At 37.0% G+C, this 72089-nt stretch overlaps 1 non-coding gene and 1 pseudogene across 1 annotated transcript; one reads left to right on the forward strand and one right to left on the reverse strand.

Moving 5' to 3' along the window:
• Positions 1-45932: 45932 nt before the first annotated feature.
• Positions 45933-52640, reverse strand: LOC112917703 (tubulin alpha-1C chain pseudogene; annotated as a pseudogene).
• A 14835-nt stretch (positions 52641-67475) lies between these two features.
• LOC112917736 (U6 spliceosomal RNA) lies at positions 67476-67582 on the forward strand. The gene has a single exon (XR_011997710.1). It is a non-coding gene; the product is annotated as a U6 spliceosomal RNA (small nuclear RNA).
• The last annotated feature ends 4507 nt before the right edge of the window (positions 67583-72089 follow it).

The raw sequence follows: 72089 nt of genomic DNA on the forward strand, positions 1-72089 counted from the left end.
GTTTCCTAGTTGAAATCAATAAATGATTGCTAATTATCTTAACTTTCTACTACTCTCTCAAAAGTTTTCCAATTTGTACAATGAATTATATGGTCATCCTATCTATATACTTTATTAATTGTGTCCCCCTCCCTCCCATTGGGTTATCTTGAAGCAAATACCAGGCCTCCTGTCTTCTTATCTTTAAGTATGGTTATATGAATATCTTTCTTAATAAGAATTCTTAGCTTGTCATATGTCCATTTTCTCTAAAACCATATTAAAAATTCTGATCAATAATAAGATATTTTAAAGTACAAAATGCTTAGATCCATGCTAGATAATCTTCTCCTCTCCTTCCTTCTTTATCTCTGAGCTGTGTTTTAATGCTCCAGATGGACCATTTTGACTAAATTGACTGATCAATGTCAACCTGTGTGACTCATTACTTGACTTCAGGGACTGCTTAGTTAGTGGTTTGGCCAAATTCACTGTTAGCTTTGGCACCTGCAGGTGTACTTCAGTTCCTGAATATTTGATATATGGGATGTTATTTAGGACTCTGATAAGACAAAATAAATTAGATTGGATACATATTCCTTTTGTATGACTAAATATGAAATTAAATATATAGAAAAAACTCAGTTTTTGACCCCTTTCAAAAAACTAGTAATTGTCATTTGTTTCCCATCACTGTATAAACTATTCACTGAGAAGACCTACATGCAATAAAATCAAAACACGTGGAAATTTATATCAGCTGATTTGAGGCTTTCCTATAATGTGTTATTTTGAATTGGGAGATGGGTTTGTTTATGTGTGGCACAGCATTTTATGTAAGATAGTGATTCAAATATGCCAAAAGTTATCTTTTCTTAAGTTTCCTTAATTTTTCAGACAGATGTAACAGTAGTGAAACTGGAACAGAAGGACCAACATGATGAACTCTTACTTAGTAATTACTTTTAGCTAAAGCAGGCAGTACTTTTCTTTCTCTTATACTACAAAACTTTTTCTGCTCTTAGAATTTGCTTCCTAAGATTCCAGTTGAGCCATTGCAAAGACTATAACCATTAAAAATATTCCATTCAATATAAACCAAAGAAGTCCAAGTAAATTTCCAGCTGAGACATTTTGAGCAAATTGTATGTCACGTTTTGTGTGCTGTAACTAAAGTCCTAGGACCTTTTGACAAGTTCTGAAACTTTCAGTTCATTTAGAAAGGACAAAATGAAGACAACGAGTTTGTGTGTGTACCATGCTATGATGTGCTTACTCTTGCTATATGGAGAAACTTAGCCTTTAGATTTCTCTCTATGGCAGAATCTAAATAAAAAAAATCAAAAAGTTATTTCTTTCTGATGAATGTATTAAATCAATAGAACAGTGGTCAGTCTGATATTAGACTGACTAACAGTGGTCAGTTTTTTATATTAAAACCCAGGATTCCTATTCATTTTCTGTCACTAAAACATAACCCATGTAATTTGAGCATAAGCATCATTGGTCTTAGAATTGAAGATACTGGGATTGGTGTCCAGTCTTGATCCATTTCCTGATTAGTTTTTCTCTCTCTCCCTCTTGCTCTATTTCTTTTAAGGTTCTTGGTCTCTCTTAAGGTCTCTGCTTTTGGGGTATAACAGCTATAAAAGTCTGTGTTAGAAGTTACAATGCAATTCACTTTGCTTGGCTCTGTGTTTATGACATGATTGGTATCTGTGAGCAGGTAGGGAATTGGAAAAATGTTCCATCTCACTCTGAATGTGGCATAGTCTGATTACAGCACAGACTACAAGGCAGATTTCTTTGCTCTGATCCTAGGAACGTCCTATTGCTCTTGTACTGACACCAGGAATAGTTCTGTCTTTTTAACCTTTTCCAAAGATCAGATTATTCTGGGTTCTGGGCCTTGATGATAACTCTAGTGTGTTATCAGTTGTCAAGGCATGCTCTCTACAACCCTAATACATCCTGACAATCACTATACTGAATGACTCTCTGCCCTAACCTCTAAGAATTCCCCATCCTTGCCAAATATTGCAAAAATTTGCAAGTTCATATGCAACTAATGAAGAGAGGTGAAGCCCAAAGCTTTTAACTTAATTGTGCATGCAGTCAGGGTAGAAGAGTCAGGATACTGCATCTTCCAATTGCAGTGACTTGTATTTTCGTATACTTAAGCCTCAAACCTTTCTGGGCTGGCATGCATAAATAAAAAGATAAGGGAATTGAACTCGTGTCCTGAAAATGGAACTCTAAATACTTAGAAAAGAACCTTCCTTAAGAGTGAGCAGAAATCTGTTCATCTTCCACAAGCCTAAAGAACAAGGCAAAGGTCTACTAACTGTAAAAAGATGGAGATAAGAACAGCTGGAAAAAGCTTAAATAGCACTTTTTTTCTCATTTACATCCTCTTCATGGTTCTGATTTTCCTCTAAGGAACCATTTCAGAAAGCAAATGAAGAAATGTACCTGGGAATTCATAATGTTCTGAAAGAACTAGAGAATGAAGATATTTTGAAAGTGAGGAAAATTCTTTGTAGATGTCACTTTATTTTTGAATAGTCACCCTGACTTAATGGATATTCTATAGATAGGCCTAATGTAAATTTTGGAAGGGATTTTTACATACCTGAACATTTGTTTTGGCACTGTCAGAGTGTCTTTTGGACTGGAAATACCTTTGTTAGTTTCAGAGGATCAGACACAGTTTTATATGCAAAATGTCTTTCTAGAGAAACAAGCATTTCATTAGGCAGCTGCCTGGAAATGTTAAGAGATGCTAATTGCTTGGCAGACTTAGATGAACAGGGAGCACAGAGGGACGCTCTTGTTACCCCAATTCATGAAAAGCAGAAAGTGACACCAAACTGAATTTAAGAAATGTTTCTTTTTTTTCCTTTTTTTTCCTTTTTTTTTTCTTTTTCTTTTTGGCTGGGATACTACTTTCTTGCTGCTTTAAACAAGTTTTACCCATTTATTTTTTCTAGCAAGACATCAAGTAAAATTCAAGACATAGTAAGACAATTTAATTCTTCAAATTGTAAAGAGTCTCAAACAAGGTAATTGTACTTAAAGGACTAGATGTCTCTCCCCCAAGAACTTAGCATTCTTTCAAGGAAAACAAATCCTCAAATACATCATTATTCAAAGATTAAACAAATAACATCACACTTATAGGTACAGTTAATTATGAGTATCTATGAATCCTAAGAAAAAAGTGTCATAAGTACCTATCTTCATGTTATACTAAAGAACTGTTAGCAGGTCTTTACTGAAAACAAACAAAAATCTTCATTTATTGAGTATTTCCACTACTTAAACATCCATGCTTTTAGTTAAGACATTGCATTCTGCCCCCACCATTGTTCCTTAAGAAATAAAGTTGCCTTCCAAATAAAAGTCTCCTAACTAAATAAGTTCAAAAATTTTCAGGAGTATTATGAATTAATTCAAGAGTTATTTAGGGCTTAAAACATGGAGTTTTCAAAAATTATTTATGCCTTATAATAAAATCAAAGCACACTTATTGAATGCTTATTCTATGTCAGGAACTGTTTTAGTGTCTAACATACATTAACTAATTTAATCTTTTTTTTTCTTTTTAATTGGCTAACTTAATTCTTACAACAATTGTATCTGGAAGCTATTATCACTATTACCACCCTTGTTTAATAAAGAAGACAATAGGCACACAGAATTGTTTTTTTGTTGTTGTTGTTGTTGTTGGTTTTTTGTTTTTTTTTTTTAGGATTTTTAAAATTTAGTCATGAGAGACACAGAGAGAGAGAGGCAGAGACATAGGCAGAGGGAGAAGCAGGCTTTCTGCAGGGAGCCCAGTTCGGGACTCGAATCAAGGGCCCCGCAATCCTGACCTGAGCCAAAGGCAGACACTCAACCACCGCTGAGCCACCCAGGTGCCCCAGGCACATAAAATTCAAGTATCTCACCCAGAGCCACTTAATCAGGAAGTCATAGAGAAAGAATTGAACCCAGTTTAGTCTGGATCCAGTCCCTATATTGTAAACACAACACTGGTCTTCTCAAACTTTAGTTTATATTGGAATCATTGAAAGTTTGCTAAAAATGCAGATTTCCAGGTCCTAGTCCCATAGTTCTTGATTCATTAGGAATGGATTAGGGCCAGAAAATTTGCATTTTAACCAGTTCCAGGTAATGCTGATGCTACTCTTTAAGGATCTCTTCTTTGAGAAACCTGTATGCCATTATATCACATTTAATTTACTTAGAATGAAAATCTCTTATATTGGACCAGACTGTTACCTTTTTGAGAGCAGAGGATGCATATGTTGTACCTTTCAGTTTTCCACAGCTGGTGTTTGAAAGCAGCTAGCAAGTATTCAGTATGTGTTTGTTCCAATTATGAATAAATGAATGAGTGAATGAATGAATCTCTAGAATCCCCTTTTAAAATAGGAAAGGCCCTAGGAGTGACATTTAATTAAGCTGTCATCGTATAAATAATTTAGTACGGATTCATTTATTTGAAATTAACAAGTTAACCACCTCCAAAGCCCTAGAGGGATATATGGCAGGGTTCTCTGATGTGAATTACGAGGAATGGTTGGGAACAAGTCAAGCAGCAATGCTTAAGGACAGTCCTGGGGATATTACTGCATTGTAGCATTCAGGAATGGAAACATGAGTCTAATTCAAGGTTGGGTGCAAAAAGGGGACCCAATGGTGGGAAAGGCCACAGAAAAGAGAGAAGGTTGTTCCTTTGCTCAGCAACAGACATGGTGGAAAAATATGGAACATATGGACTCCTTTGAAAATGCTGCAGAATGTAGTAGAAAAAAACATGGCTTTAGAGGCAGACAGATACGGGTTCAAATTCTGGTTCTGCTTACTAGCTGTAATGCTACAGAGTAAAAATATAATTTGACCTGTATTTCCCCATCAATAAAATCACTTGACTCATAAGATTAATATGAAGATAAAGCAATTTAACTTGTATAAATCATACACCAGTAATGACTAGTACTCGCCAAAAGTTTGTTTTCTTTTTTCTTCAGCACCTCTGATTCATGCTACAATTTATTGCTACACTTTCCACTTTGGTGGCAAGTTGTTAGTAAAAAAATAAATATGTACGTTTCTCTCTCATTGTATACTATAAGGAATAGACAAACTCGTTGGACTACTCACTAAATTTGTTGATGTTATTGTTGTATCTTTTATACTTGGCTAAACTGAAAGGTATAAGATTGATTTCTTTGATTACCAGATTTTGCCTTATTCTCTCAACTAGATATCAAGGATAATTTATAATTGACTGCCTGGTCATCAAAATCAATAATATTTAAAATAACAGTGTTATAACCTTTGTCCTTTAGTATAACTTCAGATTACCATCACAAACATGTGAAATGGTTAGAAGAAAAAGTCATATGTTGTTAGAATTCAGTTTTTCAACACTCACTTCAGTGCTTTCTGTTATGTGTTACTGCTTCATTAATTACAAACAATAGAACTGACATATTCCTGTGCATTTGTATTAACCACACTAAAAGAACTGTTATTAGAACACTGTTGGAAAGTTTTCACATCTTAGAAATCATCTACTCATACATTTTAAGAAGACCATTTGATGCAACCCCTAATTTAAAACTATGTTCCTTTTTTAACCACTGTATTTGGCACTTCTCCCATCATCCCTTGTAGTTAGGTTTTTGCAGGAAATGAGTGAGATGGAAATAAGAAGGAGGCTTCCAGATGCTCACACAAACTCTGTGATCATACTTACCCTCCTTGGACTAGTTTGTGTGTTCTGGTAATCTTTCTGTGCTTCCATGGCTGTTGAAACAATTTTCCAAGCATATTCTAAGATTTAGAGCCCCCCCCACCCACGCCCCCTGCTTTTTAAAGCTCTATGCCCAACTTGGAGCTTGAAATCAAGATCCTGCAATCAAGTCACATGTTCAAGGGAAAAAAAAAGGAGAGAGAAAGAGATGAGACAAATCAAGAAACAGACTCTTAACTATAGAGAATAAACTGACAGTTACCAGAGGGGATGGGTAAAACAGGTGATGGGGATTAAGGAGGGCACTTGTGATGAACACCACGTGTTGTATGGAAGTGCTGAATCACTATACTGTACACCTGAAACTAGTATCACACTGTATGTTAACCAACTGGAATTTAAATAAAAGCTTGAAAAAAAAAAAAAAAAGAGTTGCATGCTCTACTAACTAAGCCAGCCAGGTTCCCCTAGAGCCAGTTTTAAACAATAACATTTTTTGCTTTAAATCCTCAGTTTATGTTTTTGTTTTTGTTTCTGAAAGAGCAAAACAAAACTGACAATAATGATAAAAATGAATTACTTAAAACATTTGCTGCATTCCACCTAATTATGCAGATAATACCCCTTATCCATAGAATGTCTCATTTTCCTTGAAAACATCCCCTTCTCTCTGGCAGCTTTGGTCCTCGTTTCTTGTTGTATACTATGGACTATTCCAGAGAGCAGGGCTAGAGGTGTTCTAAGAATGCTGTAGAGCATTTCAGTCACTGCTGCTACAGTTGTGATTGCACATCCTTGTAGTCACAGATTTGTTAGGAATTCAGAATCACATGCTTTTTTTAATCTTAAATGATTAAAAATACTGTGTGACTTTATATTTTTAATGGTCCTTGCTTCAAAACGCTGCAGTCTTATAAAATGTCATTTATAATGAGACATCCCCCTACCCTTTTTGAGATATCAACAGAGAGATGTAAATTTGCTAAAATCCTTGATAATAGGCAATAAAAATTTCACCTTTAAGTAATTGGCTACAAATTAGTTTCAATTAAGAGCATTATTTATTATTTATTTATTATCTATGAAATAATTGTATCTTTATGAAGCAAAAGACTTTAATGACTGCAAGAAGAATATAAATAGATATTCCTTTGTCTTTAGTGACTGCAGATCTCTGTCAGTAGTTCTGAACCTTCATTTAATTCCAGTAAACCCAAAGCCCATGACACAATCCCATTTATAACATAGGCTCCCTTTATGGCATAGTAAACAACTGGGTGGTATCTGAAATAGAGACTAATTAATTAACAGAGGCCAATCATTTAACAAGACTAAGTGCCTACAATGGCCTAAGCATAGTTCTAGATACTGGAGATAAAGCAGTGAATGAAACAAATTCAACACCCCCTTGGAGCTCGTATTCTATTCCAGGGAGATGGACAATGCAAAACTAAATCATTATATAATTTTAAGTCATGATAAGTGATGTGGGGAACAAAGACAAAAGAAAAACTTAAATCTCCTGCTACTTACAGTCCATTGACAAGTCCTTGAAACAGGCAGAGTGACATTCCTCTAGGAACTCCACTGCCTCAATGTGAATACTTTAATAAGGGCAAAAGGCAATCTGACCCCCCCCCCGGATCCTATAAGCCTACTTTAACATATAAAATTCCTTTGGAAACTTCCTTTATCTCTACCCCTCAAGATACATGTTAGCAATCATCCTCCAAGCATATGGCCCACACCTGAAGGGTCTCATGACTGAGTTATTACCAGACAGTAATAAATGGCCTTTTCCTGACAAGAGCCAACCCCCTCAAGGTTCTGGAAACCTTGTTCCCAAAATACTTTGGAGGCTTGTGCTGTCCCTAACCCCCTCCCAACTTGGAAGTATATGATCCAGCCACCCCTCATGACTCTGGTGCTGCTCTTTCTGCCTACAGTAGGTCCTCTCCTCCTGCTTTAATAAAACCACCTTTTTGCACCAATTCTTTCTTGACTCTTGGCTCCAAATCTCACCACTTCAAACCATATCATTAAGTACTATGAAGAAAAAATAAAGCAGAGTAAGGAAATCGAGATTGGGGAAAAGATCCAGTTTAGATGGAAAGAAAGTAGAGTATTAGAATCAATGATAAGTGATATCTCTTAAACAGTCCTTGGTAATTTCAACATGAATGTTAGACAAAAAATTATTTCTTGAATGAATGAATAAATGAATGAAACACTCCTCCACAATATCAAAGAATCACTGTTCTAAAAGCTCTGCTGTGGATTTTGATTAAGAGGTAAGAGATTTCAACCTCAGGAGACAGAAGTATTTGTAGAAGGTGGTGGGTGCTGTACAGAGCAGTGCTTAAGTAGAAAGCCCTCTCAAGCACAGGAAGTCCTTGACATCAAAAGTGTTAATTAAGCTTCTATATCCATTTATTAGGTCCATAAGTGACTTAAGTAATAGTGACAGTCATTTGTACCACAAGCACTTGAGTTCCATGACATCTGACATCAGTGTGGGTGATCATAAGGAGGAAAGAAATGTAGATAAATACAATATTATCCAAATACATAAATCAAGGCATTTTTCATTGTGTTGGGCAGCAGTCAATTAGATAAGCAGTGAATAGGTCTCAAAGAATCCTTTGTTGCTGAAAAATGTACTTTAGAAAAATCATATCCTACATCACTTCAGTCTATACAAAACTAGGAGTACATAAAGAACCTGAGGACTATTCTAAATTCCCATCACATGCTCTCTAAAACCATAATAGGCTACAACATCAAAAGTATTTGATAGATTGAAAATCTGTGTCTTCCAACAAGAGCCTCCATTATTATATGAAATTTCCTCAAAGGGATTCCATGGCCTGAGCTCCTCTTTAGAAGAGTGACTGTTGAATTGGAAATGTCCTATACCTTAATATTTTACCCTTCCCAGGTGATATTTTTGTTTATGTGAAGATTAAAGCCTCATAGGAAAGGCAGGAAGCTTCTTGACGGGGATCAAGGCATCAGGCAGATAAGTGAGATCTTTTGAGAAGGTTCTTAACATTTTACCGGCTAGTCATTTCTCTTAACAGTAATGCCGAGGTACTCTGATGACATGGACTGGCAGAAAATTTCACATTTTTGCTGACTTTATTTAAGGTCAAAATTTTTTTAAACTTCCCATATTTATCTATTATGCACTCACTACTCACAGTTAAGCTTTATACTTATTTAACTAATTAAACAGAGAGAGGGAGGCAGGGGGAGAAAGAAATAGCACAAGAATATCATAAATAAAGCCTGAGTCTTTTCAATATTCACTTCTCTTACATTTAATGTGTATTAAATTGTCAGCATTTCACCATTTTCTTCTCTTTTGTAACGCTTCAGTCCAGTAGTAAGTGAGAGTACTACAGCATACAAAAAGGAACCTTTATCCATAAAAGAGCTTTTCTATTGAATGAATCAGAAGATAAAACCAAGGCACTTTTTAAATATATCTCTATCATTTTTTTCCCTCAGCTTGTTGCTCTAGCTAGACCGTGAGTTTAAACTAGTTCAGAATCAATCAACTCAACTCAGAAATAGAATGAAAGACTTCTCAGAAGAAAGTGAGAACAGAGGAAAATATATATTTTTAAATTGCCTATCGTGCCTTGTATCTCAGACAGAATTTATCAATGTCTCACACAGGATCAGGGCACGTGGTGAAGCACTCAGAGAGCAAATGCTCAGGTCAAACAGCCAACGTTGACACATAACTTGCAAGGTGGGTTGAAAGTCATTAGACAAGATAGTAAACAAAACAAACAAAAAAATAAGTTGCCAGTCCATAAAAATAAAATCTATTTTTCATTAGGTCTTCTCTAGAATATAATGGTATCTGAAAGCAAATCTGGGTTGACTTCAGTAAAGCAGGCAATTTACAATTTTATAAGTCACAGGAATGCCATAAAGTAAGAATGGCAACTCCCTGAGGTAGAAAGGGAGAGAGCTTTCTACTTTCTTTGGAACGTCCATAGAGTTATATTCATGCAGGGACCTTGGTGAAGATTTTAGGAATGAGTTATTTGATGGATTTTTGAAAATTCATTATTTCAAAAATGATAAGACTATAGATTTTCAAGATTAGTGTTTCTTATATATAGTATTAGTTCTTTTTTTTTTTTTTTTTTATAGTATTAGTTCTAATGGAGACTTAGTGAAAGCCCAGAACCATGTTGGGTATGCCCAGTAAGAGTAAATGTTTCTCCACATTTTGAGTATGCTTGTGAGATAGAAGGATTAGAAGGGATTCCCAGGAGACCAGACCGAACTGTTTATTGTGTACACAGGTGAAGGCATAGGTGTAAAGGATTAACAATGTTTGTGTGGATGCTTTGTCAGGATCATCAGTTAACCAGCAGGTTCTCATGCCTTTAGTAATCACAGTGACAAAAAGAGAGCCTTGCTTTGGAGGAAAGGGAAATTGATGGGAGATATATATTACCATCAACTCAGAGCAGAACTCATTTTCTTCCAGTTTCTCTTTTCTGACTGGCTGTCCTTAATTCTTTTTCTCTCTTTTGTAAACCTCATTTTTATGGGTGCTCTGAAAATATTGGTTATTGATTTTACAGTTATCATGAAGTTGATAAATGCTCAAAGTTTCCACCCTCAGACAACCTTTTAAAATAAAATTGTAAGAAAGATGAGAAGTTACTAAAAGAAAGTAGTGATGCCTATAAATGTATCTTTTTGCTATGTTTATACCACACTGGTATGTCTAATTTGTCATTGAAGCTTAACTCATTCACTAATTCATCTACTCATGAACTTGAATTGAGTGTTTACTATGTGCCAGACACTGTGCATGGGCCCAGGGATAAAAAATAGAGTGATACCTCATTCACTTCTCAGGGAGTATTTACTCTCTGGGGACACTAGTCAAGGACCAGTTGGTGATGCAATTGTCATCAGTGTTATGCTATAGGCTTGCATAGAATATTATGGAGGAGGAGAGAAGAGTTAGATATGTCTTTAAAGAAAAGATCACATCTGACTTGAGTCTCATGTTTAAAGTGGAATTACTTTGGCAGAGATTGTTGTTCTGAGTCAACCAAACAGTGGATTTGAGTGAGTCATAGTGCTTCACTATTGGTAAGCCCACCTCAGTATTCTGCATGGTAGGCCTTTGGTACATAGTTGGATGAGGAAATCTGCATACATGGATTGGTAAAGTTACAAAGATATCTGCAAAATATTTGAGTAACATAGTGATGTGGTTTGAAGTGGTGAGATTTGGAGCCAAGAGTCAAGAAAGAATTGGTGCAAAAAGGTGGTTTTATTAAAGCAGGAGGAGAGGACCTACTGTAGGCAGAAAGAGCAGCACCAGAGTCATGAGGGGTGGCTGGATCATATACTTCCAAGTTGGGAGGGGGTTAGGGACAGCACAAGCCTCCAAAGTATTTTGGGAACAAGGTTTCCAGAACCTTGAGGGGGTTGGCTCTTGTCAGGAAAAGGCCATTTATTACTGTCTGGTAATAACTCAGTCATGAGACCCTTCAGGTGTGGGCCATATGCTTGGAGGATGATTGCTAACATGTATCTTGAGGGGTAGAGATAAAGGAAGTTTCCAAAGGAATTTTATATGTTAAAGTAGGCTTATAGGATCCGGGGGGGGGTCAGATTGCCTTTTGCCCTTATTAAAGTATTCACATTGAGGCAGTAGAGTTCCTAGACGAATGTCACTCTGCCTGTTTCAAGGACTTGTCAATGGACTGTAAGTAGCAGGAGATTTAGGTTTTTCTTTTGCCTTTGCTTCCCACATCAATAGTATTGTTCTTATAGGGCTAGGGCAGTAGCTTCTCAAGTGGTATATTAAATTATTTCTGCCATTAATGTGACAAAGATTCCCCCACTGATCAAACTGTGTTCAGGCTCTCTGAGCCTTTTTTTTTTTTTTTTTTTAACTAGGCCTGACTTTTGGACTTCCGTGTTCACCTCTGCATTATACAACGTCGTAAGAACGCTGCTAAGTCAGCTTAACTGGAACACCCCATCTTCCATATCTGATTACCCTCCTTATGTCATTGGGTTCCTCAGTCGCCACCATCTCCCAGGTGATTTTGATCATCCTGGCCTATTTCCAGCAAGATTCCCATTAGGTTGGTTTAGCAAGAATCCCCTTTACCCTTGGTGTTTTCTCTTACTAATATTCTACCCACTGACCTTCATCCAGCTCCTTGTTTTAAATTCCCATTTAGCCATGCTATATTTCAAATCAAGTGCAATCTGTCCTTCACTGTAAGATTCCATTGTAGTGGTCCTTACATCTAGATCCATGGGCCTCATGAATGAAGTCTTCATTACGTGCTTTAACAAGTGTCATTCATTTTTTCTTTAGCAAGTGTTACCATACTTTTTTTTTGTTGCTATCGCTTATATTTCCCCCTTTTTCATGACTCTTCAGGGATAACAGCAGTGTGGTTTTCTTAAATCAAGGAACGAAGGAAATTACAGAGTTAAGGAACATGGGCAAATAAAATACAAGTAATTCTAAAGCCATAAGTACTTTTAAAGAATTACTAATGATTTATGCTGTATTTTAGAGATTTCAATGGTAATGGAAAGTAGTTTTACAAACTCAGTGGAAGGTAGTAGAAGAAAATGTTCAAACCCTACTACTGTTTGTATAAAACAAATCCTTCAAATTTAATACATTTAATACCAGAAATTAATACCTCTACATAGGAGGCCAGTTGAACTTCTTAATATCACATTACCTGGTAAAATTTATAGAGATGGGCAAATGTTGTTAATAGTGAATAATACCTCATCTTTATTGAGCACTGCAAAAGTTGTTTCTTAAAGGGAGATCAAGCATCAGTCTGACTATGGGAAATGTATTACAAAATTTTTTAAAACTCTCCTCTTGCTTTTGTAAGAAGGAGAAGTAAAATCTGTCTTCCATGCTTTGGTTTAGAATACTGAGGTAATTGTCCTTCCTGCTTGAATAGAACTGGTCATGTTTTAAATCCACACATTGTCATTAAAAATAATACTAAGTAGTTGCCCTAGCAGTGACTACCCTTCCCCATCCCTGCCCTTATCTCTTTCCTTATCTAATTGGGCTTTAGGTGGAGATATATAGTGAGATATCAGAAAGAACTTCTGTTTAATAGTCTTGGGAGATGTGCACTGGTAGCTTGCTCTGCTCTAAGTAGACAGACATCTCTTCTTTCATTATCTAATAAAATGCTTGGCTTTACTGAGGGCCAAATTTGACTGAGCCAGATGGGTGCCCAGGGGATGATTTTTAATAAACTCATTTCTACCTCACTTAACCCAAGAAGCCTTTAGGATTTAGTACATACTGTGCACTAGGCTCTGGACTCCCAATCTTATAAATGTTTTATCTAATCCCCATAATAAGTCTATGAGGTAAGTACATGTATTACCATATTTTACAAATACAGAAACTGATGTTTTTAATTAAGTAGTTTTTCAAGGACACAAAATTAATAAGTGGTGGAGCAGGGATTTATTTTTTTTATTTTTAAAATTCCAAGCTCAATGGTCTTAATTATTATATCATATTTTTATTTTTACATATTGGTAATATTATTTTGGTGCAGAGGAAAATATAGTTATAGATAGACTCCAGCAGCTGGATGAGTTTTTATTCACACGTACAACTCAATGCAAGTCTGAACTACTACATAAACGATGAACTCAGTGCTGGCATTCCCTCTAACGTAGTTTAATTCTTCTACATTTCTCAACCGGTTTCAGCAAAAACTGTATTTAGTTGACCCTGAAAGAAATCTAATACTTTGCCTGTGACTTTCAGAAAAGGATGTGTGCACACAGTGTAAAAATCTCCTAAATTAAATTTGCAAAATAAACTCATCATTTCTAGTTGTCTCTGTTGTGCATAAAGCACAAGGAGTGCTTATGCCATTGCTCTCTGAGGGCTTTTTATACACTGTGACAGATTGAGGAACTGCTGTAGGTAAGAGTCTGGAACAGCAGAGGCTGGACATACAAGTCACCCCTTGTCTTGCCTAGTTAATATCAGCAGAGGTTAAGAAGGTCCGACACCTGTATGTGATTCAGGGAATTAGGATCAAAGAGATTCTTCCATGATCTGACTTTGGTTTGCACTCCCAAGTGTACCTTGCCCTTGCAAATCTATTTTTCATTTTAGCCATCTGAAAAAAGAAGCTTTCTGCTTTAACTAGAGGCAATAAAACATGGAGGTAGAATCGATGAGTCATAAATTAGCTATTTGAAGTTCCGTTAAGTACAAGCCATATAGGATACCTATTTAGGGCACGGTGTTATTAGAAGTGGTCAGTGGTTGTGCTCATAGATCTAGTTGTCTCCACAGTTTATGTTATGAAAAATAAACTTATCTTTAAGAGCATTAACCTGGTAAACTTTGCAAACCCACCTCGTCTAGTACAGAGATGACAATTCTAAGACACAGAACTTAAATAAAATTATGACTCTGTGTTACAGGTTGTGTATGGCTGCCTGCCAAGTGGTTCTAACTCACTGAATGACATCTGAGGAAGAACTAAATACCCTAAATTTTTTTTTAGGAAAAACTAAAATACCCTGGTGATACAGGACAGAAATCGAATAGTTGAGGTGGAATTTGGGAGAGGAAAGCTATTAGCAAAAAATATTATTAAACATTTAGATAGCACTTTGCTTATAAAATGCTTTGTAATATTTTTCTATTTGATTCTCGTAGGCTTTCAGCAGCAATGTCAATTCTATGAGATTGTTTTCTTGGACATTTAGACTGACTATTTTTGGTTTAATGTATTGGAGGATCTTGCTAACATCAACCTGCCTTTGAGACTGAAGAATCAAAATACTCTGAAAAGTCACGCTAAAAAAATTACACGTGACCTCTGCTTGAGAGACCCAAATTGATTTTTTTTTTTTTTAGTTTTTCCCTTCATTCATGGAAGGATTTTGTGTTAATATTCTTCCCATTTTAGAGAAAATGAAATCAAGCTTCATTAATGAAATGAAGCTCACATCTTTCTCATTTTACAGATTAATATAATTAATAACTTAAAAAGTGATTAAGCCAGTCATAGACAAAGACTTAGCTTTAAATTAACTCCATTGCTTTCTAGTTGTTAGTAGTAAACTGTCAGACTCAATTGTATTTGTGTGTTTTGGATCATGTGGACAATGAAAAACAAAATTCTTTATTTTATATTTTAAACATTTAAATATTATAAAATATATGAAAATTTGGACAGTTTCTTTAAATGAGTCAGAAATAACTCATACATTTTCAGAAACTGGATAGAAGTGCATTTTGAATATGCTTGACAAAATTCCCTTAGGTTTACCTATATTTTTGAGGACCATTCTTGTAGTTCACCTTGCATGTGAAATTTGAAATAGTCTCTATCAAGAGTAAACTCTAGTCTGGATAGGCTGTAGCCTATCACCATTTTGTAAATGTTTTAGTAGAATAGAACCATTTACAGTCATTTATATATTAGTTGTATTTATGTATTGATTCTGTGTTGATTATTTGTGATAGAGTTTATCATATGGCCTGCAAGACTAGAATATTTACTATCTGAACTTAAATTTTTTTTGTCTCTGAACCCATCCACTGTGATACAAGCAGGGAACCTGGTCCTCATTTATTATGATAAAAATATATAGAGGTTTACATACCTACATATACATGAAGCCATGCAACAAACATTTATTCAACTTGTATTAGGTGCCAGGTAGCGTGTTTTAAATGTCTGCAAACACAGAGATTAAAATTTAAGGTTAAGAAAATATCCTACCAAAAGTTTCTCCAAGCTTTTTTTTTGGTACATTTTCAGCAACCTAGAAAGTTGCCAATAATCTATATTAGGAAGTAGAGAAGTATTCACTCACTAGTGATGGATTCAATTCCATTTCATTCCATTTCAGATCCACATAGGAAGCTGGCCATTGCATTTGCACATAAGCCAACCCAAAGTATTTAAAGTGCGACATGTATTACTCTTCTCAGAATTCATTTATCAAACAAGTTATAGCAATCAAAGAGGATTAACGGAGGGAAATTCCTTTACTGTATGCAATGTTATGTAATGTATCAAGGAAAAGGAGATCAATGTTATAATTCTATGGTTCTAAAATTATACAGATCCTAAAGGTTTTAAAAGAATTCTGATGACATAATGCTATGTGTTTTACAAGTAGCACACAGAGAGTGCCTCTAAACTGCTAAAGAAAACTTAGAGGGTTCAGATTTATTTATTTATTTATTTATTTATTTATTTATTTATTTATTTATTTATTTATTTTTGAGGGTTCAGATTTAAAAAACCAAGAATTAACTATTATGGTAGCATGATTATGACCTAAGCTTTTCAATGTATTGTTCTGATTTGGTAGAAACACAAATGCTTTAGTTTTATGTTTTCGTTTTTATTTTAAGAATCATTTTTAACCAGAAAACTGAACCACTGATGAGGACCACTCATAAATAAACAACTCGCAAGAACAGCTTAAGACCATAATTCATTAGAGGGTTGTTACTGTAACAAATGTGTTCATTTTCCCAACTTGCACATTCAACCATTTTGAGTGTTCTATAGATTAATTCATAGCCAAGGGAAAGGTTTTCTAGACTTTAGAACTATTTATTAAGCACTATGGCAGATACAAAATGTTATAAATAAATTTATCTTAAGTTCAACTCAATGGACATAACATTAAATTTTAAAAATGGAAAAATGTTATATGAATCACATAAGCTATGATATAAATTATATTATACATACATTTATTTTAAAAAACTCCTGTAAAATTTCATCAACCTTTTACTTGCTTTAGCCACAGTTTATATATAGAGAGAGTGTATCATATATAAACATATATATAAAGTTTATATATATAGAGAGTGTATCATATATAAACTATCATATATATATATATATATATATATATATATATAATAATAATGAACCTAGATTACCAAAATAAGGGCACGAATTTATATTTTATCAAAATTTGTGTTCTGACTGGATTTTCTCCGGAGTTTAGTCTTTCTGAACTAGGAAGCATAGCCTAATGCATTCAATTAGAATTGAGGTGTGAGTAAATTAGGAAGGGTTCATTTCTTTGTAACTAATGCCAACTATGGATCTACAGTAGGGAAATGACAAAATGGCATAATAAAGTTTTTTTCATACAAAATTTTTTTTAAAAGAACAAATAGGTGTAATTTCCATTTCAAAGGATACTTGCTTTGGTTATTACTTGTTGAGACAATCTTGATCTTTTCTTCTCTCTTCTCCAATTCTTTTTTTTTTTTTTCTGTACAGTTCTTATCCTCTATTACTCTTCATAAAATTCACTCATTTGTATGCTTACTGTTCATTGTCTGACTCTCCTGCTACATTATAAAGCCTGAGGGCAGGGATTTTGTCTGTTTTGTTCCTGCTGCTTCTTACCTGCCTGGAAATACTTGATACACAGGAGAAATTTAGTACATATTTGTGGAAGAAAGGCAAGAAGGTAGAAAGCAAGGAAGGAAAGAATGGCTACCATTTGAGAGAACTGTTAAGATGAATCAATAAAAATTATAAGATATAGCAAGGTAGTGAGGCACATCAACAAAATTCACAAAATTGGCTTTCTTCTCCTTCACCACTATGACCTTTTCCCTAGACATGAGACGAGACCTGGCTGAGAGCAGGTGGTAGCTGAAATCCAGTCCAAGCCCCAGTTTCCAAATACTAGACCCAGATGTGACTTGGCTTCCCCGGAGGGAGGGCCTTTTTCTAACTAACACACACAGAGGCTCAGTGTGGGCCAGCAATAGTCTGCATTTCCTCATCACTTGCTATGATCTTCATTCTTGACTTGATGTTCTGTCAACACAACAGAGGTTTTCTGTATTCACTCTGATGATTTACCCTAAGTTTAGCATTTTTTAAAAAGATTTTATTTATTTATTCATGACAGGTACAGAGAGAGAGAGGCAGAGACACAGGCAGAGGGAGAAGCAGGCTCCATGCAGGGAGCCCGATGTGTGACTCGATCCCGGGTCTCCAGGATCATGCCCTGGGCTGAAGGCAGGCGCTAAACAGCTGAGCAACCCAGGGATCCCCTAGCATGTTTTTTCTGTTAAAGCAATGCTATTATTCTTTTCTTAAAGTCTTATTTCTGTTTTCAAGACAGACACATTCCATAGTTAATCTTCATTGTAGAATTCTGCTAAATTAAATACTCAATGCATAAGAACTTCCCTTGCATATAAAACACAGGGCCATTTATTTTGTATTGTTTTATTGTATATTTTATTTTATTTTATTATTTTCCTTTCTGAAATAGAGGTCAAACTTGTAGATTGAATAATTGGTCCCAATTTTTTATTTCTCCTGAAACTCACCTTTTCACTATGGCTTTATCGTGGTCAGGAGTATCTCCCTGTCCTTTGACATGGGTTCAGAGATGTGATATGCTTTGCCATTTGCACATTGATAGGAGTGACACTATATTCTAAAAAGGTCTCATGTGGGACACCTGGGTGGCTCAGCAATGGACCATCCGCCTTTGGCTCAGAGCGTGATCCTGGGATTCTGGGATGAAGTCCCTCATTGGGCTCCCTGCATGGAGCCTGCTTCTCCCTCTGCCTATGTCTTGCCCCACCCCCTCTTTGTTTCTCTGTTTCTCATAATAAATAAAAGAAAAATATTTGAAAAAATAATAAAAAGGTCTCCTGCATTTCCACTTGCTGTTTTGTACCTCTGCCATTACCACTGATAAAGCATGGCTCAGGCAGCCTGTTGGTAAAAAGAGGATGGAAGTCACGTGGAAGAGAACTTTTCCAGCTGCCCTGCAGAGCTGCTGTCTGTAGCACATGAGCTCCAAGAGTTGTGAGGGTAGGAAGAACCATCAGCTGAGCCTACCCTTAATAAACCAAAATGGCCAACCTGAAGATTCCTAAGAATCATCAATTTTGTTGCAAGCTCCTGCCTTTTGCACTGTTTTGTTACACAGTATTTTTGGACAATGGCTAACGGACAGAAAAACTAACTCTACTTTTTTTGTGAATACCTTAAATGAACAGTTACAAACAAGTCACGAGACATATACTGTGTGGCATGCAACACTAAGGCAATAAATCATAATGTGTTTTATAGTACTTTACTTAATTTTATCTAGATATCTCTGCACCATTTTTCTTAATGTGATTTGTGAGCATGAATTTATATTCTAACTTATGAAATGCTAGCAAAATCTTTCATGACTCTTTTTCTACCTTTTACATGAATATGAAGATGTACAAATTAGAATAGTGGACATCCATCATATGTTTTCTTTTTGTTCTTCTTGAATATAGTGCTCACCTTTTTGTTTGGATTTTTTTTTTTTTACAACCACTGTTGCAATTATATCTGTTTTGTACTTCTTCCTTCATGTGAATTAATTGTCATCTTGATGTATTACCCTAAAAATAGAGATTCCTAGGGAAGATGCTTTCACAGAATTGACTTAATTATTCAGAGGGCAGTTATCCTGTTCTAGGCTATTCACATTGTTTTTGTTTCCTCTCTTCTCCCTACATTTGAATATCTTTCAGTCCATTGTACTTCTCATTAGCATCTCTGGTAGAAAGTATGGTAAAACAGATAATTAAAACTTTGGAAAATGATAAAACTTTTGAATTAACTGAACTCTGGATACTCTATCTTACTCTTTACCTTATAAAGAAAATACTTGGGTTTATTGCATTTATAGATAAACCTAGATTGAAAAAGCCTTTATTATGGTGGTCTTTCAGATTCACAAATATGTAAGGAGGTCATAAGAAATATCCTCTTTCCGGGGATCCCTTGGTGGCTCAGCGGTTTAGCGCCTGCCTTTGGCCCAGGGCGCGATCCTGGAGTCCCGGAATTTAGTCCTGCGTCGGCTCCCGGCATGGAGCCTGCTTCTCCCTCTGCCTATGTCTCTGCCTCTCTCTCTCTCTCTCTCTCTCTCTCTCATAAATAAGTAAATAAAATAAATCTTAAAAAAAAAAGAAATATCCTCTTTCCATAAGACTTCAAGATGATATTATAGCACTGTTAGTCTCTTCTAACAAATCCTTTTGATAGTCTGGCCTTCAGGTTTGAGGATGTAATTTCGTGATGACATTTATTAACTATTATATCCCATTTCTGTGATGTGGGGAGGCTCTGCAAACTACATTTCTTCCTTTCCCACTATTTTCTTGTTCTCTTAATGGAGGGTACTAAAGAAACTGAAAGGTAGTTGGAGAGAGAAGGCACTTGCTTCTTCTAGGTGCTTAACACTCGTGTTAGCCTCATCTCACTCAACCTTAGCTTCTTTTTAAAAAATATTTCTTTGGACTTATTTTATTTAATTTCATTTTATTTAAATTCAATTTGCCAACATATAGTATAACACCCAGTGCTCATCACATCATGTGCCCTCCTTAGTGCCCAACACCCAGTTACGCCATCCTCCCACCCAACTCCCCTTCCACAAAACTTTGTTTCCCAGAGTTAGGAGTCTCTCATCTCAACCTTAGCTTCTAATCTCAGTAATAGCTGTTGGTTCTAGCTTCTTTCTTTCTTCCATATTCCTAACTATAACTTCATGGCATTTCTTTGGAGAACTAGCAGCAGTCTGGTAGGATTCTCTTATCCAGGTTAGCAGGGCATCTGCTTTGGGCTCTTGAGGTACCAGCTGCCCTCAGGGCTTCTTAACTTCTAAGAGAGTGGAGTCACAGCTTCTTAAAGCCTCTCTTTAGTGTCCTGATAATCTTAACCTCTTCCCTTGTTCCATGCATTCTAAGTATGATGGATGCTTCCTTCAGTTACTATCTCTCTGTTAGTCCAGTGTTCTCTTTTCAATTGTTCAGTTTTTTGATAACTCTTTAAACAATTATTATATTAGATTCTCTCTGTTGGACTAACTAGTGTATTTCTCATTTGCTGGCTGTGCCTTGATGATATGATGCTAAATTTAGATGTCAGACACCATAAAAACTAAGCCTAGTGTCTTGCTTCTTTGCCTTATTGCCTTAGCTCATAGCTCACTGTAAAAATAGTCACAGATTTCCCTGGCCTCATGCTCTGATCATGAGGTATCTATTTTATGTTGTTTGTACCTAATACATACTGACTTACTCATGTTAAGAAGTTCATTTATGTTATTCTCCTCATCAGACACGGAGATCTAATTGTCATGCTCTCTGCATCTTTTTTTTTTAATTTTTTAAATTTTTTAAAGATTTTATTTATTTATTCATGAGAAACACACACACACAGAAATAAAGAGAGAGAGAGAGAGACAGAGACAGACAGAGAGAGGCAGAGACACAGGCAGAAGGAGCAGGCTCCCTGAATGGATCAGGCCCTGGGCTAAAGGCAGCACTAAACCGCTGAGCCACCCGGGCTGCCCTCTTCATCTTTTAAATAGTCTCTCTCCCACATGTTGTCATTATTTGGCACTTTTCTAACCTCAAGGAACAATGTAGCATCCTCATCCTCATTGGCCACTTGATGAGACTGAATAGTGTCGGTATCAGCCTGGCTATCACTTGAGTTTTCATTATTTGGCTCCAAGTTGGCAAAATTTTCTCCCACAAGGTTTGAAGTGGGGCTTTCACATTAGGCCTATTCGTTTTAAGTAAAGGGTAGCCATGGCCAATTCTAGTCAAGTTCCCTTATGCCTCCTTTCTTGAAAGCATTCCATTGGTCATTATGACATGATATTGTGTAATAAAGTCTGTAATTAGTGCTGGTAAAATGGCTCAGAAGCAATGTTTGAGCCTTTATTCAGCATTCACTATGATGTTTTCCAGAATTTCAGATTCTTTTCCTGAGTCAAGGCAGCCCTGAGGCCAGTGGCTTCATTCCAAAATGTTCCATCATTTCTTCATACTTGTATTTGTTGGTTCAGCACATGGTCACTGAAGCAGTGAAATACCATACTGGAATTTGGTATTGGCCACAATGTTAAAAAATAAAGCCCTCCATCCCCACAACTAACTAGATGAATGATGATTTCTGTATCTCAACAAACTTTCTCCCTAAGCATAAGCTTCAAATTTTATTTATGTCAAATGCCAATAGACTTTTGCCATTTATTTTTCAGGTATAAGACACTTAGTAGCAGCCTCTGAAGAGAAGCATCTATTGTTTCATGATATTTTAATGCTTACTCATGAGGTTTTTGGAAGAGCCAAGAAAGCAAACAACCAAAGTAAATTAGAATCAAAGTCAATGGAACAGTCAGGAAATATTCAAAGTGGAGTTCTAAATATATATATCTATAACAAGAGTTTTCATTCTTCATTTTCTTTCTTTCCTCTTCTTCTTTTTTTTTATCAGCTACATTTAATGGAATCTGACTTTCATACCTGCTGTCATGTATGACTGATTGTTAACCAAATGGAAGTCAACACTGAAAAAGGCAAGGCGTCTTATTTTAGTAACAAAATGTAAATTCTAGATCTTGAAATATTTATTTTAGTCATTTTGTCTACAGAAGATCTCTTTCATTCTAATTTCTTCAAGGTAATTTAATAGCTAATGGTTGGCAATCAGACTTAAATTTATAAAATGCTTGATAGAGTTTTAGGGAAACCTTTAGGCAGGTAGTAAATAAGGGGGAAAATGGGTCAAAGGTAAGATTCAGAAGACCAAAACTTTCACCTCAGGAAAAATGGTAACAAAGAAGAGTGGCTAAAAAAAAAAAAAAAAAACCCATCTAGTTGCCATGGCTTTATTTTTTCCAGACTCGCAAGAAGATATGCTATTTTAATTTCCTCATCGTGTCTTTCTTGTCTCCTACTCAGAAGAAGGATCTTAAGATGTACAGCATCCATGTAATAATGATGGGAACGTATAGTATTTTCCACTAGCTCAGAGTGCCAGCATTTTTGGAAGGAAGAAAACTGAGTCACACAGCCAGTGCATGAATTTGAGGTGACCCACAAAAGACAGTGGTGCTATTTTCCATATCTAGAGGCTTTATCTGGGCCAAAATAATGCACTTTGCCTTTGTCTCCAACAACTTGAGCCAGCTGGACTCTATCCAGGCAGATAATGTTGACAAATCCTGGGAAAGCATAGCAGCAGCTCCTCTCTCACTGTATGGCATGTGGTGTCACAATTTCTCCTAAAAGCCTTATTGACCATTTGGCATGTAATAATTATTAAACCATACAGGTCTACATTTCTTAGAGGCCAAATAGTAACTTTGAATATTGGCTTAGAAGTTTCTGTGCCTACAAGTCATATGGCATACTCCATAAAGCAAGTCTGTCTATAAAGGATTAAAATAATTTCTGAATTCTTAAATGGAGAGTAAATAAAGATTTCTGGAACCTACTATGAATCCATCCTTGTTCTATGTATTTATACACATAGAATTTAGTGATAAGGATAATAATTATCTATTTTATAGATCAAGAAACTGAATACTGGCATCATTAAAAACATCCCTGGAATAAAGCTATTGTTATTCTCACTTAAGAGGTAAAGAAAATGAACTTAACTTGTGTGCTAGAAGATATGAATGTGAATATGGATAATAGTATTATTTTTAATAGACAAAATAGAGTACTAGAAGATGCTTGAGTGCAAGGAGAATAAGTAAATAAATTTTGGTGTATATATCCAATGGGATATTATAAAGCAATGAATATAAACAAAATACAGCTACACATATCAACCTGGGTGTCCCTCAAAAAAAATGATGTTGAACGAAAATTTGTAACAAAGGAGAATAGGATTCTATTAATGTGGAGTTCAAAATATGCAAGATGCAACAATGTATCACTTAACAATACAAAGACATGTAGCAAGACTATAAAGAAAAACAAACAGGAGCACCTGGGTGGCTCAGTCAGTTAAGCCTCTGACTCTTGATTTTGGTTTGGATCATGATCTCAGCATCCTGAGATCAAGCCCCCCATCAGGCTTTGTCTGAGCATGGAGTCTACATAAGATTCTCTCTCTCTTTCCCTCTGCCCCTTCTCTTCATCCATGCTCTCTCTCTCTCTCTCTCTCTCTCTCAAAACAAAATAAAAACAACACAAAAATAATAGATTAAAAAATTCCTCTGGAGTAAGGAAAGAAGGATTTGGGAAAAAACATCAAGGAGCTTTGATAAAGTTCTGTTTCTTAAGCTGTGTGGTGGATACTTTGTATTAAATTGGTGTTAAATTGTATTACTGTTTTAAACTGAGCATATTTATTATATATACTCTTCTTTATGCATGTCATAAAGAAAGGATAAAAAAACAGGTAGAGTAAGACAATGTAATCAACTCCTACAATGCTTAACTCAGTGCCCTGTCCACCATGTTACAACACCCATGAATGATGCTCACAGTTCTGTTTACTTCCACATATAAGTAAAAATCTTTGTTAAGACACCAAAGGAGAGATATGAAGGACTGAATATAAAATGCAGTATATTATATATAAATGCATATAAGAAAGTCTATCTGAAATATTAAAAGAATTTATACAACTCAATAGAAGAAACAAACAACAAAACCCAAAATCCAATTAAAAATGAGCAGAGGAATTGAATAGACATTTTTTCTGAAAAGACATTCAAATTACCAACAGTTATATGAAAAGGTACTCAACATCACTCATCATCAGGGAAATGCAAATCCACACCACAATGAGATATCATCTTGCACCTGTTAGAATTAGAATGACTAGAAATAACAAGTGGTGATGAGGACGTGGAGAAAAGGGAAAGTGTGTATTATTGTTGGGGATGTAAATTGGCGCAGCCACTATGAAAAACAGAATGGAGTTTCCTCAAAAAATTAAAAACAGAACTATCATATGATCCAGCTATTTCACTTTGGGACATTTATCCAAGGAAATGAATGAATAAGACACTGTCTTGTTCATTTTAGCACCATTCACAATAGTTAAGATATGGAAACAAGCTAAGTGTTCGTTGTTGGATAAATAGATAAGGAAAATGTGATACATATGTACAATGTAATATTATTCAGCCATGAGAAGAAAGCAGTCTTTCCATTTGCAACATGGATGGATCTTGAGGGCATTATGCTGAGTAAAATAAGTGAGACAAAGAGAAATACTACATGATGTCACTTATATGTGGAATCTAGAAAACAAAAACCAAGCTTACAGATACAGGTTATAGATTGGTGGTTTCCAGAGGCAGAGGTTATGGGGTGGGTGAAATGGGTGAAGGAAGTCAATAGGTATAAACTTCCAATTATAAAATCAATAAGTCATGGGATGTAATGTATAACATGGTGACTAGAATTAATAATACTGTATTGTATACCTGAAAGCTTCCAAGACAGATCTTAAAAGTTCTCATCACAGGAAAAAAAAAAAAAAAAAAAAAAAAAAACCAACTGTAACTATGTAGTGTTGGATATTAACTAGACTTATTTTAGTGATCATTTCACAACATATACATATATTAAATCATTATGTTATACTCCTGAAACTAATGCAGTAATTGTCAATTATATCTCAATAAAACAAAGAAATTTTAGATTTTATTTTTAATCCTAGTCCTGACTTTTTCATTCAGTTGACTTCTCATTTAGACCTGTGTTAGTCCACAGTCTATAGCTATTGTATATTAAATAGTGTCCTCCAAATACTTGCAACCTAAAGAGAATTTAAAGGATTTACCAAGGGGTGCCTGGGTGGCTCAGTGTTTGAGCATCTGTCTTTGGCTCAGGTCTTGATCTCAGAGTCCTGGGATCGAGTCCCATATTGGGCTCCCCGTAGTGAGCCTGTTTCTCCTCTGCCTGGGTCTCTGCCTCTCTCTCTGTGTGTCTCTCATGAATAAATAAATAAAATGTGTGAAAAAAGTAAAAAAATAAAGGATTTACCAAGACATATTGAATAACCCTTGCCCCAAATCCCTAGATTAGGTAAATATGGTAATATAATACAGATTTAATGGCTGAAAATAAATTGCTAGCAAATAAAATTATGGGGTTAAATTTCTGGAGCACAGCATAGTGTCATAACCATAATTGTAATTTATTTTAGAAAATAATCCAGAAGGCAGACAAAGTCTGTATAATTCTTTTAAAATTGTTCCTGGTACATAGTTTATAACATCTTGAATGCTATAATGAGGGAATTGTCTTTATGGCAATTTCTACTTTTCCATGTTGATTTAGGAATGGCATTCTGGAGGTTATTTTAATGGAAGAGAAAATTAAAGATTATTTTGATAGCTTTGGTATACCTATGAATAAGGTTTGTGTGTTTCTGCTGTGCAGAGCAATTGTGATAAAATGGGAATTATTTGTCTTGAACCAGTAGTGGTGGGAGAGCTTTGAGCTAAGAATCAGCAAACCTATTATTCTTCAGTCCCTGCTATACCACAAACTGACTGTGTGCATCATCACTATGAACATTTGGCGGGCGTGGGGGCGGGGAGGGGTGCACATAGCCTACAAAGTCTCCTCAGTTTTAGCCTATCTTTTCTTCCAGGTGACGACTCCCTTCTCTCTGTCTGGGGGTGGGGGTCGGGGGAAGCGGACCCGTGGCGGAGCAGTCTTGCCAGCTTGGGGTTCTGCACGGGAGCGCAGCTCTGGTGAGTGCAGCCCAGGGCAGCACAGGCAGGAGTGCTCAGCGCTCCCGCCCGGCCTGGCTGGGGGCCCAGAACCATGAAATGGCTCCTTCGCACCTCTGTTCCTGCAAAGCTGCCGGCCCTGCTTCCTGCCGCTTGCCTTCAAGGCTGGATTCTTGGGCGAGCGCTGCCTGACCAGCTGCCGCTTGCAGCTTTAGGAGCACGAGGAGCACATGGAGCACGGGGAGCACAGAGAGCTTGGGAAGCACGAGGAGTGCAGGGAGCACGGGGAGATGAGGAGCACGGGGAGCACAGAGAGCACAGAGAGCATGGGGAGTACGAGGAGTGCAGGGAGTACGAGGAGCATGAGGAGCACGGAGAGCACGGGGAGCACGTGGAGTGCAGGGAGTACGAGGAGCATGGGGAGCACGAGGAGCGCAGGGAGTACGAGGAGCATGGGGAGCACGAGGAGCGCAGGGAGTACGAGGAGCATGGGGAGCGCGAGGAGTGCAGGGAGTACGAGGAGCATGGGGAGCACGCGGAGTGCAGGGAGTACGAGGAGCATGGGGAGCACGCGGAGTGCAGGGAGTACGAGGAGCATGAGGAGCGCGAGGAGTGCAGGGAGCACGGGGAGCACGAGGAGCGCAGGGAGCACGGGGAGCATGGGAAGCACGAGGAGTGCAGGGAGTACGAGGAGCATGGGGAGCACGCGGAGTGCAGGGAGTACGAGGAGCATGAGGAGCGCGAGGAGTGCAGGGAGCACGGGGAGCACGAGGAGCGCAGGGAGTACGAGGAGCATGGGGAGCGCGAGGAGTGCAGGGAGTACGAGGAGCATGGGGAGCACGCGGAGTGCAGGGAGTACGAGGAGCATGGGGAGCACGAGGAGTGCAGGGAGCACGAGGAGCACGCAGAGCGCAGGGAGCACGGGGAGCATGGGAAGCACGAGGAGTGCAGGGAGTACGAGGAGCATGGGGAGCGCGAGGAGTGCAGGGAGTACGAGGAGCATGGGGAGCACAAGGAGCGCAGGGAGTACGAGGAGCATGGGGAGCGTGAGGAGTGCAGGGAGTACGAGGAGCATGGGGAGCACGCGGAGTGCAGGGAGTACGAGGAGCATGGGGAGCACGAGGAGTGCAGGGAGCACGAGGAGCATGGGGAGCGCGAGGAGTGCAGGGAGTACGAGGAGCATGGGGAGCGCGAGGAGTGCAGGGAGTACGAGGAGCATGGGGAGCACGCGGAGCGCAGGGAGTATGAGGAGCATGGGGAGCACGAGGAGTGCAGGGAGCACGAGGAGCACGCGGAGCGCAGGGAGCACGGGGAGCATGGGAAGCACGAGGAGTGCAGGGAGTACGAGGAGCATGGGGAGCGCGAGGAGTGCAGGGAGTACGAGGAGCACGGGGAGCACGCGGAGCGCAGGGAGCACGGAGAGCATGGGAAGCACGAGGAGTGCAGGGAGTACGAGGAGCATGGGGAGCGCGAGGAGTGCAGGGAGTACGGCGAGCATGGGGAGCACGCGGAGTGCAGGGAGTACGAGGAGCATGGGGAGCACGCGGAGTGCAGGGAGTACGAGGAGCATGGGGAGCACGAGGAGCGCAGGGAGTACGAGGAGCATGGGGAGCGCGAGGAGTGCAGGGAGTACGGCGAGCATGGGGAGCACGCGGAGTGCAGGGAGTACGAGGAGCATGGGGAGCACGCGGAGTGCAGGGAGTACGAGGAGCATGGGGAGCACGAGGAGCGCAGGGAGTACGAGGAGCATGGGGGGCACGCGGAGTGCAGGGAGCACGGGGAGCACGAGGAGCGCAGGGAGCACGGAGAGCACGCGGAGCCCGTGAGCGGCTGCCGCCTGGACGCAGCCTCGTCCCCACTCGCGTCTGCTCCCACCGCTTTTTCTCAGGGCCGGGTCACTCAGGCTTCATTCTCCCTCCTTTCTTCCCTCGTTTGCTTCCTGCTTCCTTTCCTTACTGCATGAAACAAATATTCGTAAATTGCCCATTAAATGCTCCGCACTGTCCGAGGGGAGAGCCCAGTCTTTGTATTCATGCAAATTTGTGAGAGACACGATTTTACGTTCAGGAAAAAAATTCTCCCAAACACTAAAAGAAAAAGAGCTACCAAATTCCATTTTTCCCCTGCTCCACAGCTAACAAAATTCGGCTCCCCAGCCTCCTGGAAGTCACCTGCCCCAAAGGCTGCTCGGGGCATCTCCGGGCCACCCCCAGGCCCCGCGGACGGCTGTTCCCGGCTGTTCCCCGCTGTCTCTGACCCGGCTCGGATGTCTCCCGGCTGCTTTGCTGGGGACACAGCAGCACCGACAGCCTAATATATTTCTGTTATTCTCTTGGGTGCCTTTTTGCAGCTAAAAACTATTCCATGTTGTTTCCTAATGAGAATTTTGGTCAAACACCGAGTGGTAGTCGCAGGTCAACCCTCAGGTTTAACCCGCCAGCATTTCCCTTTGCTTTTAAGAGCTCATTGGACGGAAGCCAAGGTAGCGGTTAGAATCCAGAGGAACCCCCGGGAGAGGTTTATAAATGCATGGTGAGCTCATATTATCAGTTCCTATTTTGGTGTTTCAAATTCTCCCCTGGTGTCTGTATCTTGATAATTAGAAGAAAATATTACCTCCTAAAAATTGCATCTTCGTTTCAAAGCAAAGCTTTAAAAAAATACTCAGTTTTATGGGAGTTGGTTAAACTTTGTGCACTCTCTGTCTTTCTTTTAGTCATTTTTTGCTGTATGCTATAACACCGATAGGTAGAAATATAAATAATTAGTTCTGGAAAAATGTGCCATCTGACCTCTTTTTCCATAATTAGGCAATGCACCTTTCCTCTTTATGTCCAATCCTCTGCCCTGGGCTGATCTTGGCTTTGAGATGCCAGATCATAGCCTCATATAAGTCTCCAGAGTGTACATTGGAACTGAAGCCAGGTCTCTTGTAAAATGTGAAACAAATACAATACTTAACAGATAAAAGTGCCCCCCCTCAAATGCTTATCACTATATATCTCAGTGAGGGTAAACAAATTTGCAAGTATATGTACTTGGTACTTGTAGCAAAACATTTACGTGCTTTAATGAGGTAATACGTTCAGAGGGCTTTCTCATACTTGAAATCTTTACAGTGACATTGGCCTGGAGTGTGTGGCCCCCAGAGAAAAACAAATTGTCCGCATAGTAAATGCCAACACTGTTCCTTTCTCAAGTGGTGCGGGAAAAAGAGGCAAGCATATGTATCTAGGCCAGGCCCTCTCCCTTCTCTTCCTTAACACAACATCGCCAAAGCCTAACCCACTGCTTTGTGACATGATGGGTAAGGGTCTGACGTGCCCACACAAAGGGGCATCAAGGGACCACTTCGGGTTTTTGATTTCTTGCCAAATAGTGAATAATCTTATAATCAAATGTGCAGCGATAACAGGCCCAGTCGGGAGGATTAGGGAATAAGTATCTATTGGGCTGCTTGATCTCTTTGTTCTTTAGGTTTAGAGTAGGATAAATGAAAAGGAGGAGGCCAAGAGGGAGTGGTTTAATATAGAATAAATTGTCTAAAAGGATCAGGGAGAGCAGGATTATCGATGAGTTGAAGAGTGAGCTTGCTGACTTTTTATTTTAAAACTAAGTCAGGGACGAAGTATGGGGATAAGGTAGGAAATCAGATAAGAAAAACAAAGGATGCAGGCATATTGGCCTTAAGTACTCTTTTTCTGTTTCGAGATTTCTTTTGTTCTTTTGCTCTGAGCCAAGATCAATTGAGATTAATCAGTTGTATAGAAAGCATTGTGATCGCATTGCAGGCTTTTAAAGTTTAAATTTGTTTATTGAGCACAATTTGGTTAGCATCAGGTGCTGAAGTTATAGGCACCAACACTAGCATAGAAATTACTTTATTTAGTTCCCTGTTGTAAGTTTCTATAGCAACTGGGTCCTATACCAGAAAGCTGAGATTCTAGAGCTCAAATGATTCAATCAGAGATGGCAATATTATATTTGGGGGGCATTTGCTTCCTTTTTCGCATTTCCCCCTTTTTTGTGTGTGTATGTGAGAAGTTTCTTCAATGTGACTCTGTCTGCTTAGTCATACTTTTAATTACACCTTTTGCCCTGGAACTTCTCCCTTTGGCAACAGTAGAAAGTGTCTATTTTGGTGGTGTTTCGATTTCCATTGACTAGTTAGCATGTTGGTGCAGAGGACGTGGATGTGATCTGTTTTAAATACAGTTAAAAATTTCAAAAAGTGAGGAAAGAGTCCATGGTGCCAAATTTAGTCGGCCATTCGAGGTGGAAAGTAGGATGTTAATTCAAAAAGGAAACCTAATTTAATTTCTACATTGTGCTTTCATTCTGTTCATAAATGTAATGTCATGATCCTTTCACACATGTGGAATGTCTCTTATGATGTTTTCTTTTTTTTTTTTTTGATTAAGTGAACATATACTTGGAACAAAATTGATTTTATTTTTGCGTTTTATAAATGAATGTTTTCATTGTAACAAATAGGGATTTTCTGGAGAGCCTTGTTATGGTTGAGGTAATATTTTCTGATGATAGTTTAGCCAATATCACAGAAAGGCTTAGGAAAAAAATAATTACATCTGGGCACCAATTGAGAGAATAATTACTACATTAAAAAAAAGAATCAACATAGGAGTATTTTTGCTGTCCATGGTTTTGAATCATTCTGATACAAATATACACATACATACACAGGGAAGGAGGGAGAGAAATAAACCTGACATAAAATAAGCTGACACCGGAAATACATATTTTAAGTAGTGTCACCTTTTTGATGAAAGTCTCTGTTTTTTAAGAACTGGCTTTTGATATTTGAAATAATCACTAACTGCTTTAAAGTCTAGTTAGCAGAAGAATGGTTACCATATGACATATGGCATAGACTATTAGTTTGGAGAATGACGAAAATACACTGTAAAAGCAAAAATTCTATGTGTGCCTCGATAAAACAACAAAACAAAAGATTTCCACTTAATGTTCACATTTATTGCTAACTTGGGGCCTATTAACATTTGGAAAATACAAATTCTAAGAGGCAGCTGCTAGAGATTGGCCAATTATAATTTCACAATTCAAAGAGAGAATCTTATTTGACTCTAAAATTCTGTACTTGTCTTTGCTTTTCATGAATTATCACACAGCCAAAACACAGTGTGTGTGAGAGGAAGCATAAAACAGATTTGCTTCATGATCGTCTGCAAAAGCGCATCACCTCAGATGACCTTGGTTCTTATGCACTAAATAAGGAATTTTCTTCTTCTAATTTTACAACAAATTTAATTATAAGAAAATCAATTGTGTGAGTAAAATAAATCAGGATTCTCTCCATTTGTTCGGTTTCTATGAGGAATCTTTAAATGTCACTAATCTTGTAGTAGAGTGTTCGTGCCAGTTCTATTATATCATAATATTACACAAAAGTCATGTGAGACCGATTTGTGATCTCTTAGACAAGTAGTTTCTGGAGCTCTGTTAAAACTTTGAGCACTAATTATTTATTTAACAAACATGCATGGGAAAAAATTGATGAATAAGGAACAATTATTAGCCTATACTAATATTTGTGAATATTAGGGTTTAGAACTTCTGCAAAATAGATTATGTCATGGATTATTCACTTTGTTTTTCCTTTTCAAATCCATTCACGATATAATTTTTTCTTCAGGTAACCAATAATAATATTGTTTAATTTAAAACCATTTTAGGTCACCTATTGCAGTAACTTGATTAAAAATGTTAATCAAATTAAATGTTCACTCAAAATGATACTATGTAGAATATATAGACCTTGGAAACAGCCAGTCAGATTTCTTAATATTTTATTTTATTTTTTATTTTTATTTTTTTAAAGTTGTATTTCTTCATGAAAGACACAGAGAAAGTGAGACACAGGCAGAGGGAGAAGCAGGCTCCTTGCAGGGAGCCCGATGGGGGACCCAGTCCGGTCTGGGATCATGCCCTGAGCAAAAGGCAGACGCTCAACCGCTGAGCCACCCAGGTGTCCAAGATTTCTTAATATTTTACCGCAGAAATGCAAACAGCAATTATTGGAGTAGATAAGTTATTCATACAATTTCGTTTTGTTAGCTAAATCAAATAGAGTTATTTTTAAATAAATATATATATTTTAGTCAGAAAGCAGTTTTTATAATCACTAATCAATGATAACAGATTCCTATATAATCTCTGCTGGTAGCATCAACAAAAATAAATCCAGATCAAAGGATTAGTAAAAAGATTTTTTTTTATGCGTTATGAACAAAAAAAGAGTTAAAACATTAGTCCAGAGGCTACACTCTTTAGAGGACTTGTTTGCAACCGTGGTCATTGGCTGGGTTCTGGGAACTTGGCTTCTGAAACATTCCCTAACTGATGTGGTAATTTTGCTGGGCCTAGACTGTTTGTGCAAACAATGCAACTTATAGTGACATCTGCTTTTCTTCTGTGAGTCTGGTGTTTCCATCTTTGTTAGGCGGAGACAGCCTATATGGTCAGTGTTCAATGAAACCTCTAAACTCTGAGTTTAAAATGGGCTATTATGGAAACATTACTTAAATATCTTGTTACTGATTTTTTTTCCTAAAAGGAGAATGTACTGTGTGTGACCTCTGACACTAGGACAGAGGGAGATGATACAGGGATTCCCATAGATTCCTCCTGTCTTACCTGATATCTTTTTCTCTTTCTGATCTGACTGTGATCTTTACTAAGTTTTCATAATAAAGATAAGCCATTAGTACAACTGTCAAGAATGGGAGAGCATCTGTGTTTTGTGATTGAATTCTCCATCAGATTTACTTGGGGATCCACACTCAGAATAAAAACAGCCAGAAGGAAAGTGGCAAACATAAAGTTTATTAAAGCGAAAATACACTCTCAAGATGGGAGAGTAGGCAGGTTCCATGTGATGAAATCAACTCCTAGGCTGTTTTGGGATTATATATTATTGGTTGTCTTGGTCTGGGAGGAGCTGTGAGGTACAGTGGAATGATCTCTAATGGAGGCTTCTGCAAATTATTTGGGAAATCCATAGGGGATTTCCCAAATAATCAGGTTGGGAGGGTGAATTTTTGACCCTAGAAAGTTTGTACCGAACTATCATGGCAGCCTTTCTGAAAGCAGGCATTGTGCCTAATGCAAATACATTATCATGAGTCTAGGGATTATCACAGGGCAGAGGTGGAAGAGGAGAGTACATGTTCTGCACCTGTGGCTCTTGCTCTGTCAGTCCCAAGAGCTTGGAAACCATGAGGTTAGGACGTTGAGCACCCCAGCTTATAATATGTAGCTTATTTATCATGGTCCTTACCTCAGCTCCTGTCTATCATTCCCCTACAAGGACTTGGGACTCTGCCTCAGGGCATTCCTTCCACTGCTCATGTCTAGCTTCTAGCTAACACAACCATGTGCCTGAGTTCTATGAGTCTTTTTAGCCTATTATCAAATATGTGAGTGATCCTTGGGGACCCCAGAAACAGATTACTACTTTGGCTGAGTTCATCATTATTGGAGATTAAAAGAAAACCCAAACTGAGCCATGACATGGTTTGAGCATACGGGAATACATATCTGCAGAATAAATCTACATTTCTGCAGATGTGCTGTGACAAATATGCTTTCTACTGCCTTCTCATTAAAATACTCATAAAAACTCAAAGCAATACAAAAGCTGGTGTCAGCTTTGTAAACAAAATAAAAAGAGATGCCATGGCAAGGTTTGGCATAATTTATATAAACTGCCTTATTGACAGTCTTTGCTGTCAGTATATCCTTCAAATTCTGGTGGAATTTGAGTTTCTGTTTTGATGGTTTTGTATCCAAAGCAGGAAATCATACAGGAGACCCTAGAAGAAGAATGAGTGACTAGTAAACCTGATATGCAAAACGGTTCAAGGAGATTTGGCTCTCTCAGTCTTGGTGCTATATGGAAATAAAATTAAAACCATCCTTAAAGATTTATAAACACGAGCTTACTTACTCTTATACTAGTGTGAGGACCAAAATCACAAACCTGTGTGATCTAAAATACCTTCGTAAATATTTTTTTTAAAGAAGATTTTAATTAATTCATTTATTTTAGAGACAGATAGAGGCGATGTAATCCCTGATCCTGGAAGAAGGGATCAGAAAACATATGGAGATTATAGAGGATTTTGCTGTTGATAGATGGCGAGTTCCTGAAGGGGGCAATGTGGAGATTTTATAAATGGGGGAGTGATATGAAGGAGGAAGGGAATAGAGGATGTATGGAGCCATCTGGAAAATAGAAGGAAAGAGATGGAGGGGAGGGTGAGGGCTGGTGGTGACCTGGGAATCTCCTTTTGTGGCAAATAAAAAAAAAAGGAAGAAAAGGCATGGGAAGACGCATTCTGGTGATAATAAGGCAAACAAGGAGGCCATGAGGGAGGGAGAGGCAGTAGAGAAGGGTGACTGAGAACCCTTTTACTTCACTAGAAGACGGTATGGAAGCCAGGCTAGATGTGACCTTACTCTGAATGCTTAAAACTCCTTATTGAACAGGGAGATGGAGGCTGGTAGATCTAAGAAACACAGTAGAGTTTTTGAGTATTTAAATGTTACAGGCTCACTCTTAACACTTGTTGGAGGTTAATAATGATCTTCAAGCATGAGAGCTTGCTCTTGACTATATAACCTTAGGATATGATACTAAGTGAAAAAAAAGCAGAATGTAAAACAATATTTTAAGCCTGACTTCAGTTTTATTTCTAAGACTGAAGACATATGGATATAAATGCACATTCATTGAAAAATTGAATAGAAACATAAGCATCAAAATGTTAAAAATTTATTGCTGATGTGAGATTATAGGTGATGCTTACACTCTTACTGTTTCTTAAATTTACTAAGGTAAGCACCCATAATCAGAAAAAAAGTCTTTTATATCAGAAAAAAAGGTTATTTAAAATGAATACATTTCTCGTTTTAAGCTCCCGTATTTCATAAATGCTTGCTGAACTGATGATTATTTTGAATATTTGTAATGGGTGTTGCTTAATTCCTGAGATTAGCAATGATAACTTTTGAACAATTAAAATGTTACTAATAACAAAGAATGGGTCTCACAGCTGCTTTTCAGTTAAAGTTGTAACATATTTAACCAGAAGAGAGTAATTTTACATTTACTTGAGTGGTTTAAATAATTATATGGAGAAAAGGCAGGTATTCATTCCTCTGCTAGATAAACACATTCTGTTAGAAAAGAGTGAGGATGATTTAAGAAAAGTCCACAAGTCTGTGTTAGGGAATTTAAATCAGCATTTCAATAATTGAGAAGGATTTAATGTAAAATAGAGAGCCTTTCTGAAATAAGCAATCAAAATAATTCATTAAAGCAGTAATTACTGGTAGACTTGGCTTTTGCTCTACTCAATATATAAACAAAATTAGTAAATATTGTTGAAATGACACCTCACCTCAGGTACTTTAACTTTATTGCTGAAGGGAAAAAATGGTTCATTATTACCCCCGGTTTTCTCCCCCTCACCCTCCTGGAATACAAAAGGGAGAATTCAACCAAATTAATAATTGACAAGACCATAAATGTGGGCCAAATTATTATTTCAGTCTGGAACATAAATAGGACCAACTAAACTTGCCAAACAAGATCAAATTTTGAAAGTATCAAAGATAAATCAAATGGAATTTGCAGTTGCTATAGGTTCACATGACTCAGTGCATTTAGAAGCATAGTTTTTATGGAATATGGGGAGTGAACAACTGGATGTGATATGTACTTCTCTATCTTTTGCTCCTGCTTCTACCTCCTTCTCCTGTGGTGCCACATATTCCCAAATAGTATTTTTCTTAATGAAAGCAAGATTTGTACCTTATAAAAGAAAACAATTTCCCATTATATATGCTTTTGACCTTGCTTTCTTCTTGGGAAGATTTTTTATCCATCTTTGCCTGCATCATTTTTTAAGATTCATTTTCTTCCCTTGTGTGGCTGTACTTATCTGAGATAGTAAAACTCTTAAGTCTTTTTACTCTGTGCTTTGTGTGTGTGTGTGTGTGTGTGTGTGTGTGTGTGTAATTTGTTTTCTTCCTTATGAGATCCTCAAAGATAGCAGGTGTCTTTGACATGTTTTGTGTCTAGATATTGTTGGAGACAGAAGCCGGTTTGGAAGAGTTAGAAGCCTGTGGGACACATCATTTTTGATAATCTAGCACTACTATTACTACTATTATTAGTGAGAGCTAAGTTTTGGAGATCTGACAGTGAAAGTTCGGTGCCTTAGAATCTAAGCAAAACCTTTGTAAGAATGATACCTGTTAGGATGTTGCAGCTGTGTCCTATGGCACTTATTCCCATTTCTTTCATTCATTATTTCCCACTAATTGCCAGCCTGGCTGAATTACCACTTGGTATTTTGACACTCTGACAGTGCCCCATATATTCATTAGTATGCATCATGTTTGAGTTTTCAGGTATTATCTGTCTAGAGTTTGGGCAAGATGTCTCTTTGAGATCTGAGACCCAAGGTCCCGAGCTCCAAGTATAATAACAAAACTGATCCTAAGTCACAATTTCTAAAGTAATGTCAGACTTACAAAGTGATAGGATGGTTTAGACTTCATCTCACTTTGACTTTGTGTTTAAACAGGCATCTGAACTATAAGCAAGTGTCCATATTAGAGATGTCTAATCTAAGGAAAGAAAGACAAGGATGTGAGTTTGAGACTTAGATCAGTTTTTAGTGGGAAAATCAGATGGAAAGAAGTTGAAACTAAGAGTGTGGATAATCATTTAGATCAAGCAATTGGCTTAGTTTCAAGGACCAAGAATCAGGAACAGGGACATAAGCTCAGAAATCTAAAGAAACTGGGAGCACATCTTAGATATACAATAGCAGGAATACAGCTAATGGGAAATGATTGAACTAAAAAAATAAATATAACCCTTGGCTTAGGGGAATGACTAGGCCTAAAAATTAGGAATAGGTAGGCAACAGGGAGGATACTAAGAAGAGTTGGAAAATGTAGTATTAAGGGAGTGGCACTGACTAGTTTAATTACTAATTACTAGAAATGAAAAAAAATAAGCATAATTTTTAACAAAGGTTAAACATGAGTCAACATGAGGATCACAACACAACTATTTTTAATTCCAGGTTTATGGTCAGAGGACTCCTGGGCCATTACCTCTTCTATCTATAATTCATACTAAAAATCTGTCAATAATTATCATTTTCATTTCAATAACATGACTGGGGCTAAGATTATCTAAGTAGACAGACACCTTCAGCTATAGGATAGTAGCAAAATCTTCCTTGCTCTCTAAGAAGCTTATGCTAATGGAAATAAATTCATAAGCAATCATCTGGAATCTTTAAATCCATCTTTCAGGACTTGTACAATGAAGTAGATTAGGAGTAATAACAAAAACTATCACTTTTCCTCATGTAAAAATTATGAGATCTCTGGTTAACACTCATTCTCCATCCTGTTAAAACTAAAATTTTGTTTTTTCATAATTACTTTCCCCACATGAGAAAGATAAGCAGTCACTTTATTTGCACTGATGATGTCATCATTGTTCCATTCATATAACAAACAATGAGTTGTCTCCTCAGGCATAGATACAAACATTGATAGGACATGTTCCTTTCCTCAGATTCCTCGCAGACTAGTGAAAGGATTGTGCCAAAAGCAATAATTACAATACAGGAGGATATGGACAAATGAAAAAAGGCATGCAAGTTCTATCGCTGCATAGGCGAAAGGTACAAATCCATCCTAGGGATGAGAAGAACTTCTGAGATGAATCTTAAATAATGAGGGGCCAATAATTAAATGAAGTGAGGGAATGACAATGGCATGAGCAAGACAGTGAGGTAAGTCACCATGTTGTATGCAGAGAGGTATAAGCAGCTAGATGTTGCTGGACTATTAGATACAAAGCATTTGTTGTGGGAAATGAGGCTGTGAGACTGACCAGAATGTGGGAGCCAGATCATGTAGATTCATATAACCCCTGTTAAGGATCTGAGCTCTATTCTGAAGTGGATAAAAATAAAAATATGTTTAAGAAATAGGGAGTATTTTAAAAGCAGGCTCTGGGTGATGGATTTAACATTTGACAGGAAGAGTCCTGGAGGCAGGGCCATCAATTAGGATCATGATGATGAAATTATCTGGTCTCTAGATCATTAGGGTCTAAATCAATGGATTAAAACCCTGGCTGTAAGGCACCTGGGTGGCTCAGTAGTTGAACATCTGCCTTCAGCTCAGGTTGTGATTCCCGGGGTCCTGGGATTGAGTCCCACGTCGGGGTCCCTGCAGGGAGCCTGCTTCTCCCTCTACCTATGTCTCTGCCTCTCTCTCTCTCTCTGTCTGTCTTTCACGAATAAATAAAATCTAAAAAAAATTAAAACCTGGCTGCACATTAGAATCACCTGGAAGCCTTAAAAACTATTGATACCTGGTTCCACCCCAAGCAGTTCTGCTGTAATTGAACTTGGGTGATGCCTAGGTATCAGATGCTTTAAAAGCTTCCCCACGTAATGCTAATATGTATCCCAGGTAACAGTTTGGGGGATTAAGAAGAGGAGATGAGAAGTTCATGCCAAATTTAAAAGAGAAAATGTAGTGAGTATATGTATATGCAGGAGAAGAATAATATCATTATTAAGAATGGTTGTCTACTTTCCTTCTTGGCTTCTCAGTTGATGGTAGTAGCACTGTAAAACCTGATAGGTAAAGCGGGTGAAAGAAAAAAGTTTGAAAGAAATATGAGGAGATTGGTTTTGAATGTGTATAGTTCGAAGTACTGAGGAAATCTAGGGCACAAATTCATCAGACTGCCTCACACAACAGATCTGTGAGGTATCTAGGACAAGTAAATTTACATAATAATATATTTTTTAGAGCAATGTTAGGTTCATAGAAAAGTTGAGCAGAAAAGTACAAAGGGTCCCTATGTAGTCCTGTCCCCACACATGTGCAATTTCCCCCATGGTTGACATCCCTCACCAGAGTGGTACATTTGTTACAATTGATGAAACTACGGTAACAGAGTGTTCTCACCAAAGTCTATAGTTTTTATTGGGGTTCACTCCAGGTGTTGCATATTCCATGATTTTTGACAAATGTATGTATAATGGCATATATCCACCATTGTGGTATCATACAGAATAGTTTCACCACCCAAAAAAATCCCTGTGTTCTGCTTGGCCATCCCTCTCGCCTCACAGCCATTACCAATAATTTTTGTTTTTACTGTCTCTATAGTTTTACCCCTCCAAAATGTCATAAACTTGTAGTCACATAAGATATAGCCTTTTCAGATTGTCTTCCATCACTTAGCAACATGCATTTAAGTTTCTTTTATGTTTTTAATGGCTTGATACCTCCTTTTATAAATGCTGAATAATATTCTGTTGTTTGGATATAGTTTATTTACCCATTTGCCTACTGAAGGACATCTTGATTGTTCCCAAAATGTGGCAATTATGAATAAAGCTGCTATAAACATCTGTGCACAGGTTTTTGTGTAAACATAACTTTTCAACTCATTTGGGTAAAGACCAAGAAGTGTGATTGCTGGATCATAGAGTATGTTTAATTTTGTATGAAACGGCCAAACTGCCTTCCAAAATGGCCCTATGATTTTACATTCCCACTAGCAATGAATAAGGGTTCCTGTTGCTCCAGATCTTCGTCAGCATTTAATCTTGTCAGTGTTCTGGATTTTGGCCATTCTAATAGATGTATAATGGTATCTTCTTATTTTAATTTCCATTTCCCTAGCACCAGGTGATGCACAGCATATTTTCATGTTTATTTGCCATTGGTATAACTTCTTCAATGAAATGTCTTCTCTGGCCTATTTTGTAATCACTCTGCTTATTTTATTATTGGGTTTTAAGAGTTCTTTGCAAAATTTGGGTAACAGTTTTTATAAGATGTGTCTTTTGCAAATATTTTTCCCAGGCTCTTCTTATTATATAATAATATATTTTTAAATATTTTTATTTATTTATTCATGAGAGAGAGAGAGAGGCAGAGACACAGGCAGAGGGAGAAGCAGGCTCCATGCAGGGAGCCCAACATGGGACTCGATCCCGGGCCTCCAGGACCACACCCTGGGCTGAAGGCTGCACTTAAGCCACTGAGCCACCCGGGCTGCCCTATAATAATATTTTTAAAAGAAATAAAACACACTCAAAATAGCACTTTCTGCTTCTACTCCTCTTCCTCCTTTTCCTCCCCCCCACCTTCTAGCATATATATATCTAGAGGATAATGCAGTCAAATTCCACACATTATCAATGATAATTAGTAAATAAACATGATAATTATAACTGAATGTTGTGGGAATATTTATGAATATTATTAATAGGAATTTACCTAAGTCAGTAACTATAATAAAATCTGTCATTACCATCTTGCTAATGTTAATTTTCCAGCAGAGAGCAAGAAAGAGCACAACATAGCTATAATGCTGAAGAAAATGTCATAATTTTGTAGCCTCGAATGTTATCATTTGGTTGTAAAAAGCTGAAGAAATCAAACAGAGATGTTTTGTGGGACATCCTGAAAAGGTGAACAAGTATTCCAAGAAAAAGAAACAGTAGGCATTCTGGTAAGTCACTATTACCTTCCTCAACCTATGTTTCAAATGAAAAAAGGCCAAAAAGTAAGTTTTGGCCTAGACCTCACTGCTCATGATGGTAGAAAGTACACAAAACGTGGCACTTATTGGATAGCTATAAATCATCCCAGGTGAGGAAACGAAATTATCATGAATCAAAATGCAGTTTAGAAACGAAGTGCTCCAGAAAGTAGAGTAGACTGCAGCCAGTGTACTTGTATTATTTTGGTATTGAAGTGTTTGAAATTTGTTGTGAAAAATAATGGGGGCCATAGTAAGAAATATGAATTTAAACGGTGGTTTCTAAACTATTCCACAGGGCTTTAGAGTTTTAAGGAGGTAACTAAAAGCCAGTGTGCACAGAAAAAGAAGGATTCAATAGATTAGTCCTATGCTTCTCACCCATTCCTATTAGCCAGAATGTACACGGATTATATATATAAGCTTTATATACACTTTAAAAAAATATTCTGTAACTAAAAGACCATTGAAACCACTAATTTAAAGAATTCTGAAGTTCTTCATTTGGACTTTTTCACCTGATGACCTTTTAAATTCATTGCTTATAATCATTATTAATCATTAAATCATATCTCAACATTATTGAAGAGAATAAATTAGAACTACCATTTCAATCACAACTTACATCTTTCTTCTTCAGCTGCTCAGAAGTAGATTCCATATAATGTACATGCACTTGTATAGTTGGAAAGTAATTGTTTTTTCAAAAGCAATTTATTAACATTTCAAGTAGGTGTGGTGCAATTTTGAGTTAGTCATTTTTAATCCCATAGAGCTTTCATTATAACACACACTTGGTACTCTATTTGTATGAGCTCCTTGCTACAAGAATTATCATCTAGATATCTTGTCAATAAATATTAGACTCAGTCACCTGTTGGAATACATTATCTTAAAGGATACTGAACAACCTATTAAAATATAGGAGTTTTTGGAAGAGTTTGTCATTATAATAGTAATTTTTCCAACTTCAGTAATGTTAAGTCATTATGATCTATCTGGATTAGCTAGATAAGAGGCAGTTCTTTGATCTTGAGAATGTGTTTTCCTTTTTCTGTGATTGAATACATTCTTTTACATAAAAAGGAATGGTCTCGTTTCTGGTTCATTCATGGATGATCAATTTTAAAACACTGGCTCATGATATACTACTTATAATTCATTTGTAAATTGTAAATTAGATGGGAATTTGTTTAGATTGGGGATTATATTTTGCTAGTGATGAGAAACTTTCTGTCTATGATCTAAGGCAATATTTTCTTACATAAAGCTACCAAAGAAATTGAACTTCTTCTTCAATTAAGTTATAGGACTGTGGGTGTTCATAAAGACAGCTGGGAGTCTTAGGGAGTATTTCATCCCAAGATGGTTTAGATTTAGGAGAATTACCCACATTATACTACAGAACAAACCTGTTTAGTCACTTGAATATTCATGACAATCTTCTCTCTCAGGCAAAGCTAGTTAGCTGGACTCATTTCTAATATATAACCTATTTTCTACGTGCTGTACAAGCTGTGACTTTTCTGTTTTGAAATAGGGAGATGACCTCAGACACACTGTAAAAGAGCAGAGTGGTTTATAGTTTTCCAGGAAATTTAGGTGTGTCTGTTCTCTTTCACTGGGTTGTGTAGAATGCTTTGATGTTTGGATAGGTTACTACTGTGGATTGCCATATGCATTAATGTAGTTTGGGTTATCTTTCAAGTTTATAATACTATCGTTCCTGTTTGCCACAAGTACACATGGGAGCCATAAAATGGTGTGTGACATTGCTTCCCAGGCATCTATGATTAGATTGAATTGGACGTGGCACAATTAATGCCAAACAGATTTTGTTTGGGGAATTTGGGGAATGAGATCGCAAGTGACTTTTGCTTATAGATACCATTTAGCAGGTAACATCAGGAGCTGTGATCAGGGCATAATATTCTACATAAATAAAGCTTGAGTTGTTTCTGTCACTTACAACTAAGATATCTCACTAAATAATAATATAATTCATTAATGAGGACAATCAGTATGAAGAACACGTAAGTAACATGGTGTGTTCAACATATTTAATTATATCTGACCTAAAATGTTATGATCTTCATTACTTTTGGTTTCAGAGGGTAACCTTTATTTGGCTTCTTCTGTACATTTTGGGAATCTTTTACTCAAGCCATGCAAACACTTTCTACAATGATATTTAGGACACACTTCAAATCTAAGATTGCATGAAATCATTTGCTTTCTCATTGGGCAAAATATTGAGGCATTATCTTTGAAGAAATAAAGTCATAAGTCATAGTTACATCTAATGAGTTATTGAATTTGTACAGGCAAATCAAAGACCTCCTTTTATGTAGTTAGGGATGCTGATCTTAACTGTTATGCTAGCTTGCTGTTGATAACTTAATCTTACTGACAAAATTGTAAAAGTGCAAAGCATTGTGTCAGTTCTGTGTTGAACTATTCAGTGTGTAAGATCTAAAAGAAGTAGACAGCATTGACTAGGAGTAATGTTTTGTTTCTTTTTTTTCCCCCTGTACATGGCTACTTAAACATTTGAAATTTGTATAAAACCTTGTTGTATTTTTTGATTTGTATCTTTATGACCTACTCCTCTCAGGAGGTGTCAGTTTTTGTGTGTATGTGCAATATATTTAATTTGTTATTTTATTGTTTTGAATTCATAAAAGTGAAGAAAATAGGTTTGGATGTGTCTGATCAATTCCTTCAGGTGCTAGTCTCCTTTAATTGCAGTATTGATTACAGCAGGTATAATGGGACCTGTGACTTCATATGATACCATGTCAGCCTTCAGAAGAAACAAAAGCTTTGGAAGGAAGTGGTTCAGGTTACTATTTATCTCATGACCCTATGAAAGTTGACATGTGTCATTAATAGTGACATGCCAAAGATTCAGATTTCTTTGGCATAGCTTCTGCAAGTTAACACAATTCTCTGAATCTTTATAGTCTGAAATCTTTCCATGTACATTTCCCATGAGAATGTTAGTATTTCTTGAGTTCAGCAAGGTCAGATGAAAAGCAATCCCCCCCGCCCCCCTTACTCTGGCTTCTGTTTGGCCTTTTTGTTTTAGATAATAACCAGTGGAAGAATTGTGAAATTCTCGGAGCTCATAATTTGGTAAGGGAAATAAGTCATGGATACAAATAGTGGCAACCCAAGATAGTCTAATAGTGGCATGTTTGAGACTAAGGCAGTAGGGAAAAGTCATTTTGGGAAGTGGTATGGGAGGCTGGTGGACCTGTCTCAGCCACTGTTTAGCTACTTCCTCACTGGTGATTTTGGCAATAAATATTGTCTATATAACCTTCAGTTTCTTCATCTGAAAGATAAGAGACTAATAAAAATATTCACTTAATTAGGCTGTTTGTTAGGAGAAAATGAAACAGTACACATTTCTAAATAATCATAATCGCTCAAAAATATAAATGAAATGTAATGCTAGCAGTAGAGGAAGAAGGAGTTACTTTTATCTTAGTATATTCAGAGAAGGACCAAAAAAAAAAAAAAAAGAGAAAACGTAACTGTAAGAACTGGTTTCAAAGACGAAGATGGTGGGAAATGCTTCTTGAGTGATAGATATCAGAAGTAAAATTGTGACATATCACTACAGGGAAGTGTGTAAACTAGTTTGAGAGATATCTAAGGCTTATGTGTTTCAGTGAGTCTTAAATTTTTCAAACAATAAGACTCCTCAGGCCACAGGGAAACATCTCTTCAACATTTGCAAGATTAATTTTAAAATTTGCTATAATATTAACAATTTTATGCAGTTATTAAGATTTTATAATTACAGAACAGTTTTGGATAAGGTTTTCTTAAAGTTTTATGGTTTTTTTCAGTGGATGATTTGTAATTAAATACTTGTCATGAGGAATCATGAAACTCTTCTGAAGAAAAGTTATTAAATGGATTTCTAAACTTCAAATTTAGAGTCAAGTTTAGAGTCATTGGAATATATTTACTATAAAATTAATAAAGGATCATTTTAAAGAAGTTATAAATGTCTGTATTCATAGAATTACATTCTAAAATATGTTATTCACCACATTAGAGAAAAGTATTGTATTTTAGTTGCAAATAATTATATTAATCTGTGTAATATGTACTTACTACTCAGAAATTATCCTGTTTTTACCTTAATGATCAAGACCAAATACTAGTTTAAATCAATTATGTTTAAAGATCTTGATTAGCAGTACATATCTGGGAAAGAAATAACAAAGTTTGTAAGATCTATGAAATTCAGGCATACTTGAAAACCATAAAAAGCTTTCATTTCTTGATAGCCAAAGATGAGTGGAAATTAAGCTTAACATAGTAACTAAAAGCAAACAAAACATATATTTAATAGCACTAACTCTATTTCTAATTTTAAGTAAGAACTTGAATATATAAAACTTAAACTCTTAAATTCTGGAACTGGATGTCCCTAGTAAAGTAAATTAGGATTACATTTACATGTGACATTTTATGATAAAGGTGCAGGAAACCAGCCAAAAAAGAGAGACAAAAATGATTTAAGAAATCATCATTCCTACATACAGATTTCTTTCCTCTGGTATGTGGCCCAAAATCTCTCTCTTCCAATAGGAAAATAAGGTTTCTATTTTGGTTATAATTACTTAGACTGGAAACTTGTTTAAAGACAATACCCCAAAATAGGTCTGTTTTTCTATTTTTAATTTTTTTTGTTTTTTGATTTTTCATTTAAGACAGAGAATATTTTATTCAAACCATGAGACATACGGACAGCTTGGGTCTGAAAGCATCATGTTTTCAAGAACAGGTTAATTGTACATGAGAGTATATACTGCTATGTACAAGTGCTGACTAAAACACAACTTTTCAATGTTTAAGATAGAATAAGCCTATATATAAAAGCAGCACTTTTGTGAAAATTTTTAACTTTTGTATTCCTCTCCTTCTTTACCCTCTCCTTCAATAGAATCCATACTAACCTCCTTATAATCCCACAAAGGTAGCCTCATTCTTATGGGGCTCAGAAAATTCTCCTTCCCCCATGCCCTCATCCACATAAAAGTAAACAAAGGCACGCTTGGCATACATCAGGTTATATTTGTGGTCCTGGTGAGCCTGGGCCTCAGCAATGGCTGTGGTGTTGCTCATCATGCACATGGCTGGCTGTACTTTGGCCAGTCCTCCACCAGGTACCATGGTGGGAGGCTGGCTATTGATGCCAATTTTGGAGCCAGGGAGGCACCAGTCCGCAAACTGGATTGTATGCTTGGTGTCAATGGTGGCAATGGCAGCAATGACATCTTTGGGCATGATGTCACCATGGAACAACAGGCAGCCAGCCACGTATTTACCATGGTGAGCGGCACATTTCACCATCTGGTTGGCTGGCTCAAAGCATACATTGCTGATCGCTGTTACAGAAGTCTATTGATGGTAGGCTTTCTCCACGGAGATGACAGGGGCATATGTGGCCAGAGGGAAGTGGACATGGGGATAAGGTACCAGGTTGGTCTAGAATTCTGTCCAATTGACATTCAGGGCTCCATCAAGTCTGAGGGAGGCAATGATGGAGGACACAATCTGGCTAATAAGGTGTTAAAGTTAGGTAGTTTGGGTGTTCAATATCAAGGTTTCTACTACAGAAGTTGCAGATGGCCTTGTTGTCTACCACAAAGGTACAATCAGAGTGCTCCTGGTAGTGAAGGTGGAGTTGTAGGGCTCAGCTACAGTTGTGGAAACCTGGGAGCGAGGCTGGGTAAATGGAGAACTCCAACTTGGGCTTCTTGCCATAATCCATAGAGAGTCATTCTATCAGCAGAGAGGTGAACCTGGAACCAGTCCCACCTTCAGAGTGTGGAAAACCAAGAACCTTGAAGACCTGTGCACTGGTCAGCAGTTTCCAAATTCAGTCCAAATCAAGGTCAATAATCTCCTTGCCAATGGTGTAGTGCCCTTGGGCACAGTTATTGGCATCATCTTCCTTGTCTGTGACAAGCCGCTAAGGGTGGAAAAGTTGGCAATAGGTGCCAATTTGAACTCCATCAATGACCATGGTCATTGGGTTCCAGGTCTACAAACACTGCCCTGGGCACATGCTTGCCAGCACCCATATCACTGAAGAAGGTGTTGAAGGAGTCATCTCCTCCTGTAGTGCTATTTGGCACTTGACCTTTGGGCTGGATGCCATGTTACAGGCAATAGGGGTCCCAGCAGGCACTGCCATTCTAGATACCAGCCTGACCAACATGGATGGAGATGCATTCATGTATGGTTCCTGCTTTGTGGCTACTGAGCAGACGGGGGCGGGGGGTGGGGGAGAGGTTGTTGCTTCTTACAGTGAAACTCTTAGGTTAGTATAAGAGAACCTGCCAAAAATGATTTATTTGAAAACTAAATGTAAAATTTTTATTTTTAAAAAATATGTTCTCTATGTGTAAAGAGTGATCAGTCTGATGGATCAATAATTTTTGATAAGGAACTTTCAGTTCTCTGAAACATGAAGTGGTTTTTAAAAATGATCTCTACCCTTGAGGAGTTCAAGTTTAGCAACATATAAAAAATGTAAGTAATTAAAGTATATTATCATATTTATCACCTTCTACATATGTAGTACAGGGGAATGAGTATTGATATTTATTTGAGATCAGTAAGGCTTCACAGACAGGGCTGATAAATAAATAAAATATGATGAGATCTTCACCTAATGAATACAACATGTGTAAAATAACATGTACAAGAATGTGGAGAAACAAGATGAGATGATATGTTTAGAGGATGTGAATTTGGCATTTCAAGAAATTCAGGAGGGAAGAACTTGGTAGGTGGGTATCAGACTGCAGAGCAACCATATCAGGAGATGAGTAACAAGTTGTAAGATACTTGGAGGTTTTTTTTTTTTTTTTTTGCTTAGATAAAATAGCTTAGAAAAGTTTCTGGGTCAGCTATTTAAGATAGGATAGTTCACATTATTAGTGTGGAAGAGAAAATCCACTAGTAGTGAGCCAGGTGATAGAGAGAAAGATTAAAGGGTTATTTTCATAGTTTAAATGATACATTCAATAATACCTAGCCTAAGAGAGGGATAGTAAGGATGAAGTAGGACAGATTGGAAGCCATTTTCATACAATTTAATGATTCAATTAATCCATACATAGAGTGAAAATGGGAGACTCAGATTAACTTCTGCGAATGTGGCTTTGGAGAGAAAAAGGATAATAAACTCAATTTGGCATGTTGAATTCGAAGTTCCTATGGAGTCCACAGGTTATATAAAGTCAGTAGAAAATTGTGTATACATGTTGTGATCTTGGAGAAAAGGACAGGGCCATAATAGTATATTGGTGGGTATCTCATTCAAGGTCCCAGGAGGAAACCCATGACGCACTCAATAATAGTTAGAATAATTTCGGAAGGGTGTATTTACAGACAGAAAGATTATAAAAGTATGGGCAAGATAAAAGGAAATCAAAAGGATATTGAAGGAAACTGTTACTAACAGCAATAAAATTATCACACTTTCTGGACCTAAATAGATGAGAGAAGGTAAAGGTCACCCACCTAAATCTAGATGTAAAGATAAGAGGCAGGTGGCCATGAAAGTGTCCATCTATTGAGGGACACACCCAGCTTGAGAGTAGACATCATAGGAGGGGAATAAATGACCTGATCTGACTCTATCCCTTCTCTTTACACTTCTACTGGTGATCCTATTGGCCAAACCAGGTCAAAGGAAGCCATAGTGCATGGGAGCTCGTTGATACAGGACTTAAAGGTCTGCTTCTCAGGGCACAGAGCAAAGGGAGAGGGCTAGGAGTTAATTTGGAGGAAGCAGTAGAAGATAGTCATCCCAGAAGTACCCAGGGTCACCTGGCTCAAGCAGAGTGTGCCAAACAAGGCAACAGAGAGTCTCCGAGATACCAAAAAGTGGGCAACATCCAGCACTGAAAGAAAATGAGAGGGAATTGATAGAGTGGTTGTCCTAGCATTGCCTGATGTTAGGCCACTCATGGTACACCAAACTGGTCTTCATATAAAATATGGAGAGGTCAAGAAACAAAAAAATGAGGCCAGGAGAGTATATATTGGATATAGTAGGGGGTGATCTTAACAGCAACAGTTGTAGTGGGGTGGTATGAAAACAGTGATATTGCAATGGATTAAGGAATGAAAGGAAATAAGGAAGTTAAAGCAATAAATGTAGACTCCTTTTTAAAGGTCTGTGAATTAAGAAAGAGGGATGGCTAGAGGGGCAGTCAGATGTGAGTTCCTTGAAGGAATGTTCAAAGTCTATAAGATTTTTCTAATATCTTAATGCTATAATTTTAGACTCAGAAACATAGGATTATACTTTCAGAAGGCAGCAACATCCATATTAAACAAGACCATTATAATCCTTAACAGAAAAAAAAAAAAAAACAACTACAATGTGTGTCTATTCCCCGTGGTTCTCAAACTATGTGTGCTGGAACCTGGACAAGATAGTATGTGAAGAATTAATTGAAGGTGCTCTCAACCTGGTTTTCTAGGCCATGTGTTGGCCCTTACAGATCTTAAAGTTAAATGGAGGTGTTTTCCTGTGAATACAGTCTACTCTGTGAAAAGAGAATCCCCAGATCTTTTTAAGCACTGGGTTTCAAATGATATACCATTGAGTGATGAGACAGTATAGATTGTAGAGATTTTAATAGAGCAGGTTTCTATATTCCTTCTTCAACTCATACTATGCATATACAGACTACCTTTATACCAGGGGATATAGTCAGTATTGAGCAGTGGTTCTCAGTGAAGGATAGTTTTGCCTCCCACACGGGACATTTGGTAATGTCTGGAGACTGTCACAACTGGGGATGTACTATAATAGTGGGCAAAAGCCAAGAATGCTGCTAAGCATCCTATGTGCATGGGACGCCCACACCTACAACGAAGATTTATATAACTCACAATGTTAATAGTGGGGCTATTGAGATATCCTGGATTCTGAGGATGGGGAGGAAAGTATAAGACACATGTATCCTGCCCCCACCCAGTGATTCCTCAAAAGGAGGGAGTAGATATGCCAGAGTTCCTCCTGAAGTTGTGGGGCTTGAGAACTAGAAAAAATATCTTACAACTGAATTTGTAAGTATCAACCCACAAAGATGTCCTACCACACTGAAACGTGGATGGTAGAATACGAAACATGGCAGCATGATGAGGAAGTCTGGACGCAGGAGTGGTTGCAGATCATCCCCTGATTTCCCACTTTACTAGGGTAGCATGGAAGTGATCCACAAATTCCTGTAGACCCAGGGAGGCTGAAAGCAAGGGTCACGTGCTTACCAGTAACAAAGTACACATAGAGAATTTCATTGAAGGAGCCAAAGGTTAAGTGGTACAAAACCATCAGTTCAATGTGTGGGAAGCAGAGGGGACTATACTCATAGGAAGAAGTAAACCCAAGGGATTTTCCCTGCCAAAAATGATCATCCCAGATCCGACAGCTACTTGCCACCAAAGGCTCTTTTGCCATAAATAGTTCATGCCCTGTCCTAGCTGTCAGTCCCTGGGGAGCTGAGCAAGCTTCTGGGAGCAAGCAGTCAGGGCCCAAGTGAGGCAATTAAGATGGTCTGTGAACACCTTGAGATGGAAGTTAAACAGGATGGTAACTGATTTAAACAAACCAGAGCCAGAGAGTGAAAATCTCAAGTGGACTCCATAAAGATTTCTGCATGAAGTGTGGCGATAGGAAGGTTAGGTGGTGTTGAAAAAAAATTCAGATTTAGAACATCTTAATTTTATTGACTTACGCTGCTATTTCAGATTCACTACACATTTAAAAATTAATATTGGTTATTCAACTGTTACATTCCTCTTATTTATGAATTGATTCCTCTATTCCATGGCTTTTTAATAGGAATCAAGATTATATATGAAAGTGTTTTATTTTTTATTTTCTTTTAAAGATTTTATTTATTTATTCATGAGAGACACAGAAAGAGAGGCAGAGACACAGGCAGAGGGAGAAGTAGTTCCCTGTGGGAAGCCCAATGCAGGACTTGATCCTGGGACTCCAGGTTATCACCCTTGGCCAAAGGCAAACACTCAACCACTGAGCCACCCATGCATCCCTATATGAAAGTATTTTACATTTAAATTGTGCTTATGCTGATGTTAGAGATACTCTTGTACATGTCATAATATCCTATCACAATAAAGTTAGTGATTAAACTATCAGGGTACTGGGATTGAGCCCCACATGGGGTTCCACACTCAGCACAGAGTCTGCTTGGGATTCTCTCCATTTCCCTGTCCCTCCCCCTCTTTTTTTTTTCCTTAGGATTTTATCTATTTGTTCATGAGAGTCACAAAGAGAGAGGCAGAGACACAGGCAGAGGGAGAAGCAGGCTCCATGCAGGGAGCCCAATGTGGGACTCGATCCCGGGTCTCCAGGATCAGGCCCTGGGCTGAAGGCGGCGATAAACCACTGAGCCACCCAGGCTGCCCTCTGGCATACTGTTCTTATGGCACTTGCTCAGTTTCTCCAAGACTTCAATGAGTTCTTTGTTCCAGATTTACTGTAGGTAAAATGTGAATCATAGTTGTGCTATGTCATTCTGCGTGTTGAGATTCTTCTCCTAGAATACTAGATGAAATTTGGTTTGTTTGTTTGTTTTCAGCCCTAATTAAGCAAGATGTATACTTCTAAATTCCTTCTTATTTACCAAGATTGTTTAAGGTTAGATCACTGGGGTACAACCCTGGAGCCATGTGTATCATGGTAGTCCCTCCAACGTCACCTCTGCAACCTACTCATGGTATCATTTTTTTCCCGAATAATCAGAATTCTTTATTACAGAAAGCACAAATGGTCTCTGGTGAATTTGAGCTGCCAAACAACTTATGTGGGTAAAAAAGCTAAGCAAATATAATAGGGAAGCTAGAGAAATAGACTCAGAAAAACTCAGAAAACCTAAATGGCTAGAAGCCTAGGCAAGGTCATCTAAGGAAATATCTGTGGGTATAGGGCCAAGGCTGCCCCCACTGGGTACTGGAATCTGCCACTGGCTCTGCTGCCCTTCGACTGTGGAGGCTGCTACTGGCAGCACCTGACTACTTCCCCTAGACAGTCAAAATTAATTTTAAAATTGCTCAACTTTCCTGGCATGAGCACCTGACTGATGAAGCATAGCTTTCAGGAATCATAGGGAACAAATATCTAATTTTAAACCTTCTTTATTGGAAGGTGGTCCCTAAATTTTACCAAGTTAATATATGGGTGGATTTCCCCAAATAAAAATAAGAGCAGTGGGCAGGAAATATTCCAGTGCTCTCTCAGATTTACTCTCCATCCTTTTGCATCCTACTCTATGCCTTGAAAGGCTGACTTGTGCAGACTCCGTCAACTCATCCCCTTATTGTCTGGCTTCAGCTGGGCTAACGTGTAGAAAGCCCTGGCAGGAGATCAATGGGAGATTGAGAGAGAGAGAGAGATAAGGGTATTTATTTCATTGTCTTTTCTCCTGGCAGGGTCTCCATGGCCTGGCTGGATCATCTGACAGAATTATTAGCTTCTGTAGGAGTCTTCCCCAGCTTTTTCTGGCTTTCTGGGTCACTGGGATCCTGTAACTGCTCCCTTTGCTCCTTCAAACCTATGGGTGGTGTTGGCATGAGATACTGCACTATCCCTTGTGGTTTCCTTAGTTCTACCCTCATTTTTGTAAAATTTTTCCTTAATTAAATCCTCAAATTATTATTTGGATGTGCCATCTGATCCTGGCTAGGACCCCATTATACAGGTATCTTCAAAAACTGCAAGTGTCCTCTCTGAAAACATTTCAGAGCTGTCCTGTAAGGAACACCACATACCTGTTCTCTGTTTTCCCCAATGTGGTCCTTTTCTGCTTGCTGAAAGTAGACACTTAAGAAAAAGGTAATTTCAGTACTATTTTACTGTAATAATAGCTGCATGGAAGGACTTAGAGGAGGAAATCCCAAAATTTTCTCTAAGTAAAATACTCTCTTTTTTTGGGCAGGGGGGACCTATCATATGGAAGGCAGGAGTGTTTTTACCTCTGAACTCCCAAAAAAGAAACAAGTTGAGTATACCAAAGTACTGTGTTATGTTTTTTACTCATAACGGTAGCACCTTATACTTGGGTACAGATACAGGTATTGGGAGACAATGAGAAAAAAGGCACTTAGAGAACAGAATAGAGGCCATCATCTCTGTTTAGCATTAAATGAAATAGCACATAAAATACTTATGTAAAGGCTATGATGTTGGAATGAGTCATGTAGCCAGTTAGTGAGTTTAACAGACTGATTGGCATCTATTTATAAAATCAACATATTTTTAAATTTATGGATTTAAGAACATCTCCAGATGTTTAACTTTTAAAGAGATTTGTGATTTTTTTTGTGCCTCAGTGCCAGAATCTACCTTCAGTTTGGTAGTTAAATGGCACCATCATTTTCCTATTTTATGCATTATATTTCATTGTTATGATGGTTTAATGTGTGATTCTTTCCAGGTATAACTTACTCTTGTACAAAAAAATATCAAGGGTTTAGGCTAAAGGAATAAAAGTAAATGAGATTTCAGGCACCAGAACAAGGGGATAGTTGATAAAATATGTTTAGAGAAAGTAGTTCTAGGGCACTTTTCATCACACTTTATATACCTAGTTGCCTATTTTGCTTTGGCATGTCACCAGAAGTAGACTTCTCTACCTGGCATAATTATACCTTTCTTAGTTTTATGAGAAAAGAAAGATGTTCCCTGTGGAAATAGACCTAGCTCATGTCCCTCCTATGTCCCTCCGTACACATATCTACACCCCAAGGGCTGCTTATGGCGGATGCCTGTGGCTGTCTGCTGCTTTGGGGTAGCTGTGGAGGATGCTTGCTTTATGTACAGGCCAGCTGACAGGACAGGTATAGCTTCAGCAATGGCAGAGGGAGACTCAGCGGGTAAATACCTCAGCTTTTCCACCCCTTGTTGTGATGATGTTATCTTCCCCAACAGCCCTAGTAGAATTGATCCCACTTGCCCAAATTGATAACTAGCCCAACCACCCATCTTTTATTGGTTTCCTTCTCCTTCCTATCACACTGTCCCACTCCCCTAGTGATGCTTCCTGGGATCATCTCTCAAATAAAGTCCCTACCCTGAATCTATCTCAGCAGCTATTTCTGGAATCCAAATAGACAATTGGTACCAAAAATGCTCATAGGAGAAGGCCTTCAAGACAAAATTCTGGAATTGGATTAGTTGCCGGCCATATGGCATCAAGGACCCTATAACTGGGGATAAGCCATAGGTAGGGTTATAAATTTCTTTTATGCTAAGAGTCTCACCTGTAGTGAACTGGAATGGGTTACAGGGAAGAGATGCGTTAGTTCAGGGAAGACCTTTAGCTCTTGGGAAATAGGGGGAAATTGTATATATAACGATATGGTGTTAGTTGGCATATGACAACTGCAACAGAACCTTGTAGTATAAAAGCAACAGGCCTGAGGCAGCCAGCTGTCAGTTTAGCTTGATATGATATGAAGACTCTTCCAATAGTGGAAAGACAGATTGTTGACAGAAGTATGAAGTGAGCTGAATTTATGGTCATGGCAAGGCTCCTACGCTGATGTTAGGGCCCTGTGGGGAAGGAATGACTACTGAGACATGGAATAAGGATTTCCTGGTAAATACTTGATGAAGAGAGGGATTATTTATGAAATGGGTTATAGAATCTATATATTATATACAGTATAAACTGGGAGAGCATGCTTAAACATGAATGCTAAAAGTGCTAAACTGTGGTAGAGTGTGGGAAGTGGAATTTAAGGCAGGAAAAGACAGTTTATTGAATGGAGAACTCTCCTGAGTTTCAAGATTGAGTCCTCACACTTTCTTGGAAGAACTTTTTTGGAAATTGTTAAAGGACAGATTGAAGTCTTAGTACTGTAGGTATATCAGAATGACTTTAGAATGTAATGCTAGAGAATCAAGCAGCTGACTGTGTTCTCTGGTAGGGCTCAGAGGGTATTCCTTTCTCTAAAGTGATAGAGAATGTAATAGTAGAAGGCACATCAATATTGTTGAGAAGAGAGCTATTTTCTCTAGACCAGTCAATAATAGGAATTGGGAATGGTGCTAATTTATACTTGCTGAGGCCATGTGCTACACTTAACTATCAGAGATTTCGGTACAGTTCATTAGAGACCAATCAGTCACTTGATGACAAGTTGATTGTATTATACCCTCAACAATCCTTGTTGGTACTATAAACTATCTCCAATATGGATTTACTTTTCTGCCTTCAGTGCCTCAACCAGCACCAATGTCCAAGGATTTGAGATTTATGGTGAAGGAGTTATGAAAACAAGCACTTTACCACAGGATTTACTCATTCCTCCTTAGATTGTACGTTTCAGAAGCTGCTGGCCAGACAGAGCCTTAACTGGGTCTCTCAGAAGCTATTCCAAAGTTCTATCCCTATCTCTGATAATGGTTAATGTTCCTTACTCATATATTCTCCTTCTGTGTCTCACTTCTTCACTCTCTGCTGATGCTTTCTGGGATCACATCAGAAATAATTTTTTTAGAAATTGGAGATCTTCACTCTAGCATTGGTACAGTTTTACAATTAATGTCAGCCGGATCCAGGATCTTTCTTAGGTCTTCACATACACATCCTATTGCCTTATGTCACAAGAAGGCTGTGACATCGTGTGATGTGACGGAGGCCTTACATCATTTTTGAGGCAAAAAGAAGTAGGAAACATTTACAGCTTTTTTTAAAAAAGATTTTTATTTATTAATGAGGGGGAGAGAGAAAGAGAGAGAGAGAGAGAGAGAGAGGCAGAGACACAGGCAGAGGGAGAAGCAGGCTCCATGCAGGGAGCCCAACATGGGACTCGATCCTGGGTCTCCAGGATCAGGCCCTGGGCTGAAGGCTGCGCTAAACTGCTGAGCCACGAGGGCTGCCCAAAGAAGTAGGAAACATTTAGGAAAAAAAAAAAAAAAAAAAAAAAAGACTCAGCAACATCTACTTACAGTGGTAACAGTGAGAAGATGGATATCTCTAGTAGCAAGAAAGTTTGGAAAGTTGGAGTTTGAGTAGTTGAGCTTTTGCTGCCTTTAAAATTAAGGCATGGGAGAAAAATAATGAAAAAGGAAATTTGATCAATCCATAGTGTTACTATATGAATAGGCAAACTCAGAATTTTTTAAAAAATGACCTTAGTTCTGATCTATTTTTTTCCATTTTCTTAAGTAAGTAAATAAATAATAGGTTGCAATGTTAAACTATAATGACTCCCTAGAATGTTTGAAAAATGAAAGCATTTAAAATAACTTACTACACTGGGGTGCCTGGGTGGCTCAGTTGGTTAAGCATCTAACTGCAGTTCAGGTCATGATCTCAGGGTCATAGGATAGAGCCCTGAGCTGGGCTTCTTGCTCAGTGGGCCCCTTGTCCCTCCCCTTCTGCCCCTCCCCCTCTCCCTGCCATGCTCTCTCTCTTTCCCCCCACCCCCAAAAAATCTCTACATTTAGTTGCCAAGATTTCACATGCCTTAATTATCAATTTAAAAAATATGTAACAAGTCACTACTAATGGCCTTCCATGAGCACAGCAGACACAATTTCTGCTCTCCTTGAGTTTCTGTTTTATGTATAAATTCATTCAAACAGAGTTTGAATGCAACAGAGTAACTAATAAGAATTATTTATTTTAGGGACTATAAAAAATTAATAAAAATTTGCAAGAATTTTAAAATTCTAATTATAAGAACATTTTTGTCCTTTTAATAATTAGAAAAACATCAAAATGAACTTTTCTGATTCTTAATCTCTGTCAAGATTTTCCAATTAATTTCTGATATTTATTTTTCTCATATAGACATCCAGAATCCTTAGCCTCAAACAAAAACTAAATTGCTGAAGTTTAAAAAAAAGCACAAAATATAAAAAATTAAAATAGGATATACCTATTTTTATTAATAACCTTGAGCTATTGACAACATCCCTTATTTGCAACTATTTGCTATTACTTGCATCTTTACTTTGTAGACTCATGCCTCCTATTGAATAGCTCAGATGAGGGCTAACACTAAAATCTGGAACATTTAATTATTTTTTATTTTTTTGTGGAAGCAAGTGATTTTGTCTCTGCCAATTTTGTCTGTTAGGCTAACGGTCTTACATATTTTTAATTGCTATTTCTATCCACACTCATATATTTTCACACCTCCTAGAAGTAATATAACAGCAAGATTTTTATCACCACAACTGGTGGATGCCTGGGTCATCTTATTGACCATTTAGGGAAATATTCCCAAGCTATAATAAAGCCATTTCTGTGTGCTCACTCACTTTACCCTACAGCTTCTCTGAAAACTGTTTCTGTAATTTAAAAAATCCTTAAAGAAAATTTCATTTTTAAATGCTTAAAATTTTAAGACCAAAATAAGTATAAAATTATGAATAATATATCAAATTTACACTGATCTTTATTTTAGCAAGGACAATATATCAGTAGAATAGTTTATTTAAAATATATGTCATAAAAAACAAAAGTATATAATTATTTATAAATATTATTTCTGGAAATTTAGCTTTTTAGAAAGTTCAGCTTTATTTAGGTAAAATTGATATATAAAGTTGTAACATAATAAAGTGTGCACAGTGGTGATTTGATATACATAAACATTATGAAAAGAGTCCTTCGTCTAGTTAATTAGCATATCTATCGCCTCACATTATTTTCTTTCTTTATTGCTGTAGTTGAGAACATTTAAGTTCTACTCTCAGCAAATTTCAATTATATAATTCAGTGTTATCAACTATATTCACCATGTTTTACATTAGTCTTTGCACTTTATTTATCTTATAGCTGAAAATTTGTGTCTTTTCACCAACTTCTTCCTATTCACTCCTTTTTTCATAGCCTCTGGCAACTAATCACTTTTTTACTATTTCCAGGAGTTTGACTTTTTCTTTTTTTTTTAAAATTCCACATATAAGTGATATGCAGTATTAGTCATTCTCCATCTGGTTTATTTCACTTAGCATAATGCCCTCAAGGTTGATGCATGTTGTAGTAAATGGCAGGATTTCCTTCTTTCTCATAGATGATTAATATTCCATTGCTGTGTTTTGTGTGTGTGTGTGTGTGTGTGTGTATACACACACACGTATATATATGTATGTGTATATATAATTTACTGTATCCATTCATCCATCAATGGACACAGATTATTTCAATGTCTTGGCTATTATGAATAATGCTGCAACAAACATGACAGTGCAAATATCTCTTCAATATCTGCTTTTCATTTCCTTTGGATGTATACCCAGAAGTGGAATAGCTTGATGATATGGTGATTCTATTTTTAATTTTTTGAGGAACCTCCGTGCTCTTTTCTGGAATGGCTAAACCAATTTATGTTCCCATCAACAGTGCACAAGTTTCCTTTTTCTCCACATCCTTGTCATCACTTGTCTTTCTCATGATGGGCATTCTAATGGATATGAAGTGATATCTCATGGTGGTTTTGATTTACATTTCTCTAATGATTAGTGATGTTGAACACCTTTTCATTCAACTGTCAACTATTTGTATGTCTTCTTTGGAAAAATGTCTATTCAGTTCTTCTGCCAGTTTTTAATTGGACTTTGTTTTTTGCTATTTAGGTTGTATGAGTTTTTTCTTTAATATATATTTTGAATGTTAATTTCTTTTTAAAAATGTTTTTTAAATATTTTATTTATTTATTTGAGAGAAAGAGTGAGTGAGAAAGAGGAGGAGAAGGATGTGGGGCAAAAGGAGAAGCAGATTCCCCCCTGAGCAGAGAGCCCAATGTGGAGCTTGATCCTGGGATCCCAGGATCATGACCTGAGCCAAAGGCAGATGCTTAACTGACTGAGCCATCCAGGCAGCCTTTGAATATTGATTTCTTATCAGTTATATGATTTACAAATATTTTCTCCCATTCAGTAGGTCGGTCTTTCATTTTGTTGGTGGTTTCCTTTGTTGTAGAAGCTTTTTCATTTGATTTGGTCTCACTTGTTTATTTTTGCTTTTGTTGCCTCATTTTGATGTTATATTCAAAAGTCATTGCCAAGAATGAGATTAAGGAGCTTAGCCCCTATATTTTCTTCTAGGAGTTTTATGGTTTCAGATCTTAAATTTATCTCTTGAATCTATTTTGAATAGATTTTTTGTGTTGGTTATAAGGTAGGGATCCAGTTTCATTCTTTTGCATGTGGCTGTTCAATTTTCCCAACATCATTACCTGAAGACATTATTCTTTCCTTACTATATATTCTTGGCTTCTGTGTTATAAGTTAATTGACCAAATACAGCTGTGTACTCTGCTCTATTGTTCTATATGTCTGTTTTTATGCTAATACCATATGGCTTTGATTACGATAATTTTGTAATAGAATTTGAAATCAGGGAATGTAATGCCTTCAGCTTTGTTCTTTCCCAGTGTTGCTTTGGCTATTTGGGGTCTTCTAGGGTTCCATACAAGTTTTAAAATGTTTTTCTTTTTCTAGGGCACCTGGGTGACTCTGTCAGTTGAGCATTTGCCTTCATCTCAGGTCGTGATCCTGGGGTCCTGGGATTAAGCCCCACGTTAGGCTCCCTGCTCGGTGGGGAGCCTGCTTCTACCTCTGTTTTTGCAGCTTCCCTTGCTTATGTTCTCTTTCTTGATCACTCTCTCTCAAATAAATAAATAAGTAAATAAGTAAATAAATAAAATCCTTAAAAAATAAATAAAATGTATTTTTTTTCCTATAAAAGTGATTAATATCATTGAATTTTTGTAGGGATTGCATTGAATCTATAGATTGCCTTGATTAATGTGGACATTTTAATATCAATTCTTCTATTCCATGAACAAAGAATTTCTTTCTATTTATTTATATTTTCTTCAATTTCTTTGGTTTCTGTCATAGTTTTCACTGTCTATAACCTTCAACTACTTGACTAGATTTATTTGTAGGTATTTTACCTTTTTAAGCAATTGTAATAATTGGGACTATTTTCTTAATTTCTTTTCTGATAGTTCATTATTAGTAGATAAAAACACACTGATTTTTTTTTTTTACACACTGATTTTTGTACATCTATTTTGTATCCTGCAACTTCACTGAATTCATTTATTCTAACAGATTTTTGGTCAAGTCTTTAGGATTTTCCCAGGTCAAATCTGGGATGCCTGGTAGCTCAGTGGTTGAGCATCAGCCTTCAGTTCAGGGCATAATCCCGGGGTCGTGGGATCAAGTCCTACATTCGGGGACTTGCATGGAGTCTGCTTCTCCCTCTGCCTGTGTCTCTGCCTCTCTCTATGTGTCTTTCATAAATAAGTAAATAAAATCTTAAAAAAAAAGTCAAGTCTGAAGACAATTCTGTTTGTTGCTTTCCAATTTGGATGATTTATATTTATTTATTTTGCCTAATTCCTCTTACTAAGACTTCTAGTACTATAAAAATCGTGAGAGTGGGTATACCTGTTCCTGATCCTACAGGAAAAGCTTTCGGATTTTCATCATTGAGCGCAATGTTAGCTGTGGGCTTATTATATCTGTTCATTATGTTGAGTTACATTCTCTTTATACTCAGTTTGTTGAGAGTTTTTATTGTGAATGGATACTGAAAATTGTTGGGGTGCCTGGGTGACTCAGTTGGTTAAGTGCCTTCAGTTCATGATCTGAGGGTCCTGGGATTGAGCCCTGTATTGGGCTCCCTGCTCAATGGGGAGCCTGCTTCTTCTCCCTCTGCTGCTCCCCTGCTTGTGCTTTCTCAGTTTTTCTCAAATAAATAAATAAAATCTTTTTTAAAAAAATCATCAGATGGTTTTGATTGAGACAATCATATGATTTTTATCCTTCATTTTGTTAATGTGCATTAATTGATTTAAAATGTTAAATCATCCTTGCATCCCTGAAATAATTTCCACATGATTATGGTATCTGATCCTTTTAACATATTATTGAATTTGGTTTGCTAATATTTTGCTGATGATTTTTTTTTGCATATATGTTTATCAAGGAATTTGGCCTGTAATTTTCCTAGTGTCCTCATCTGGTCTTATCATGGAATTAATGTTGACCTCAGAAAATGCATTTTGGAGTGTTTTCTTTTCTATGTTTTGGAATAGTTTTAGTTGGTATTTATTCTTTAAATGTTGGAATTCACCCGTGAAGCCATATGGTACTGGACTTTTCTGTGTTGGGAGGTTTTTGAGGTTTTTGATTAATGCTTCTATCTCCTTAGTCAATATTTAACTGTTCAGATTTTCTATTTCTTTATGGTTCAGTCTTTGTAGGTTATATGTTCCTAGAAATGTATCCATTTTTAAATTTAAAAAATTTAAATGGATTTAAAAATGGATACATTTCTAGAATGTCCAATTTGTTGGCATATAACTGTTCACAGTAGTCTCACAATCCTTTGAATTTCTGTGGTATCAGTTGTAAAGTCTCCTCTTTCATTTTATTTTAACTCTTTTTTTTCTAGGTAAGTCTAGCTAAAGATTTGTCTATTTTGTTTGTCTTTTCAAAAACCCACTCTTAGTTTCATTGATATTTTCAATGGTCTTTCTAGTCTTTCTAATCTCAATTTCTTTTATTTCCATTCTGTTCTTTACCTCTTTTCTTCTTATTTTGAGTTTAACTTATTTTTCTAGATCCTTGAAGGGTATAGTTAAGTTGTTTATTTGAGGCCTTTCTCTCTTCTTAATGTAGTTGATCAATATAAACTTCCCTCTGAGAACTGTTTTTCTTCTATTCCATAAATTCTGGTGTGTTGTGTTTTCATTTTCATTTGTCTGAAGATTTTGTTTGATTTCTCTTTTGATTTCCTCTTTGACCCATCAGTTGTTCAGTAGCATGTTGTTTAACCTCCACATATTTGTGAAATTTTCAGTTTTCTTCTTGTGATTAATACCTTTCATGCCATTGTGGTCAGAAAATCGTGCTTGATATGATTTAATCTTTCTTTCTTTCTTCCTTTCTTTCTTTCTTTCTTTCTTTCTTTCTTCCTTTTTTTCTTTTCTTTTCTTTTTTTTTCTTTTCTTTTTTTTCTTTTCTTTCTTTAGTTATTCATGAAAGATACAGAGAGAAAGGCAGAGGGAGAAGCAGGTTCCCTGCAGGGAGCTTGATGCAGGACTCGATCCCACATAAAATATCTTACATTTAAAACAATCTAAGTTTCAACAACTTAACTCTGAACACATTCTAATGCTCAACATATTTACACTCTCCTCTTGAAACATTTGTGTTTTTTATATCACAATTTACATTTTTTCACTTCATATCATTAACATATTATTATACTTGTATTTAATACTTTGACTTCTAACCATCATGGTAGATTCTCAACTATACTGAGCTCTTTCATTTTTTAGCCCTTAATGTATGAAATGGCTTCTGACTTACTTTTATTAAATCTAGATTTACTCATTTTAAGAAGATACCAGCACTAGCTGGCTTTATGAAATCTTCTCATGTAGTCATGCCTGGCCATTGTATATCATTAATTTCTCTCTGCATTTTGTAGTTAGAGTATTATATACATATAAATGTATATGCAGAGCATAGTGATATTATCTAAAAATCTCATTTCAAGTTACATTATAGGAAAAAATATAGTAACAAAAATAATTGCTTGGTCTGGTAAGGTTAGAGCCATTGATCTTAAGCATTCTGCTTCTCAGTTACTTTTTAAAAAACATAATGACAAGTAAACGTGTATATATATGTATGCATTTATAAGGTATAAATATGAATAAATCTATATAAAATATAGATTAAATATATATATTTAAAGTATACAATGCGATTATTTGTTTTTTATATAAATTATTAAACGATTACCACAATCCACTTAACAAATCCATCATCTCAGATAATTACTATATTTTTGCATGCATGGTTAGAATGTTTAAGGTCTCCTCTCAGGAAATTTCAAATGTACAATGCAGTATTAACTAACTATAGTTGCCATGCTGTACATTGTATCTCCAGAACTTATTAATTCACTTATGAAGTATGATCTAGCACACTAGATATAAGGATCAACCTGTTAGGGTACTTTTTTCTCATGAACACTATACACAGGGCATTGACAACATTTCTTTCTTTCTTGCTTGCTTTCTTGCTTTCTTGCTTTCGCTCGTTTCCCTTTCTCTTTGGTCTTCGTAAACCAACCAAAAGAGAATAAGAATAAACATATTATTTCTTTAGATTTTAAAATATTATCTATCAGGTTATAGTCATGTTTAGGAACTCATAGCCTTTAAAAATTTATTTAAGTTGGTAATACATATCTCTGATTTGTGAAGTAAAACTTTCAGGGTGCAACTTTTTCATATAATTTTCATGTTTGAAGGGAATGCCTTGTAGTAACCTTCATTTATAACCTACAAAATTTATTAATTTCTCAGGTATTTTTGCTTGGATTTTGTTTAATTTTAATTTTTTAAAGATTTTATTTATTTATTCATGAGAGACACAGAGAGAGAGAGAAAGGCAGAGACACAGGCAGAGGGAGAAGCTTGCTCCAGGATCATGCCCTGAGCCGAAGGCAGTCACTCAACTGTTGAGCCACCCAGGCATCTGAGGGCCACCCAGGCGTCCCTGGATTTTGTTTTAAATCTATCATCTTTCTTCTTTCCTATGAATAAATAAAAAGAGAATTTCTTTCATAATTAAAAAAGTGTTTTCTTAGAGAAAACACTACTAAGTTAAAAAAAATTCCTAACTTGCCCATTCAAGAACATTTTGATGTGCCTCTACGTTTTGCTTGAAACAGTATGTATGGTAAGGCTGATAGGTAAGCAGGTGTTGATAATACAAGTACTAAATATGTATAGGAAAATATACTATTACTTTGCATTCAAGAACAATCGTACTTAAAATTTAATTGTGTGTTCCATATGGTCATATAGATTTCTAACTTCTTCGTAATATATATGTAATTTCATGATATATATATGTATAATGTTATATATATGTGTGTGTATATAAACAGTTTACATTTTATAGTATACAAATTGACTTCCAGTAGGCTATAAACATTTTCACACAGATTTTCCAAAGTCCACTATTTAATCATAACAGGGCACCTGGTAGTCTCATTTGGTTAAGCATAGGACTCTTGATTTCAGTTCAAGTCATAATCTCAGGGTTGTGAGATTGAGCCCCATGTTGGGTTCTATGCCCAGTTTAAGATTCTCTCCTCCTTTCCCTCTGCCCTTTCCCTATTTGCATGCACCTTTTTAAGGAAAAAAAAAGAATTTAAGAATTTAATCATAACAATTATTCCTTTAAATAGTGTAAATAAGTGACATATATGTAAATAAAGTAATCGTGTAAGTAAATGGTACACTAAAAGTACTCAAAATTAAATACACAAAAAGAAAAAAAAATCTTTGGCCAGTGGTCCATTTACTATGAATTAAATGACTCCAGAAATCTCGATAGTTTTTTTTTTTTTGAGGATAACTATCATTTTTTAATTCTTTTAAAATGGATTTTGAAGCTATGGTGTTCTTTCAAAAGTGAAGAGCACACAAACACACAAATCAGTCAATTTTATTAGCTAAGGAATTTTCTAATGCCTGAACTGCCCTAGAAATTAACCTATTGTCAACAAATACACATCAGTGCTATCTAACTGAAATTTCCACCTGAGTTAGTTGATTAGTGCTAGTTAAATTAGTCTATCCATTTTCTTCATGTTGGCAGGCACATTTTCCTACGTGCCATGTAATTGACAGACTTGGTTGATGGAACAATGAGCAATCACTCCTCTTAGCATTTCTTTAGCCTGAGGCATCATTTTCCATCCTGGTGCTTTTTTCCATTTTTTGGCCATCTAACCTGGCTTTCCAATATTCTCATGATGTTGACTAATAATAATACCAGGAGAAGTTTGGAACCCTCTGACTACATTCCCTTTTCTCAGGAGAGTACTAATGATTTATACACCATGTTCCTGGAAGGATTGGACAAGAGAGGAAATGGAATGCCATTTGTTTCAAATCACCATTGATCAGGTAATTCCAGTATTAAGGTCTCTTCAACCCTAGTTGGGAAGGAGAAATCTTAGGTGTAGTGAAGTGTCTGAAAAAATAATAAGTACTCAACAAATACATTGCTAAATCACAGATCAATTAGGTCAATTTGAAAATAATCAGTGTTCTCTTGAGAAAGACCTTTTCAAAACCAATGATACTTAAACACTATCCAATTTGGATAACTTTGACAAAAAGGCCAAGGTCTATCATAAATTATCCTTCTGTGTTAGTAAGAAGGGATGCTACAATAAATAGCAGGCATCCAAATCTCAATTAGGCTTCTGTGCTTGACTTGCCTTGTGATTGAGAGTTTGGAAACCTCCACAGAGAAAGAAAAATGGCTTATGTAATTTCCATTGGCCTTCACTACAGCTACATAGGTTGTCAACTAAATCAACTTGCAGTTGGCAGCAGCTGGGACCAGTAGTGGATTGCCTGTACTCAGACCCATGTGTCATGTTAGAACAATGAAATTAGGGAACAATATATACCTGTAATCATAACAGTCTTTTACCTTAAAGGAAGGAACACACAGCCCTCTATTATGTCCCTGAAAGTATTTACAAATGACTTGAGTTGGAACAGATAATTCCTTCTACAAAATGCAATGAATACTATTTCATCATGTCTTGTACGATCTTACAACCTTCAAAAGAGTTAATGTCCAATGGTTGGTTGGTTTTATGCTTTTGCTGGCCAACTCATATTTTTTAAGTCTAATAATTTTCAGGAGCAGTTGCTGAAATTTCAGAGCATAAAATATTCGAGATAAGAAAAGAAAGATAAAGGCCTGAAAAGAACTTTTCCAAGGAACATATATTGTCTATTTGACCAGGGACATCTAGCCAATGTGACACAAAAGAAAAATGCTCCATATTAGTGTATTGTTTCAAGGCATATATAATCATAATGTCACATCTAACTCCCTTTTGCCTGATCTTGACATGTTAGCAATGTTCCAGTCAATAAGTTATTGAAAGGCTATTTCATTACCTGAGTTAGCTTCAGAGATGGAGTAGCTTCCTATATTTTGGGAGGAACATGAGAGATTGGAGGACATTAATTTGGTGAAGAAACATTCATCCAAGTTCTTCCAACAAAATGGGCAATGCACCATGTCATTACCTATTGCCCGAAAAAAGATAAAAAATCTCTAAAATGACCCTTCTTCCACTTCAACAGTCTAACTCTCGATAAATTATACTGCTATAAAAAGAATAACTAATTATGCTTCCACTAGGTACTATAAAGTGTCCAATTATGGGTCTAATTAGAAGGGAAGGGCATAAAGTAATGGCCTTTATTTAGAAATGTTGTTATTCTCAGGACACCTTCTAAAGTGGTTTCTGTGTTTTGTTTTATGTATTGCATTTATTCTACCTTTCTGTACTTGCTCAGATTTATCTCAATAGGACAAACATCTGTCACATCTTGCATATTGCTTTAATTTGATTGTCCCTGACCCCTTAGGCAAATATAGACAGGTGGAAAACATACTGGCTATTTCACACAACATCTGTAGTCACTTTAGCCAGTCTTTTTTATGGCTTATCACAGCATGAGAGGGCTGCAGAAACCAAGCAGTAGCAGGGAGAGAGAACCAGGTGGAATTCCACCCTCTATTAGCTTGAGCAACTCTGTACCACTAGCATTTATAAATGCTGGCTGAGGAGAACAGCCGCCTGGTTGCTGCTCTAGTCCTTAAGAGTTAGGGGAAAAGAGAGAAAAGGTTAAAAAAAAAAAAAGACGGGTAAACTTTTTAATTAAGTAATTATCTTTATTCTGTAACTCCAACCAAAGAGTTTAATAAATGGCCAAACACACAATCACACACTCATGCACACACTCACATGCACATTCATACACAAAATGTCTTCAGCAGCAATTTGATGTGATTAATGAGGCTGCTCTGGCACATCTTGAGGATAGCATATTAGTCACAGTTAATGACTCCTGCATAGCCTACTCAAAGAGCAATATATCCTTATTAAATGTCCCTAGCATAGAATGGGTAAAGACCTTAAAACATCCTATGGTCAATGACCCTATCTCCAATACTAGCAAAGGGACACACCCTGAAATAGGACTGATAGATTTATTATTATTATTATTATTATTATTATTATTATTATATTTAAGCAAGACACAACAAAACAGGAATATAGATTCTCCAAAATGTCCTTCATGACAGTTCTATCATTATAATCATTATTTAAGTCAAAAAATCTTTTCTTGCAAATGAGTTCTTTAATCCAAGTCAATTTCCTCTTGCTTTGACAACAATGGAGATAGAGAAAAATTGCCCAGATATCCTCATATATACACTTAATATACTTGGAGATGGTTATTAAATCATCCTTCTGCTTTCTTTGCTATAATCTAAAGTTAACTTCTTTCTCACTAGAATCAATTCCCATCTTTTAAAATAAGTGTGTTTTATTATTACTTAAAAATATTTCCTGGGTGCTCGCTTCGGCAGCACATATACTAAAATTGGAACGATACAGAGAAGATTAGCATGGCCCCTGCGCAAGGATGACACGCAAATTCGTGAAGCGTTCCATATTTTTAAATAAAAATTAAAAAAAAAATTTTCCTGGATCACCCACTAATATTTTCAAAATGTGGGAAGGAGACAACCTGGGAGATAGTTACTTTGGGTGCCTCTAAAAATCAATATTCTGGGCAGCCCAGGTGGCTCAGCAGTTTAGCGCCACCCTCAGCCCAGGGCATGATACTGGAGACCCGGGATTGAGTCCCACATCGGGCTCCCTGCATGGGGCCTGCTTCTCCCTCTGCCTGTGTCTCTGCCTCTCTCTCTCTCTGTGTCTCTCATGAATAAATAAATAAAATCTTTAAAAAGAAATAAAAATAAAAATGAATATTCTTGGGTACCCCTATCTACTCAATCAGATCTTCAGTTGGGCCCAGGATCTAAATTTTTAACATGAATCTTGGGAGATTCTCGTGCACATTGATGATTAAGCACCAGTAGTCTAATTTCTCTTGACTTAAACCACCCAGATGCCTTTCTCTCCAAGGCACCAAAGATGTATGACTTTTAGTAAATTTCTTAATCAAAGGATGAATATGGGCCCCTCCAATTTATTTAAAATCCTTCTAGCTTTCATCAATTGTTTATCATCCTTCCTTCTGAAAGTATTTCATCTCTTCCTAGAATATCTTTCTAACAATATGAGTACAAAGTGATTTTTTAACTATAAAATGAACTCTCCATCACCACATCTTAGGTTTAAAGTCTGAACTCATTGTGACTTTGTGTCCTCATGTCAAGCATTATCAGAAGTTAAAGCTTTCTTCCACCAAAGTTTAACTGAATTTCTTCCAATAATTGGCATTATTACCAATGCCTACGTCGGGGTGCAACTCATTTTATTTTTATTTTATTTTTATTTATTCATTTGAGTAAGAGAGCACGAGCCAGCATGAATAGGGGGAGGGGAAGAGGTTATAAGCAGATTCCCCACTGAGTGGGGAGCCTGAAATGGCTCAGTCCCAGGACCCTGAGATCATGACCTGAGCCAAAGTCAGACACTGAACTAGCTGAGCCACCCAGGAACCCTGCAAATCCTTTTTTTTTTTTCTTTTTTACAATTTTATTTACTTGAGAGAAAGAGAACAAGCAGTGGGAGAGAGAGAGAGAAGCAGACTCCCTGATAAGCAGGAAGCCAGACGTGGGGCTCAATCGTGGGACTCTAAGGCCATGACCTGAGGGGCAGGAAAACGCTTAACTGACTGAGCCGACGAGGGGCCCCTCATTTTCTATTATTAAAAAAAGTTTATGCAGAACAGGATTTGTCCGTTAATGATCTGTCATTGCCTGAAGCAGCATTAATATTATAGAAAAAGAGGACAATATTACTCCAATTTTCTGTGCTTTTCAAAACTAGAAATTTTCTTGAAAATCTTTCTAAAGGATTTAAAATCTAGATAGTAAGATGAATTCTTCATTTCTGGTACATCCCACGTTATTTGTTTTTAGAAATTTAGCCAATGGTGATCACCAAATTTAAGCAGCTGCAACATGAAATTTCAAAACATATGTGTCACAACACTCTACCCCATATTTGTGCTTTCCCCCCCAAATTGGGAGTATTTTTCTTTTAATTTCCATAGGATGCTACATGTATCAGTTTACATTTGTTGATCCAGTGATCTTTATATAGCCTTGTATCTTCAGAGAGAATAGTGTTTGATTTGACCTGCCAATTAATACACTTTTGCACCTATCTATACTACCTTCCTCAAAACCATTTCACATTGAATCATAGGGTCTCAATTATCTTCTTCAAATTTACTTCCCTATCTGGTCTTCACATGCCATAGACTGTTCTTTTCATTTTATCACTAAAAGTTAAATCTCTGTCTCATTTTCCTCAAACACAGTTGTGTTAATTTCAACACTGGGGCTTTATTTGTTTTGCTCTCTCTGTTGGAATGTCAATAAATATTTATTGAACAAAATCATTAAGAATATGGCCTTTGAAGTCAGAAACAACTAGGATGTGCTCTCATTCTATCACTTGAGAGCGGTGTGATCTTGCATTAGTAATTTAAGCACTCTAAAATTCACTTTTCTCATTTAGAAATAATGGTGATTATCATGTAAATCATTATTAGAGAAGAACATCAAGTAATGTGACATTTTTTCATCATTTGCAAAGTTCCTGGTACAAATGAGTGTTCAATAATTGTTAGATTATTACTATCAGTAGTAATGGTAATAGTAGTGGTAATTGTGACCAATAGTAATAGCAAGATAATCACAGTAATGCACAAAACATATTGCTAGATGCAGGAAATACAGTGGCAAACACAGGAAAGATATTGCTCTTCCTTTTAGAGAATCTACAGTTGATAGAGGAAAAAAGAAAAATAACCCAATACATAGAATAAAGTCTGTAGCACATAGCCCGCAAAACTAGTTTTGCATCTTGAGACGCTTCCCTAATGGAATGAGGCTGAGAGATAGGAAAACATTAGAGTTAGTCATGGTAATTACAGGAGGGAAGTAAAGAGAAGGGGGATGCTCAGACAGGAGGAAAAACATGTCTGAGGTCCTGGCAGATTGTAGGAAAATATATAAGCCCTGCAGCTCTGAAGTGTGGCAAACCCAGAAAGTTGAAAGTGTCCAGATATTAATCCAGAAAGTTGGGTAGGATCCAGATCACATGGGATTCTTAGGACTTATAAAAGAATTTGTGTTCTATCCAAAATGATTGTTAAAAAGGAGGTTGAGCAATAGAGTGGCTTGATTGAATCTTTGTTTTTGCAAATTGTATTAGCTTCCTAGGGTTGCTATAACAGATAACTACAAACTGGTTGACATAAGACAACAGGAATGTATTCTTATAGTTCTGGAGGCTGAGAGTCTGAAATCAAGATGTCAGCAGGAGGGACCGTGGTCTCTCTGAAGGCTCTAGGGAAGGATCCTTTCCTTATTTTTATTTTTTAATTTGAGAGACAGAGACAGAGACAGAGAGAGGGGAAGAGAGCACATTCATGTGGGGGACAAGTAACAGAGCAGAGGGAGAGGGAGAAAGAATCTGAAAGAGACTCTACACTGAGCATGGAGACTGACGCTGGGCTTATTCCCACAATCGATCTTGAGATTACTACTGGAGATGACCACCTGAACAGAAACCAAAAGTCGTATGCTCAACCATTTGAGCTACCCAGGCATCCCTCCTATCTTTTGGTGGTTCCTGGAAATCCTTGGTGTCCTTTGGCTTGTAGATGCATCCAAGCCCTGCCTCTGTCATCTCTCTATTGTCATTCAGTATTCTCTTTGGTTTTTGTTTGTTTAAATTTCCTATTTCTTATGAGAACATTGGTCATTGAATTAGGGCTCATCCCAATCTGATATACTCTCATATTAATTTATTTCCAAATAAGGTCATATTCATAGGTATTGGAGGTTAGCATTTATACATATCTTTTTTGGGAATATAATTCAATCCACAATACTTAGTATGGTAGCAATTTGGAGAGGTGATTCTAAGAGAACAGTTAAAAAATGGAGGAGATATTAACAAGAATTTAGCAATAGTGCAAATGAACAAGAATGGCGGCCTAAACTAACATTGTTTTAATGGGAAAATAGAGACATAGAGTTACTAAATTGAATTCTAGGAGTAGAATTAACAAGTTCCTTTTTGATAATTATGTTGGGAGGGTGATTAAAGAAGTCTATGGTGATTTATGGTTTCTTGTTTGGGCAAATGGATGACTGGTGACAAAGGAGGGAGAGTGAAGAGTAATTGGTATGTCATGTAACTAAAAGATCCATCATATCTAAGTACATATTCTGTGCCTATGAGGTGTTAGACTACAGATACAGCAGTGAGTCAGACAAATATAGCCCTGCTGTCATGGAGCTTATGGCCTTACCTAGTCATGCAGAAGCTGACTTTAGTAGTAATCCCATGGAATGTTTGGGTCTAAAACACACATCTACTGTAGTCATCAATGTTTTACAACATTGCATCTTCATCTGGTTTCCTATCTCTTGATTCTCTGGCCTGAACACTTACTGGAGCAAAGATTATACAATCTTTTAATGTGGCAATTTTCTATTTCTAATTCATCTGCTTATGAAATATGAAATAACCTTTTGTACCACCTGACTTTTACTGCCTGCATTTCCCTTTTTCCTGTCTACATAAATTCTGACCCTCTCCTCTCCTCACGTGTCTTTCATATCTTTCCTCCCACGTGTCTTTCATATCTTTCCTCCCAGCTAGTCAGTTTGGATAAAAATCTCTTTTGGCCAATGCAATGTGTCCAGTCCTTTTCTTCCAACAATGTGGTCTTGTCCCTGCTTTGGGGTACTTGATGGGTAGGTATATCTCTGTACCAGTGTTCATTGATGCCACAGCTTCAGCACCACATACAGCTATGGCTTTAGGATATTTCCATAGGCCTCACATTTTTTTTTTCTGCTTGTTCTTCATTATACACTCCCAGGTTTTTCTAGGTTTCAATATCAACTTATTCATATATTAAACACTTATTGAGTTGCTACTTCATCCCAGTCATGTATGCTCTGGGGAACCA

Source organism: Vulpes vulpes, chromosome 15, assembly GCF_048418805.1.
Source record: "Vulpes vulpes isolate BD-2025 chromosome 15, VulVul3, whole genome shotgun sequence".
NCBI classification, from domain to species: domain Eukaryota; kingdom Metazoa; phylum Chordata; class Mammalia; order Carnivora; family Canidae; genus Vulpes; species Vulpes vulpes.